The sequence below is a fragment of the Ixodes scapularis genome, unplaced genomic scaffold (genome assembly GCF_016920785.2).
Source record: "Ixodes scapularis isolate PalLabHiFi unplaced genomic scaffold, ASM1692078v2 PGA_scaffold1__304_contigs__length_218370807, whole genome shotgun sequence".
NCBI lineage: Eukaryota > Metazoa > Arthropoda > Arachnida > Ixodida > Ixodidae > Ixodes > Ixodes scapularis.
Window position 1 is genome coordinate 211888291 of NW_024609846.1, and position 72089 is coordinate 211960379.

Sequence of the window (72089 nt, forward strand, 5' to 3'; positions counted from 1 at the left end):
TTGCAGTTGGTGAAGATTCGGCCCCAAACAATCTCGAGCTGTCTAATTTGCCAAAAAAAAAAATGATGAAAGATAGAACCTTCCGGCCACACTTTTGCTTTGTTCAGGATGTCAAAAACTGAACACTCCGCCGCGAGATGAAACGAAGATTCTGAATCGAATTTCGGCTGAACCTTGGTGGTGCTAGCTCGTTTGCTATCTAGGAAAGAGGCTATATGGTCCTCAGTGTCTGCAACTGATGTTTTGGGTTGCAATCTAGATAGAAAGAGAGCCTTTGTGTAAGGCTGGCGAACCACAAGTACCTAATCGGACTTTGCAGTTCCGGATGATGCCGGAGCCTGTCGTTTCACGACTGTAAAGCCGTTGTCGTCCAAGACTGCAGCTGCTTGACCAGCACTGCCCCTGTAACCCTTGTGCCATGCGGTTTTGGGCACCGCTTTCGATGCTGACCTTCCGGCAGAAGATTCCTCTCACCGTATGCGTTCCGCGTCGTCCGCGGCCGTCGTAAGCGATGTTTGAGGGTCCAGAGCAATAGGCAGGCGTTCGAGCACCCTCTTGTTCACCAGGCGAATTTCAGAGAGCATAAAGGGGTTCTCCGATTTAAGGCTCTTTACCTCGGCAGTCCCGATGTCCATTTTCGACGGCAGCTTCTCCGACAGACGAACGAGGTCGCTCGATGCCTCCGGTGTCCAACTAGCAGCAGCACTCTCCGAATGTGAAGGCGATTGAAGCAGACCCGCATCTTCTTGCTTGTCACCCCCGTTGTCGAGCGTAGCCTCCGATGAATCTCGGCGACGCCTGGTACGATCCGAGCATTTATAAGCGCCAGTACCGCTTTGCATCAACGTGTCGTACTTCTCTTGATCTACTCTGATGCATTTGCAGTGATAACGCCGATCGCACGATCCAGAACAAGGCAGGAGCTGCTGTGCGGCATAAAAACGAACGGAGCACGTACCGCACACGTCTGTCGGCATCGCTATCATTCCGCAGAAATAGTATATGGGTGCAGAGAGTGTAAAAAATGCTACACCATAAATCTCCCAACCATATCACAAAGGCAAAAAAAAAAAGCCTACGCCGAAAGGAAAAAGACGATATTCACGTTTCATAGGCAGTTTGATTGCCGTACCGATAAAAACGTAGAAGTTGTAGTTGGGCTAGTTAATGAATGTTATGAAGCATGGTGCAAGGTGCAAAAAACAACGAGTATAATCGACTGGTTGTGTTTCTATGGTGGTTCAATCGTGCCGAGATATTACCACACATGTTTTATATTTTTTAAAAGCGGCTTTGCGGGCATCAATATTTTATGAACCAGTCAAGGTGTTTTCAGTGCGAACGGATGATGATCTCATATAAAATAAATGCGTGATTTCAGATAAGGACATTATACATAATGAACTTTATAGAAGGTAGCAAAACGTGTTCACTGAACGGCACAGACCTGAGTTGTGCAACATGCTTTCTTGTTTTAGTGAGTAAAAAAAATCTGTCTGAAAGGAAGCTCAAAACGAATTTTTCAACTCCGCGTTGACGTAAATGTGAAGTGCACAGGAATAAAAAGTAAAGCTTTTTGAAACTTCAAAAATGTTTATGCATAACGCGCGCAAATTGGTCGGTTAGATTCCACTGCCTTTATTTTTGAGAAATATTGAAAGGTTAAATAAAACGGCGAACTATACTTTTCTAAGAATTTCATATTGAGGCATTATTCGGCGAAATTTCAGAGATTTTAGCATTCTATTGTTAAGCTGAAACTCCTTCAGTTTCCTATTTTACGCTCTGTGCGCTTGTGAAAATAAATTTACTGTTCTTCCGTTGGGAGTGTTCTTTGCGTCGCGCCGTGCATTTTTTCTAAAAATCCAAAAATAAAATGTATGCCATTTTTGCGGGGAAAATAAAGAAATCATCAACCTCGACTTTTAGATCTACACTTTACAACCGGTAATTTCAAAGCTGCCCGAATATCTTGCATTAATTCCTTCTAAAATTAAAAGAAAAAAAAAACTTGTAACAAGGTCTATGTCACGCCCGATTATCGTTGCTTTTTTTTCACTATACATTTAGATGTTTGAACACAGCATGACACGGTCACTGTACCTTGTCCTAGAAACACCAAGGCTCTATGAAGCACTACAAAAATACCGGAGTCTTCTTCTTTTTTTAGCAGTGATGTTGCTGATATTGCCTATGAGAACTGAACGTTGCGCGCGTTTCATTATTTGGATATTGTACGAGCTTGGCTCATTCTTGGTTCCTTGGGCTACCTCTGCGGGGTAGTACTTGAATATTGAAAGTCTACTGAGAAGACAGTTTGGTTCATTTTTCTAGGTATCGCCGTGCTCCGGATCTTCTCGCGATGACCCGCTATACATCACGAGATCCTCTCAGCGAATCCAACAGTTCACGTGATTCCGCGTCACAAAGCATCTCTCGGAGATCTCTTGAAACTGACACGGCATTGAAATGGCTTCGACGGCTCGTACCGCCCTGCACGGTTCGTCGTAAGCTACGAGTGTGCCTATGTTAGACTTTGTACCGCTAGATTTTATCGTTTTTATGTTCATCAAGCGGGGGAAAACTGAGTGGTAGAAAAAATGTGAATTATAGTCAAATCGACCGCGTTTTTTCCTCTCTAATTTTGCGTTTGTTGAACAAATGGTAACCTTGGCGCATCCCCCGCGCTCCCAACATTCTAATCGTTATAACAGTGAATGATTTAGGTATTTTCGACGACGCTTAGCCCGTTTATAATTAGAGCCATAAATTTATTTTTACTAAGCAAACGGGTAAATTTTGGTTAAATATCCCATTAATCTTGAGTGTTATCCTCTTAAAGGGATACTGAAGCGAAATTTGAAATACACCTATTATGGTCAGAAATAGGTGTAATATGATCAATGATATCCGTAAATCATAATCGCGCGTTTGTATTTTGAACGGATGGCTATATTTTTCACCCTGAAGGGCCCGATTGAGCGCGCGCTCGAAAATCAGCCATCGGAGAGCGCGATGCGTCTTGGGATATTGGGCGCATTCGTGACGTCACTTGTGCCGGTAGGGAAAGGCTACGGCGTGGATGTTGTGGTTACGAGCGTTGCCACTCGGTGGCGCGTCGACGATATACGACCTGTGACAACTTGGCCGTTTGAGAAGTGCAAGGGCTGCGCGCACGCTGCACTGGTTGCACCACGGCAAGTCGGCAACCACAAGCATCTCGATGGCCGGCCTAGATGGTTACCGTTGGGTCGATGAACAAGTAAGCGATGTCAGTGATATCAGCGAAGAGGAGGACGATGCCTTCTCGGCCATTGTTGCTGATAGAAGATTCGGGCTACAGCCCTACGTTTACGACCCTTCCGCTTCGTCGTCATCTGAAGCATCTGAAGGCGACGGGGACATGCCGGACACGCCACCAAGAGCCCGGCCGTCCCAGCGTGTCGGTACAGCCAATTGGTAAGCGTTTGTAGGTACATAATGGTTCGCGATTGCAAACTGCGACATGCATGGAAGCGGCTAGAGGTCGGTGTCGCACGGGCTTCGTCATGGTGCCCCATACGTAGAGCGGTAGTGCCCCGTCCGTGTATCTGCGTGCGCGTAAAAAACGCTCGTTGGCGTTTTTTTTTTTTTTTTTTTTTTTTTTTTTTTTTACAAGCGGAGATACTGCTTTGAGATAAGCTAACGGCAGCAAGCGTTCTAAATTCGAACCTGACCTTTCTAATTTACAGGCGGGCTCGTCTTGCACAGTTTCAGGCTGCATGCTGTTAGCTTCGGCTTTGCCCGCTCGTAAGGTGAAACCGCAGCGGCTGCGCTAGCGCGAGACGGTAGCCTTGACTGCCTCGAATGGTGCTCTCGCTGCACGAGCGGTGACACGAACAGTGTGAAGCGTCCATGCTCTCGCGCACATTCCAAGTCGACGCCATGCACGCACGCGCTGGAGTTTGGAATATACTACTAGATTACAGAACATAAGAAGCACAGCGTGTGACAGAAACAGTGGCGCAAGCCGCGAGGTAGCCACTTCGGCGAACGAGAGCACGCGCCAAACGCATCAATATCGAATAACTGCCCGAAGCCCTTCCGCAAAACAATGCATAAATAGTAAAAAAAAAAAATGTTTTTACAGATTTTACTTTGAACGTTGTGCGAATGTAGCATGTTAGTGGCTTCCGCGAAGCCACGAACATGAATGACTGTGCTGGTGCCACTAGCAAGCTGTGTTGAACTACAGTGTAGTTGAACGTTTATACCGGGTGTTCCAAAAGGAAGTTCACACACTAAAATGGCTTGCAAAAATCAGAATCATACAGGACACCCTCTATGTTCACAGCCGGGCATTTCCACGTTCCTCGTTCTGGAAAGCGAGCAAAACACGTACCATACCCATGTTCCCTGAAAGGGGCATTAGCCAAAAGAAGCATTTTGCACATGTACTAGCCGGTGCAGGTAAAATTTAAATAGTGGTAGGCTGTAGATTGTCCCGGAAAAAGTGACTTCTGCACAAAGCTAGCTCAAAATTTCATCCAGGATTATTTCGGTGGTGCAGATTACCTTGTGGACCTTCAAAGCATAGCCTCATTTTTGCAAAAAATAAGAAAATAAGACTCCCCTGTATCTGCATGACAGACAACCACACAAACGACCAAGTCGCACAGAACAATTAGCCGATCAGTTGATCATTCCAGTTTGAGTCCGCTGCGAAATGAGTCTTTGCATTGAAAATAGATGCGAGGAGTCATTTTGCGTTATACTTGGGTGGACTGGAGCTATTGATTGGCCCTAACCGTTTGATGCGATTTTGTCGTCTACATCGGTGCCTGCCACAAAGATTTAGAGGAATGTTGTTTTTATCTCTCAGAGAAACAGAGCTATGCTTTGAAAGTTTACATTGAAAGCATAGCTCTGTTACAACTAGAGGACACCCTTGGTGAAAATTTGAGCTAGCCACATGCAGAAGCCAATCTTTCCGGCGCAATTTAGCCTCCAAACTGCGGCTCTTCGTGTCCTAAAGTGAGACTCTCATGATCTGAAAACGCTAAAATTTAAAATAAATAGTTGGGACCAGACGTCAAGCTGGCTCATGAAAACATTATAGTGAGAGGCAGATGCAAGACACGATATAGAAAAATACTGGACCTTGGTTTTCACTGTCAATGAGCATTTAAAAAAAAAATGTTATGTCAGAAGGGGGCAAATCAGGTGGAAACATAAGCTCGACCTTTAGATTTGTTAATTTCCTTATTTTTTGCTGCACACTAGGTTTACCCAGTGTTAGTTCTGTGTGGGAAATTTTATTAAAATTTACTCTCCTGGTTACCTTTCAGTACTAGCTTCATTCGTACAGGGTAGTGCAGCTGCCTAATGAAATGCCGAGCATAGTGCTCTATGCGGTATCTGATCTACTTTCTCCGCTTGGTAGAAACGTTTGGTTGACACGAATTGAGATAGACACCTAAAAACTTTTGGTTGACAAGAATTGGAGATAGACACCAATGCCTTTTGAGCACTCTTAGTAGATTCTTGTTGAACAAACTTTGAAAGCATTCAGCCTTTTAAAGTTTTGTGTAAAATATGTACCTTTGTATTTACATCCAATATTTATGAATGCCACCCAGAATCTCTAAGCAAAGGTTATACCAACAGGTGCTCCTGCAACAGCAGCTGCCGACCAATGGAGACTGACCAAGAGTCAGTGTGCTGCCTCGAACTGCAGGATGTGAGGGAGCTGTGCAGCAATCAGGGGGTGCCTTGTATCACAAAGCACCCCCTGTTTGAGCTGCACTGCCTAAATAGGGATGTGTTGGAGCTGGAATACATCAAGTTGCAGTTCTACTGCCCCATCGACGCACAAGACAGAGGACCACAAGAGTATGTAGCTCCATTTCTTGTCAAAAATTCAGGTCCAATTTTTTAACGCAGATTGTGTTTATACAACAGTTTTCGTGAATTTTTAGACTGTAAGATTGGACCATTACAGGAATAGTGGTCCAATCTTAGTCGCATGACCACTATCCGTAGGGTCTTGTGACCATTGTCTGCGGGGTCGTTTGTCTTATCATAAAGGCTGGAAATAAGAGGGCAAACGGTGGTCAGATGTTTACATGACCATTACCTATTGTAGATGACCCCGCAGAACATGTGTTTGAGCGAGCTCAACATATTCTAAGCTTTTCCAATCTTTGTCGGCATGATCAAGCTGGCCTCATTTTATTTCGGTTGGTACCCCTTTCGTTCCCAAATCCCCCATATCTACACAGTGCTCACAGTTCTTTTGGTTTCGTCCTCCTCAGTCCCTAGACTCACTCCAGCAGTTAGCACAAAAATAGGAGTTCTGAAATATGCATAGTCTATAGTTTGCAACAAGATAAGAGTTCAGAAGCAGCTGGAAGCTGTGTGAGTGTGCTTCTGGTATGAAAGGCACTGAAGACAGAGCTTTGACTGCACTGTTAACCTGTCTCCCACTTATTCCCAGACCAAATTTTGCCACATAGGTTAATTATGGAAGTAAATATATAGGGTGAATAATGCTTGCATCCACATTAGTTATGATCTCAATTTCAAGGTTATTAGGGACAGTACATTTGCCTTCAATGCTCCACCAAAAATATTTGTTATCATTCCACTCATGACAATGTAATAATGTGTTTTATTTTCCGTGAAAAAATGTGTGACGTAGGGAGACCGAGGAAAAAAGCTGCACGATGCAGCTTGACAAGCCCTCGGCCTTCCATCCTTACATTTGAGAGCAGCGGCACAGAAAACAAAACAAAAAGAGAAAAATTAATGTAAAATATTCACAGAAAAGGAATACATACAAACAAAGCACAGTTCAATACAGCAAAGTGTGACAATACATTTATGGTAGTATTATCTAAAACATGTAAAGATCCATAAGATAACACATTTGTCAAGTGACAGTGACAGAAATATGAATGAAATGACTGTAAAACTACCTTTCGTCGATTAAAAAGAACAAAAAGCAATTGATCTAACAGATTGAAAAGATGAGCTTGTTCAAGCAAAACTGAATATAATTGAGTCCCTGTAATATCCAAGTCACTAAGAGCAGTCAGCTTTACAAAACCCCAGAACCAAGGAAAAAGTGAAGGGCAACAACACACAGGATTTGAAAGCAGCTAAAGCTTTTTTAGACTACACTCTAAATAGCATCCCCTTTTCTGCCCTTGAATCCATACCCACTAAGAGGCTGAGCAGTTGCCGTCGCTTGTGTCACATTCCTTCCAAGTCGTTTTCGTGCATGGAACCTTAAACATGTATACATGCCTGGAGGCTCATGTATGCTCATACATGCCTGGAGGACATGTGTCTAGAGACCATGTAGGGTGTGCAAAGTCCAGAGACTATATGCCAAGTGTTTATGCATGGAATCAAGTTGGTGTCATGACTGCCAGATGCTGCTCGGCCTCTTAATGGGTGTAAAAGCAAGGACAGAAGGGGGATGCTACATAATGAACCAGCTGCACGTGAGACTGCAAGTTGTCATAGGGTTTCATTAAGGTGAACGCTAACAACCGTTCTTCTTTTTCAAGTCTTTAATAAGGGATGTCCAGTTTCCAAAACTACATAACAATAAGGTTGAAAACTTCGGAGTAACTGAAGATTGTTCACAGAACGTGAACAAGGTCTGAACGTGGAGGAGGCCTGAAGTTAATAGAGATTGGCGTCTTTCTTGAAGCAATCAACTGACCAGTGGATCATGATGTCTTTTTTTTTTTATTGCAGGAGGTACCGGTACACCGCCTACAGGCAATTTACGTGGTGGGTTTACCACATACTTGGACGTGGAAACAGGAAGGTGTTGCCGAGCTGCGTAGTGTCAAGGATTCGACAGGAGTTCCCATCCTTTAACGGGAGATACGTAGGCTTCCGCCAATAAACAATACTGGACACCTGAAAAACTCATTTATATACTTTATCCAGTACACAGCCTAGAGGCAATTTACGTGGTGGGTCTACCACATACTGAGACGTGGTAACATACATGGAGGCGTTGCCAAGCTGTGTGGTAACGAGGTTTTGACGGGAGATACATAGGCTTCCGCCAATAAACAATATTGAACACCTGAAAAACTCATTTATATACTTTGTCCGGTACACTGCCTAGAGGCAATTTACATGGTGGGTCTACCACATACCGGGACGTGGTAACACGTAGGCGTTGCCAAGGTGTGTGGTAACGAGGATTCGACGGGAGATACCTAGGCTTCCGCCAATAAACAATACTGGACACCTGAAAAACTCATTTATATACTTTATCCAGTACACAGCCTAGAGGCAATTTACGTGGTGGGTCTACCACATACTGAGACGTGGTAACATGGAGGTGTTGCCAAGCTGTGTGGTAACGAGGTTTTGACGGGAGATACATAGGCTTCAGCCAATAAACAATAATGGATGCCCGAAGAACTCATTCACATACTTCATCACTTCCAACCCCTTTGAAGCCACTTCCATCACTAGGAGGTAGCACATGTCACCAATCCCCATGTTCAACAAATGGGCACAGGAATAGACTGCAGTGTATAGTGTTTGAAAGGATTACACATGTGAACCAAGAAGGAGATATGTCAGACATGCACGTCCGCCAAGTTTTGCAACTTCTATGCTTTCTATCGTGGCAGGATGGTGGCTGGTCTCAAAACCTAAAGCTTTCTGAAAGGATGCAGCTTGCCTTAGACCCAAAGGGATGCAAACTAAAATTTGGAGTTAATAAAATTAGGGTGCCTTCCTGTGCGCTTTGCTTAGGGTGATGACATCAAGCCATTTTGTTCCTTGATTTTTCTGTCTTTTGCTTTGAGCGCGTGCCGTGTCGAGCTCGTAGCTTCGCTTGTGCTGCTGCACCATTTTGTTCCCCGCTATTTGTATTCCCATGAGCGCGCACCATCGGCATCGAGTACTACAAGGGGTGCATGAATGCACCCTACATAAAATAAGGCAGGAGCGGTAGCTGACACGCAGTGTACAAATAATGAATGTCCATCAGAGATAACACGTGAGCAGCTTACAATTTTGCGTGCTTTGTTTCTGTGGGTAAAACGAAGCTTTCATTCCTTTTTCTTTAGGTAAAAATACAACCACAATCAGCATTCCAGGTATATACAGTAATCAATAATGGACTGCTGTGATTGTTCCTTTCCTTGCTTTTCTCTCTCATTCTTCTATTCAGCTGGTACCTTCAAAAAGGATAACATGAACATTCATTCGAGCTAAGAGTCCATCTAATGCCAAATGCGGTGGAAAAATGAACCACATCTCAGCGTAGGTCAATTCCTGAATACGCCAGCCATGAGGCACCATTGTAAGGCAAGAAAAAATGTGACCTTGTCTAACGCTGTCTGTCTCTTAGATCCCTAATCTAAGACATCTCTAAAATTGAGAGAGAGAAAGATCCTGTCTTATTCACATTACTTGTGCTCAACATAGCTGCAACAAGTCTAGGTGTGACGGGAGAGAAAAATCCCCCCAAACACGGGCAAAATTATGCACCTGGTCTATTTTGAATGCATTTTGCATGGTGTTCGAAACTTACTTTGTTGACAAAAATATGAATATTGGTTTCCTGTTTCATTCGCATGATGAGAAAACTTTGACCAATGTGGGTTTGCTTTTTCTGAGGAAAAGAACTGTTTGAATAAGGCAACATATGTCGGGCGAAACGTGACAATGTTGCTATCTTTAATACTGATGTGCATATTAGTTAACCCTTTAACCACCCGGCCCGAGCTGTATTCGTCATGAAAAGTTGTACCAGTATCGCCGATGACGAGTCAGACTCGTCCAGCCACAATGATGGTTTGCTTTCACTGCCAAACACAAGACAGGTTCGTCCATCGGCTTTAGTTTCAATTTTCAATACAGGAGGGCAGGAGCAGTCGCGCAAATATAGCGTGTTTTGGCCTTTGACGTGTATCTAGCCTTGCAACAGTGATCAGAAATGGCAGCACGCTTGAGTGATGCCGGTGACCTCGGACCCTCAGAAACGGGCTCTCTCTTGCGGCAGTTCGAACAGTAGTAACGATGAAGACATAGAATTGGTCTCTGAAAGTGAGTCGGACATGGATTTTTGAATACGAAACGGACTTAGACGACGACCAAAGTGACGAAGGGGACGACGCGCTGGGTAGTGTTAGGGTGTGGCAACGCATAAACACTGAAAACCCACCACCCGTGCCTCCGAGGTTTCAGTTTTGTGCAGTGCCTGGGATTGTGTGGCAACCCACTGACGAAAAAGACATTCTCGGCTGGTTCGAGGTTTTTTTCTTATTGGGATCTTGTCGACCTCATTGGGATAAACTTCTGCATGCAACATGGCGTGCGTTGCACTCTGGGAACTAGTTGGCCATGGGAGAGAGTGGCATGGTTTCGGTTTTGACTGACACGTCGACAAGTATATATACACAGACGAGGACTATTGTCGGTCGTTACCTCATGTTTTCTGGTCCTGAGAGCGTCATTTTTGATCTCTAAACTAGCCTAAATGGCCAGACCTCAAAGCTTTAGCACAAGCCCGAGACGTATAGCTTGTTTTTACACATGCTTGTTGTATTTTCGTGCCCGAGCCTTCCTGTTTCCATTCCGAGGTATGCAAACGAGCCAGTGGTGGGAATCTCGACGCTGCGAAGTTCGGGGATCTTGCTTGTGTATGAGTCAACAAGCTGTAACAATTAGTTTTGAAGAGGACATTGAAATACTTCCAAATACTGTTAAACGGAAAAACAGAGAATGTATCAATAGACAGGCTTAAGCCCACGCATATCCAACCGTTGCATCAGTATTCCTCACAGACTAAAGTGTCCAAACCAGCGCACCGCAAAGTTTGTTTTTCTGCTTTAAATTGCCTGGAAGGGAATAGTGTAGCGGTCATCACGCCAGCTCTTGAACAGAAAGAAAAAAAGAGGACGAGAGGAAGAGAAAGCTCGCGAGCAAGATTGAGCGGCTAGGTTTCGAAGGTCGTGACAGTGACCTGTACCTAATATGTAAATAATGTATATATAGTGATTGCTATATACGCATACATCGAGCTCGCACCTTTACATTACTGTTGCTGGTCAGGAAGTTTGTTTGCTTTGTGTGTCCATGGACAAAATATAGGCTTTTGCAATCACTGTTTTTCTTGATATGCCTGAGTACGCGAGGTAAAACTCGGAGGCGCCGTTGAAAAGCTAAGTTTGAGCACACTTCTTATCTCTTATCTGTACTGCCCCGCAGCACTGCACGAAGTGAAGTCTCCACCCGTTTGCATTCCACTAATATTTAACAATCCTATGCCCATAAAGTTATCCTGCAATCATATAGGCACATTTGCACATACAAACCGTTTTAAGAGAGCATAAGTCGAGCACTTGTGTGAAGAATGTCGCACAGTTCGCCGGAAGTGCGCTAGACGATCGTGAACCCCTATGCAGTGTGTCAAACAAACAAAATTGTTCAAACCGCGTTTGATGGTTGCTAATGGCCGTAATATTTGTTACGTGTTTGCTCTCTTTCTGACTGAGTATGCCGAGATAATTTGCTGACGCCCCACAGATCTGGGGCGTCAGTAAAAGCTTGTCCAAAAAGGCTTAGTGAGGAGTAAGGGACGCTTGTTAGAGCCTCCGTCGTAGCTAGCCCATTTCAGCGTTTGCAAAAACTTCATCTCCTATACGTGGCTTGCACAGGACGTCATTTCCGTTGCCCTCCAGAGAAGAGGGGAAAAAGGAGCTCCCCTCTTATCAGGATCCTCCTTTGTGCCTCCCGGATTTGCACAGGCGTCGCTATTCTCCTCCCAGAAGATTATAGAAGATTAACCTGTCAGTCAAAATTCTTACAAAAGCAGCTTCTCTCTCCTCCTTTTACTTGGTGTTCAAATGTGTGCGATGTGACATCAGTGCAAGGAGCCTATCAGCATAAACCTTGAGTGGGAGATGTATGATGACACGAGGAAGACATGATGGTAATTTTTGTACAGTAGCGAGGTCGAATTTATTGAGTTTCCTTGAAAGTTCATGTGTCAACGCTGGGCTCAACTTTGGTACTCCTGCGAGGATGCGGCTTGCTTTTCGCTGAATGAAGTAACAAGAAGCGGACGTTTGGCAAACAAAATATGTGTAAGGCTCAAGGTGACAACATTTCAGATGTAGTTCACAGGTACTAGACGGGATTATTGAAATTGAGCTCAAAGATGCACTCGAGGGGTGAGGTGTCTAAGGCACGTCTTACTGCGTTTGTATACGCACGCACAATATCCGGTGCTTCGGGAACGAAAGAAAGGGCCCCGGTCTTTGTTTTGCATCACTCGAGAATGAATGTATTGTACGTTCGTGAAAAGTCAGACAATTAGAAACGCCAGCAGCGCATTCGGTCACGGGGTGATAGCATGACATGAAGCTGCTCAATCGAAACCGGTGGCCAACTAGTTCCCAGAGTGCACTGCATGGTATTTCGCCGCAATGGGGCGCTTCGATTTTGGAAGATGTCTATTGAAACAGAGACAAACCGCTACACGGTCCCGCATTTCTCAGCGCGGGGTTCTTCATGGAAACCGGTGGACCGCAAAGAGATGATGGTGTTCCTTGCGCTAATAATTTTGCAAGGAATCATTGGCAAACCGCAGGTTGAGATGTATTTGTTAGCACTAGTACGGAGAAAGGTCTAGGCACTTATTTTTTGTTACGGTGCGTATGTTCAAATAAATACTGCACACTTCAGCATGTGTTATTCTATTACTCTTACATGCACTGAGGAAAAGCTTCCATAAAAATCAACTTTTCCTTTTAAAAGTTTTGTGTTAATACCAATCAGAAACCAATCAAGTAATGCATTTGCAAAATTAGAACGACGTAAGAAAAAATATGTGCAAATAGAAAAATTTGGGAAAGTTTGTATATTGTTTTTGAAAATAACTTGGTGGTTAAAGGGTTGAGTCTTGTGGTTGCTTCATAGCTATTTTCTCGTCGTCCCATTGTTCGCAATGGCCTGTATGCACAAAATAAGACGAGTATGTATGGTGTGCAAATGATATGATGAAAGCCCTTGGATAGGAGTAGCGACAGCATCACTCCGTTCGCTCTGCCGCCTGCATTCGAGACGTCCAAAACGACTTGCTACAAAGGCATAATCTGTACAACCAGTACAGGGTGCGAGTGATTCTTTTTTTATATATTATCCTGCTGAGGCACTTTTTTTACCCCACTTGCTGTCTCGTTTTGTACCGGGGTTCGGGACAAAATGAGGTATTCGCTACTTATCATTACCGATTAATACATTGTGGTTCTACTTACTCGAATAAACAGGCAGGACTTTCTAGATTGATGCTGTCTGGAAACCGACCCGCAAATTTGTGCCTTATTTTGTCCCACCTCACTTTTCGCTCCGTCCTTCCAGTTTCTTTCATACCTAACTGTACAGAATTAGGTTGGCAAGAGAGGATCTGTGCTTTGTTAAAAAATAGACCGAACTCGCCAAGCGTTCCGCGCATGCGTGACGCCACCATAACTTTAGTTCACAGAAGGAAAACGGCAGTGCACGATAGGGGTCGTGCCGTCTCGTGCTGTACACGCGCAGAGCTCCAGCGAGGTTGTCGCACGTGCAGAAAGACTAAAGTTCCCTCAATGCATTGCGGCAGCGGTGGCGTAGTCAAACTGGCTGGTGAGATCGGTCTATTGGGTAAAGCTAGTTTTGACGCTTGCCAGTAGGAGGTCAGATGTGCAGTACAAGGTCACGCTTCACCCAGACGCGAGACCATTCACAATCATAGACTCGAGACGGGTACCCCTACTTCTCTTACCCAGAGTGCAACAAGAATTTCAATGCATGCTAGACATGGACGTCATCGAAAGAGTCGACCAGGCCACAGCACGGTGTGTACCTATGTTAGCTGACAAAAAGAAAGATGGTTCCCTCCAAGTCTGCACAGATTACACGCAGCTAAACCAACAGCTAGTGAGGGAGTGCATCTTCACGTCGACAGTGGAAGAGAACTTTCCAACGTTTGCAAAAGCAACAGTTTTCGCCAAACTAGATGCCAGTGCTCGCTACCAGCAAACATCACTAGCTCTGAGTTGAGAGAACTGACAACTTTCATCACACAAGTGGGGCACTTTCAGTTCAAGAGACTCCCGCTTGGCATTGTGACAGCGCCAGAACTCTTCCAGCGGGAGATTTTGTGGATCCTAGACAGAATCCAAAGAACAAAGGAGAGCACGACCAAAATCTTAAGTTTCTACTCCACCGCCTCCACGACGTCGGAGTGAACTTGCACCACGCAAAGTGCGAGTTCACAAAAGAGTCGGATTTCATGAGCACATTGTGGACTTCAATAGCATTGCAATGGACCTCCAGCGTAACGGAGAAGTAGAGAGCGGTGAAGGCTGGACAGAACCTGCTTAAAACCCACTGAACTGCTGTGGTGTCGGAAGGGTTCTCCCCTACAGTGCTGCTTACTAGGAGGAGCCTACGCTCTACGCTTCATGGTGCACCGACTACCCTAATGCACCTGCTGTGGTGTCGGAAGGGTTCTCCCCTACAGTGCTGCTTACTAGGAGGAGCCTACGCTCTACGCTTCATACTGCACCACTCCAAGAGCGGCAGCAACACAAGAGATGAGAGATGAGAAAGGCATCTAGCACACACTGCGAGACCGGCAGCTACTCCCCCACTCAGGGATGTGGATTTGTGCCAGTGTGACCTTGCAAGGACTTGTACAAAGCCAGGCCCCAACTTTCATCTCGCTACCTGTTAAACCTTGACTGGTGTTGTTGCACCAGTGCCTGTTTGTCGGCACACTCATATGCACTGGACAGGAATGGAGGTGCATCCTGGCTGTGCAGTTCAATGGCGGCAGCATAGGAGGGTATGGTCTTGCACAGGTCCAGCACAGCTGCCATCAGCTCCCCCACATACTCTGTAACGAGAGATTCGAAAACGTTCAAGAATCTGCACCAGTTATGTATAAATGAGCACTGGCATATACCGTATGTGCAGCCAGTTTTGTGCGGAGCAACCACAGCCCCCTTCTTCGCTTTAGGGAACTTGATGACCCAGACGAGCTCCCCATCTTTGGTCACTGCCTGGGGCCTTCCTGCGTTCTCGTTATAATGCAAGGCTGCCAGGAAGGTCCTGAAAGTAAATGCATGATTCAGAAACACCCAAAAGAAAAATGACTTGACTTTCGTACACACCTTGCCTTCATGCTGCGGAAGCTGTAGTGCATTAGCTTCGGTGCAAACTGCAACAGGGTGCTATGGAAGCACTCCGTTGCAAAGGTCTGTGCTGATGTGGATAGCCGAGGGATGTCCCGTACAAGGTGTGGGGAAAGGACAATCTCCCGCAGCTTCTGATGAGCAGGCGATCCTACAACAAGTGTGTGAGACATGATAAATTATGGCCTTGTGTATTTTAAGCGTCACAGATGTGAGCTCCTTACCTTCCTCTAGCCACTTCTTATGTAGCTCTTGATGCTGGCACTCTGGGAACAGAGGATCACGGTGGGAGTGCACATTTGCCACGTGCGCCACCAGGGATTTCCACTTGGGAAGGATGAGGTCCTGGTCCTCAGGACTCGTCCCCGCAGACCAGTAGAGGTGATTGACCACCGCCTTGGTCCAGGAGCTCAGCTCCTCCAGGTGCCGCGACTTCCCAGCCGCAACCAGCTTCTTCTTGATAGCTGAAATGAAATGTTGCAAGCCATGTAAAAGTGAGGCAACTATGGCCGTAGCAGAGCCACTAGCCTCTCTTAAAAAGTGGGTGCCACCTGGAATCTGTCAACACACATTTCCTACATTTCAAAATATCTTAAACCAGCAGTAGCAACAATTACAATTGGAGTTCTTTATATGGGAGCAAACACAGTGTCAATTAAATTATTATTGCTCCGGCTCACTTCAAATCACCATAGGTATGGGCATTTATTTCCTACTGCATTTGCTTTCCCAGCTGCTAGGTTCACAAATTGGCACTCTATTTCATTTTGGAACAAGTTTGGAGGTGGCAATTGTGCATGATGCACGGTCAAGCATACACGCTCAACTTTGCTGCTTAGTACCGGTGCGCTCCAAGCAGTACTTTAGGCAGAGAGACTGTTTGAGTAGCTCAATGGGCTTGCAAATTTTGCACACCCTTTTCGATCGCCATTTTTTCATTACGTCTCTGTATCAGTTATCCAGTTTAAGGTAAGCTCCTAAGAAAGAAACAGTTTATTTATGTTGGTACAGTCGTGTGTCATTAATATAGACGTCTCCATTCCCCAGACAAATCATCCATAATGTGAGTCATCCATACCGAAGCAATGTCAAAAACCAACATTAAGTAACAAGCGTAGCACTGTCCACTCGTGCTTAGTCATCATCTTGTCCACCCTAAAACTGACCGCAGAAGCGTCCAACCTCGCATTTGATGCACAGCGATTAGGGGTGACTAAGGGTATGTTATCCCGGAACGGGACGACATACCTTTTGGCTTGAAAGGTTGAAAAAATCCCACCACCTTTAGGAGCGTAGGTTTTATATCAAGAGGGGCAACGGACAATAGTGAATTCCGGGTACACATTGGGACCTCTGCGGGTCTATTTTTTTTTTTGCCACGTGGACCCGTATCCATAATAATGAGGCGAAAATACCTGTATTTACCCATTTCGTCCCCAAACTAGCTGTCTATAGTCCTGACTGCGTGTTTCTATATTAACGAGGAAGATTTGCATGATGAGAGACCGGTCGCCGACGAAAATTTTGTCCATATTGCGGGGTGTCCATAGTAACAAGGTTCAGATTTACAAGAAATGACTGTACTATAAATATGACACTTCTCGATGGCCGTGAAGTTTGTCAGAAACAAATTATTGAGCGACTGTTGCTTATTGTTACATATATACACCCCCAAAAGCATTATACTTGTAAGTTATTACATTTCCCCTGATTATACACTCTTTTACTGCTGTCCCCTGAAAAACATATTGATGGGGTCCTACTGCACTCACTTGCAAATAGCAGCATTCATCATAACAGCCCACACACCACTGGTAATAGTGTAACTTATTGGCACTGAGAGGACCAGGCCAAAGGGGGAGGGGGGAGGGGGGGGGGGGCCATAGGGTCCGGCCTCCCCCCTCCAAAATCTTCCATTTTGCTGGGGCCTCCTCTCCCCCCTCCCCCTCATACAGCACTTTGCTATGGACGGGCCCCCTCCCCGAAACACAATCCTGGCTACGTGCCTGGAGAGGACCATTATAAATTTTACCCTTTGCCACGTGCCAGCAGTCGAACAGGTGGCAAATGTCCGGGTGCTCCCGTGCCAGCCAGGCGTTGAGCTGGGGGTGTCTGTCCGTCACCAGGATACCCACTACCAGGCAGTGGGCCTCAAAGATGTTGAGGGACCTTTTGAGGCCTTCCAGCTCCATGTGGTAACTTCCACCGGTTTCATTGGACTGCAACAAAATGGAGAGAACATTTTACAGCATAAATGAAATAAACATGCTAATAATTAGGGCTGGGCAACTGATTGATTAACTTTCAGATTAATCAATCTTTTTAACCGGTTAATCGGTATGTGGGTTAACCAAAAGAAAAGTATGAATAAAGTTTTTGCTTTTCCACCCTACTACTCCCGTACTCCTCAGAATGAAAACACCTGCCCCCACTCTTCGGCGGGTACGTGCAGCAACAATAACATTGGGGGGGGGGGGGGGGGGGGGGGGGGGGGGAACAGAAACAGGCTTTACAATATTCAGTTGACCTTAATCGTGCTGGCGACGTTGCCATACCTACAGTCCCGCCATCTCTCGCAGGCGGCCTAAAAGAGCGCGCTGCGCCTCGAGCCTCTCAGCGGCAAGGATGCAAAAGAAACATTTTGTGCAGCTTAGCTGAACAAATGACACGACCTTCGTGGGACAATTTTTCGGCATTCCCCCGTCTCCTTTTGTGTTTTCTGTGAACACTCCCAGAGCGCGAGGGAAAACGACCCGTCAACATAATTGGCGGAGTTCCGCACAGGGATGAATGGGTCCTTCCTCTCTGTCTATACCCTGACAATCGCTGAAGCCGTGACAGAAGGAGCCGCCTGAACCGATGATGGCGGATCAGTTAGAGGGAATCAGATGAGCAACGCGCGTTCTTCTGTTGTGTCTTGGGAATTGTTCACGGGCTTTTTCTTCCTTTTCCGAATGTTCTTTCGTTGGATTGAGGACATGTGAACAACACTACATTTGAACTAAGTGGTTCCCTCTCGAGAGCGAGAAAAAAGCCCCTGTGCAGTCACGGACGAGGACACCAGTATGAAAAAGAATCCTTTAGAGAAATTTGAATTCATAGTAAACATCAGGCGCGATTTTTGCAACCTAAAGAAAGTTCAGAGAGATCTGTACCCCGCCCGCATCCACGCTGTGTAGGCAGGAATGATTGTGAAGGAGCAAAGGAACTTATTCCTGCCAGAGGATGTCAACAAACTTTTTGCCTCTGCGGAAATCTGCAAGTTTCTTTGAACTATTTTGAACTGCACAACTATGCTGACCCCCACTGAGCCCTTCGTCATTTATTCCATGGTAGAAGCGATCGCCAAGAGATGAAATATATATTTTTTATCTTGTTTGATGTGTTTTGCCTGGAAACGAGTGCAACCCGATTAATCGATGGGATTTTCTTTTAAATCTTGCACACCTTCATTAAAGTTGATAACATTAGATACAGAAAGGCTATTGTGATGGAAACGACACGATCGGATGTTGTCAACATGCTCTAGAACTTTTATATTGAGCGGCTTGTGCACAAATTAATATATAAAAGTGAGGTAATTAATATTTGTTAATTTGCCAGTTTGGCATATCGCAAAAGAATATTAGAACTTCCTCAATAGGGCTGCGAGCAATACTGTGTTGGCTCACACACCCAGTGCGCGCCAGTTTTTGTGGTACTCTGTATACATTTACTAGCCTGTGATTTTCACAGTGTGGAAAGTATAGCACTCATAGAGTTTCTGTACATACCTGGACAGTTTCCACGTGAAGGACCTTGTTGCTGTCAACATCCAGCATGGTGTAGGTGCCGTACTTGGCACTGTGACCAGGCGAATCCGCCCTCCCATCACCGGCGATCGTCAGCTGCTTTCCTGCAGCAGCTGTGAAGAGGTCCAGCTGATGCTTGTTCCACACCTGGTTTTGAAAGACAGAGCATTCCTAAAATGTAAACGGGGCTTCACTCTAATGTAACTGGGCTCGGGTGGAAGATAAACAGATTCAGGTCCCCTCTTCTGCTATCTACTGTTACGCCTGAATAAATTAGTTTTAATAGTGCAAGGGTCCGGTCTGTCCGGAGCCCAAAGTGCACACAGAGGAAGAGGTCGATCCTCGATTTTTCTATTACACCTGCGTGAGAAAACCCGACTTTCTACGGCAGATAGTTCCTGGGCCCACTTGTTTCGGGCCAATAAGTTGAAAGAGCACGAGAAGGACAGTGGCAAGGAGCCTTCTGCATGTTGGGCTTTAGCCTCAAAGTACCTTTTCAATTGCAGGATGGAGAAACGCCTTCTGGATCGTGAAGAAGGTCCTGTAGGTGAAGCAGGCTATCCCCATACCAGTCAGCATCCTCAAGGTCTTTTTGATGCAGCAGCCAGTAAACAAAGCTGAAGCAGCCATGAGGATGTTGCCAACCGGCTTTCGCCTGATGATCGGCTGGCTACACCAGTTATCCACGTGGCCATTCTTGCAAACGGTGGAAACCTGGAGACAGCAGCCTTGAACACTCTTGTCCATGTGGATGACAGAGGCAGCACAGGTTCGGCACGTGTCGAGCAGCACATCAAGGCAGGATTCAAAGACGATGAATTTCCTCTCTTCCACCAGGGATGGCGCTTGCTTCTGAGGCCTGCGATAGAAAAATAACGATCATCTAAACAACTGAACTATTCATTATGGATGATCCCATAAACCCTTGCTTAACAGAACCTTCGCACAAACCTCTCAAAGCTGTCTTCCGATGGAGAATAGTCAGGGTCGGCGGCTTGTCTTTGCTGCTCGCCCGAGGAATCGAGGTCCCATGGATCCGAGGAATGCAACGGGGAGGAAGCCCACAACAGTGTCCCAGAAACCTCTGTCTGGACAGTCCGGGTCCTTGACGGTGGCTTGATGCATGCTTGGATTGCTACCGAACAGTGTGTGGCTTTAGAAACATGCCATTTTTCAATACAATGAACAAACATCCACACGTGAAGGCAGAAGGTGGCTTCTCCCTCCCCTTCCTGCAAATGCCACACAAGAATACACCTGTACCCCCAACCCACTTTCTTCTCAATATAACTGGCCCTACCTTCACAGCATTGAGCAAAGCGTCCCATCAAAGAACTGTATCTGTAGCCTCTTCCAGTATATAAAAAAAAAACTTGGCTCCAAGTTCCATGCACAAGCTGCTATCTTATGACACCAGTTCATTCTCTATATCAGTAGTTCCTAGACTTTTGGACATCACGTGCCGCCTGACCCACTCAGAGGCTACTCGGAGACCACAACTGAGCACAATATGAAATATGGCTATCTCTGCATGAACATGACCATAGTGCATCGGATTGAGAGGAGACAGCTGTGCTTGGAAGGAGAGTGGAGGGGTGGGCACATAATGTTGGTTGATGCTGGCTCTGCTCTCCTATGGTTGCATCCATGTAACCCCAGCATAAGATTATAAAGCTAACACAGAGAAAGGCACACGTATAGGGCATAAAAGAAAATAATATATTAACAGCTGCCCAGATTACGTATTATGTATTTCATATGGATTGAAACTTATTATGATTCTTTTCTTGGAACTAATGCAATAAAGCAGTACAAAAGCCTACAGACCTTGTAAAACAATGATGGACTTTTCTAAATAAGTTTGCCACTGAGTGACTGCATTCTCCCACAGTGGTGGTCAAACTAAAAAGACACTTCACTGAGGTGCAGGGATAGTTGAGGAAATATAAGTGTGGTAAACCAGTAATACTTCTCTGGTGAACACCAGGAACCTTATGAATCCAGTTTGGGAAGAGTTGCACTAACAAATGTTCAGAAGTGAAATTCTAATTATATTAATGTATAATTATATATCACCAATATTAAAAAGTGAAATCTGGGCCATGCCAACATATTCATTTCAGTGAAAGACCACACCTGCATTTCTTTGCAAGCCTGCTGTCTGCGTCGTTGCACACTTTTTCTTGCAGCGCCTGGATGCTGCGTGCAGAGTGGGTGTACCTGCACTTGTGACCCTTTGGGTTGCTAAAGAGAGTCCGGAAAAAGCATAGAAGGAAACGATGGAGTCACATGAATTATCTTGAAAATATTTAAGTGATGTCAAAGATGGCAACCAGTTAGGCAATCTGGATATGCGTTTGATAATTCCATCCAAGGTGGGCTACAGTAGCCTGCCTTGGATGGCCTGGTTCTCTACTGCCTTGCAGTAGAGCAGTAGTTTGGTGCGTGTGCGTACCTGTGGGCATGCTGGGGCTGCCTGTTTGTACCAAGGTGGTTGGGGATGCAGCAAGAGCGAGGAGCCAGCTGGACGATGCACCCTGGGTCACTATGGACATGGATAGACGAGCAAATAAAGGAAATAAATGAATCGTATGGAAGCACCAGGAGCAATGGATGCGATGAGATGCTCTTGGTGGTTCTGTGCAAGGCAGGCCACACCACTTAGCGGAGAACCAGTTTGGTGCATGTGCGTACCTGGGGGGGTCCTGGGGCTGCCCTGGGTGGTTGAGGATGCCGCAGAATCAATCACACCGCTCAGAGACGCGCTTGTCATCGCTATGAAAAAACGGGAAATAAAAGGAAACGAATGAGTCAGATGGAAGCACTAGGAGCAACGGACGCGATGAGATGCTCTTGGTGGTTCTGTACAAGGCAGGCTACACCGCTTTGTGGAGAACCAGTTTGCTGCGTGTGCGTACCTGCGGGGGTCCTGGGGCTGCCCTGGGTGGTTGAGGATGCCGCAGAATCAATCACACCGCTCAGAGATGCGCTTGTCATCGCTATGAAAAGATGGGAAATAAAAGGAAACGAATGAGTCAGATGGAAGCACCAGGAGCAACGGACGCAATGAGATGCTCTTGGTGGTTCTGTACAAGGCAGGCTACACCGCTTTGTGGAGAACCAGTTCCGTGCGTGTGCGTACCTGCGGGGGTCCTGGGGCTGCCCTGGGTGGTCGTGGATGCCGCAGAATCAACCACACTGCTCAGGGACGTGCTTCGGGTCGCTGAAGACGGCCGAAAGAGGACAGAGAATAAGGCTGACTAAATAAGTAATGCTCCTAGTAATGAATCATGTGCCTACTATATTGGAGCAGCTGTTACGACCCACCTATGCTGACGCGAAAGAAATGAGAGTTAGGATTAACATACCTGAGCACACAGATGGTTCTGCCTCTTCGTGTTCAGTCTCCCAACATCTGTCAGTGACTCCAACCGGGAGGTTGGTGGCATCAAGTAGAGGTGCCTGATTCTAGGAAGGAATAACACAATGTTAGGTCATCTGACAAATGAGAACTGCAAAGACCCGCTGAACTTTATGCTACAGCCCCCTTTACGGCAGGAGCCGCATATGGCCCTTCATTCTGAGTGGTTGGCAGAGTGTAATCATGCGACCGTCTGTCCGTAGCCTTTGACCTTTGACCTCCTTTCTACCTGACCCCTTTCCCCTCGCTGGCCTCTCTTTCATATCAACTCATCCCCGTCCCATCTCCCTTTTGTGCCCCTTTCTCCCTTTGCTTTCCTCTCTTCCTCGAATGATTGCATGTTCGTGGATTTTGACCTTTGGTATCGACCTTGGACTGCTTCTCATTGCCATCTCCCCCATTCCCCTCTAATCCTTCCTCTTTCCTCTCCCCTTAATCTTTTCTTTCCTCTCTCCTGCATCTCCTCTTATTCCCCGCCCGTCTATCCTCCATCTTACTCTTCTTTCACGCTTCCCCAGCCACCTCATCCTCAGTCCCCTCTTCCTTCCGTCCCCCCTTCCCCCTCCTCCTTTCTCCCTTGCGTGATCGTGTGTTCATGGCGTTCGACCTTCATACTGTACCTTTTCCTCCCTCCATCCTCCACCCCACGCTTCCCTCTCATCCGTCCCCCTATCCACCTCCTCTGCCTGAGATGACGGCTACCGCCGGTCAGCTCACTTGCACTATGTTGCAATGAGCCGTCACTTTTTTTCGTGTGCCGCCTCAGTACGGTATATGCGCGCATTCGTACGTAGTCCATAGGCTCATATTCAATTCGAGTTATGGCATGTTTCATATGTCGCTTGCCATTATTTTGTACAAGATGGTTCGTGTTTGAATTGGGAGGCACTCACTTGATCGAATGACGTTTTAGCGAACGCCCACGTTTCATCGAACGACACTTTAGCGAATAGTCGGACGCCGCGAAGAGGCGTTTTCGGGTGGGCCAAGTGAGCTCATATTTTTGTAATGAGTTGCCGCAGACTGTCGCCGCGAAGCGGCGTAAACCGCAGCTCGACGGATGGGTTAACGCGCGCCCCCGTTATTCGCTAAAACGACCATTCGCTCAAATGTCTCCGTTCGCTAAAATGTCATTCGCTCTTGTGACATGGACCCGTTTGAATTGCAAACACGGAAATCTTTTATGTAGAACATGCTCACTTACCACTTTGCGTCGCTTTTCGAGCGGTTCGCTCAGCGGGTTGGCTTTCCGCTTTTTTGAGAAGATGCTCGGAACAGCTCCTGATTTCAGTCGTACGCTCTTTGTGGGCAGACCGACGCTCTTCAGCGCGCTGGGGCTTCTTTCGTAGTCGTCATCGCAGAAGTGATCGGAGCACAGGCGATCATTTGGGTTCGGAACCCACGTGGGAAACGAGGGACGCGCGAGGCGGGTCCACACAGCACGGAGTTTCTCGTCGGCCGGAAACTTGCGCATCGGCAGCTCGCGACGTGACAAGCTGTTGCCACAACCCTCTGCCGCACAATAGCGCGGCATCGCGGCGTTAAAACCAGGCTAACGACCGGCCGTGCCAGAAGCGTGCTCGCGTCGCGTCGTGCAAGGAGCCGCAACGAGAACGAGCTCACTGTGGCCAACTACGCTTGGGCTTTCTCCGCCAAGGCTTTGCAAACGCGTCCAGGCCTAGGCGAATTCTGCCGGCAGGCTGTATTGCCGCAGAACGGCGCTGCTATTTTGGAACAAGTGATGTCACGAGAACTTCCCCCCATCCACCAGATGAGAATTTGAAATCGTTTAATTATGTTTAAAATTACTTCTCCTGTGTTTTACAGCGCGATATTTATATTTCCGAGATGGTGCCTGTCCCTAGCCCATATTTATGCAACAAGATCGGCGCTAAAATTTCGTTTCACCACCCCTTTAAATCATGTCGTCCATGGCGTATAAACCAACTGCATTAACCGTAATATTTATTGTACTTATTTATTTATTTAATATACTCCACGCCTTTTTGTGGCCCCGGCCGGTTACAGGCAGTAGTAGTTTGTTTAAAAAGCACGACGCACGATGTGTGACCAGTCAAACACGCAGTACAAAACCAGAATTCCTGACACAATAACTCAATACATAACGACGTAGTACACATTACATTATTATGGCATGAATGTAAAAATCCAGCCTGCTTTGCGATTAAATAATGACAGTTTTAACCACATTCAGCTAAAAATTATACACAAAAGGTCAATAGTTTTGGAATATCCCACATGACAAATCAATAAGAGTATTGCTTAATTAACTTCCGGGAAGCACGTAGTCAAGTATTCCAGAAACGACCGAGTTTCGGAAAGTTTCATTAATTTTTCTGGCAATATATTTTTAATTCCAATTTGAATTAAGAACTAATATTTGAACGGGTCATTATTGCCAATATAGGGTCTGATCATCTTACTGTGGTTAGTTGTATTATAGTGACTATAGTTTTTTTTTAATAGTAATCAGAGTTCAATTTAAATCATGGCGAGGTGTATGCATGAACTTTAAGCGAAATATTTCGTCTAACACCAAAACTTTGCAATTCCGATTATTTAAGCAAATCGGTCATACTCTCCGCCCGTGTATGTTTTGAAAAGATAAATCGTAAGCATTAATATTAATTTTTATCGATGCCATGTGATAGATATAGTTCGTGAGGGTTTCAAACAAGGCTCGCATATTCTAATCAGACATGTACACGTTACCCCCCCCCCCCCCCCCCGCCAAAAAAAAAAAAAGAAGTAACTTAATAAGTTATTCATTATTAATTCTCAAAAAATAAAAAAAATAAACGCGTTACTTTACCTGAAAAGTAGCGAGTTATTTTTCTCGATACTTTGACGACCAAATACACAACTGCTGTCGTTTCATGTCTTTTTTTTTTCTATTGGAGCGGTGACAAGGCACACGTAAACCATAAAGTTCACGACAAACAACCCGGAGGTGTACCCCCAGCTATTTCATCTATGGAAAATAAGACAAGGGCTACTACGGAGGCAGAAAGGGCAGAAGAGAAACCGGAAGCTCAAAGCAAGGGTCGCCCCGATCACGAAGCAAGCCGAGTTGTATACACAGAAGCAAGCCGAGGGGTATGCACAGAAGCAAGCCGAGGGGTATGCACAAAAGCACACTGGAAACGCCACGCCAAGGCAAAACAATCTTCGAACACCTGAGCTACAATAAAACAAACCTTACTCCCATTCCATTAAGAACTCCACCTTGGAGGCCACTACCCAGAATCGAAGTTGATTCAATTCCTAACAATATGCATAAAATAAGAGATATAAACAGAATAAATGATAGAGTAAAACGCCCAGAGAAAGAGGCCGAGCACTGAAAGGGATCAATCCACAGGGTGATTCAAAGAGAGGCCAGGCACTTTTAATCGACCGCAAAATTGGTTGTGCTTCGGTGTGTTCACCTATCGCGCTACGACTTTGTGCAGCGTCGCCCACAGATGGTGCTTTTTTTTGTAAAAATGTAAAAAAAAAAACTGAGGAAAAAGTAAAGAAAGAAAAACGCTTAGCTCCTATGGAAACGCAGCGAAGCCACCGGTCATCAAACAACACGGCGCACTTTCGCACGGGAGACAAGAGATGGCGCAAGCGGTCGCGACGCCAACTGCTGCCAACGAACGAGCATACGACGCCGAGAGCCGGCGTCTTTAGCAGACAAGGGACTACGGTTCCTTGTTGTTACCGCGCCTGTTTTTGTTTCTGCGACTGTCGCAGCCTGCGGAACGCGCACCGCTTTTGATTCGAAAAGATCGTCTGCTAAAGACGCCGGCTCTCGGCGCCGTATGCTCGTTCGTTGGCGGCGTTCGTTGCGCCATCTCTTGTCTCCCGTGCGAAACGGCGCCGTGTTGTTTGAAGACCGGTGGTGGCGCTGCGCTCCTATAGGAGCTAAGCCTTTTTCTTTCTTTACTTTTTCTTCGGGTAAATTCGCTCTTTGCAAATTTTACACAAAAAAATGCACCATCTGTGGGCAACGCTGCACAAAGTCGTAGCGCGATAGGATAAGAAACCGAATTTTGCGGCCGATTTAAAAAGCCTGGCCTCTCCTTGAATCACCCTGTATTATACGGACGCTCGTTTTAAAGCGGAGCAATGCACGCTAGCAGTATGGATCCAGAAAGAAATCATAACACGGGAGTTCCAGGGAGTTCCTACTCCCCTGCACGCTGAGCCGCTAACCAGATCCACGTCGACAATTGGGTTCATCAAACACGAGGAGGAGACAGCCATAGCAAGAACGGACAGCCAACATGCCTGCCGAGCTTTTCTAAACAATGAACTACTCACATACATCTACAGCAATTTGCAACGACACATGCACAAATACCCGCTGACAAAAATTAGTATCTAATGGGTCCCTCGACACAAGGAACTGAGAAGTAATAGCCGAGCTCGCGAGCTCACCCTCGAAGCGATTCCGGGACCCCTCTGGCATGGCCGGCAGTGCAAGATTATGAACCGAAATTGCGAAGAAAAAATAAACATATAGTTAGAAAAGAAACTTTTAGGGATGCATGCAAAGTCTCTACTTTTCTACCCTCACCCTCATATACTCATGCAAGAGAGGAAGGGACCTCATACGTAAAAAGTAGACACACACTATACTTACTCCGCACTATATACATTACTATATACATTACATTAAACTGAACCGAAATTTTGAGCACACCAAACAATGCCGGACGGATAGGCGGGACGCTGCAAAAACGAAAATTCTGGAAAGGTGCGTGATAAAACACGGTTGACGAGGCCGACGTAACAAGTCACGTCACGATTATCATTCCCTCTCCTCCTCGCTACGTCCCGTCGAGCTGGTGAACTGAAGCGAAGAGGAGAGAAGCGAGGCCGCTTCCCCTTATTCTCAAATTTTCCTGTTTTCCAGGAGTACAATGACGTCAGAGCGCTCGCTTGATCCCGCCCTTGTTTCTCAAAAGTACGGCCATCCGTTTGAGATATCGATGTATCAGTGCTGTCTTGGAGTTCGTAGCGCTCAACACTTCAGCGGCCTTATTTTATGAAATACAAATTTCGGTTTAGTATCCCTTTAACAATGCTCCAGGTCGACCCATCTGCTCTTACTGCAGTGGATACCCCCGTAACAACCCACACTTTGGGACTGCTCTGCAGACCACCGAGTCGCTATCAGTCGCTCTCCCATCTACCCCAAGCGGCTGGGAGAAATGGTCCTCCCCCCCCCCCCCCCCCCTCTTTCCAGAGCTTCAAAAGCTGTGGTGGCCACCTCTCGTTCATATAATTCGAAAGTGGTGGACGACGGAGATCTGAACGCAGCTACCTAATCAAGAACCCAAGAATCGAGGAACATCTTGGATCTAAACAAAAGTTTCCTCTCTCACTCTCTTTCTCTTTGCGTATACTCACTAATCATTTCAACCAGAGCTCGGTGCACTGTCATCCCTGCGTGCTCTCATCTCCTCCTCTCCCTCAGTTTCTACATGTGTTAGCTCGCTTTTGTAGTTTTTCTGCGCCCACACTCAAGGAGAAAATTAACACAAGCCTTGCGGAAAATTACCGACCCCTGTGCCAAAATGATGATCTCTGTGACTTCTCTTCAGACTTAGGAAGTAATCCGTTACAACTAACGGATTACTTGTAATCTTTTACTTTTCTAAGTAATTTTGTAATTGCCACGTTATTTTTTTAAAGTATTTTTTATCTGATTTTGTTACAAAATATTAATAACATATTACTTTAATTACTTGTTACTTTTTTTTAAATATCAGCATAATACACGAACTAGACCAATACAAGCAGAAAAAGCACCATAAAGAGAGCAAGTTCAACAAAATAGAAGACACGGGGAAAATGGCCGAACTGAAAACACGAGTTTTTGTATGACCGGTCACTAGAACCACTAGAAAAACGGGCAAGACATGTACAAATATACGAAAGACAAAGATCAAGTAAGACAAAGCCGAGTAGGCTCTCCGTCACCTTCCATCGTGTTTTTCTTCTTCTCCCGGGCAGGAGAAAGCTCCTCGTGTTTATTCGTTTTTGTTTTTTCACCGCTTCACCCTTTCCAACTTCTTTGACGTCTCCCGCCACCTGCACAGACACCAAACGCTGGTTCGTACCCCCTCGATTCGCGGGGTCACAACTCGCGTAACAAACGATTTATACTCGCGCGAGGGTGTCGAATTCTCTCTGTGTTTGATGCGCACTACTTTATTCTAGCGCGCTCTTGAGGCACGGCTCAAAAGCGTCTTGCGCGAGGCTAAGAGCATCGGCTTCGAGGGTACGGACGATACTTCTCTTGGTTTACTTTTCTGGGGGTGGTGGTCAAGTACACTCCTCGATTCGCAGTCAACTATCAACATAAAGGGGGGGAGGGGCTTCAGGCCACCTAAGGAGTACTGACAGAGAGAGAGAACGCGTAGAAGTGGTGTGATCCTCTATTGTTTTGTGAGACCGATGGCCACCGCTTCTTTCGCTCTCTATGCCCTCCCCTCCCCTGGCCTCCAAAAATATTGGTATCAAAGTGAGACCCGATAAGCGATTGATAACCCGTAACCACCACTTTTTCTCTGACTGGTCGAGTTTTTGGTCCATGGCCACCTCTTAGTGAGATGTTCAAAATTCGGAAACCTAGAGTTTCAGCGCATACTTTGCTTGCCAAGCACACATACACACACATTGTCATCAGCAATCAACACACTCTAATGTACGAAAACACATCAAGGTAAGCTGGGACACCTGCATTCTGCAGTGGCGATACAATGTAACGTTAGAACCAAGTTTTTCCTTTTCTTGTGAATAACAGGCAAAACACCTGAGTCAAAAGGGAGCTTTCGTAGATCGCTTCTTTAGCCCCGAATCTCGTAGAGCAGGTAAACGCTGCTACTGAGCATGCGCACCACTACTTCGTCTGCACAATTCCAGGGATCATTTCCGGAGGCGGTAAGGATAGCGAGATGGCGGGTGTGGTTGCAGCTTTCGGTGCCTTGTCAGCTTACAGGCGAACGGAGTGCCACCTACATTCTTTCTCTTAAATACAACATTTTATTTTTACAGAGACTATCATAATCCGGAGAGATGAGATATGAACAGTAGAGTTTCAAAACGTTTTTGAAAAGAATATCAAAATTCTTTTTAGTGTTTTCCGGATAACTGCACGGAAAAAGTAACGTGAAATTAATTTGTAACGTAACGAGTAAAGTAATCCGTTACTTTTCAGCGAAAGTAATTTGTAACGGTAATCCATTACATTTGAAGCTCGGGAATTCGTAATTGTAATCCATTACATTTTTCAAGTAACGAGCATAAGTCTGCTTCTCCTTACATCTTCCTCGGTCTGATTCCCCGACATATAGACCAACCCGTGTCGTTGAGGTCATGCCGTAGCTGTGTCACTGCGGACGGCACAGCGCATGAACATACCTAACCGTAAGCCGGCGGGAAATTAACGACGTCTCGATGGAAGCATTTCGAAGAAAAGAGAACATCGGTGTAAGGTTGTCGCGGGTGTCGCCGCACTTCAATTTACATACCATCTGCTAGTACGGTGATAGCCAGGCGCTGTGTAATTTTCATCGCTATCAAATAAAATGGCGCGAGAGTAACTGCAGAAAACATAATTTCGTTCGAAGCTGTTATGAGTCCCAGGGTTGTTTTCTTGTATTCACAGCCCGCTCAAAACAGACACAGGAGCAGAATGCAATTTTGAGACGGAAGCTTCATCGGTATTTGAGCTACACACCTCGCCATTTTTGAGAGCCTGAATCACGAGAACAATATTGTGCTCCTCATTTGTACGTTTATATTTTTATTATATCCAATTATATTTTGCCTAGGACGTAGTAGTTATTCCAGCGCGGATAAGTTCCAGTTGTGTTCTATGATGATACTGACATTCCAAAAATCACGAATGTATTAGTAAAAAAGACAACAACTTGCTATGTTATGCCTTCGTTTATTGAAAACAAAAAGGTCGAAACATTCCAGTCACGGACTTTTACTATGAAACCTAGAGACGCGAATAAGGCGGCGAAGAACAGGACACGATGCCTCATTCATTACCTAATTGTTTGTATGTATTTAGTTTTTGTAACGAGAACCGCTTTTTTTTTTCTTCTTTTTTGCGGGGCATTTAAACGTTATTATGCAATTTTTTTCTAACATTTTTTATTGTAAGAATTTTACTCTCCAAAAACAAAAGTAACTCGCGTCACTTATTTCTCAGTGTTATTTTCACTGTATTTTGAAGAAATTAAATATACCACACAGGACTTGTTATGAATGCTTATCTGCACTCAGTTTCTTCCTCGCATTTTTCCACAATGGCCGCGTACAAAACTTTATTTTTTGTGGACTCCTTTTTATTATCACTACTTCTATTTCGGTCTTTGTGTTGACATGTTCTTCAATAAAGTTCAAACTAGGTCCTGTCGTATTGAACTGAACCAAACTCTTCAGACACATAAAGCTATGTTTTTTGTTACATTTTTTTTTCTTTGCGATGAAAACAATACATTTTGCGACCACGCTTTTTGTCCCTAGCTAAGTTTTATAATATTAAATTCAACCAAGGGGACGAAAACAAGGTAAACGCAGTGTCGTAATGAAATAAAAGATATGGATCGAGAGATGTACGAATAAAATGTAAAATAAATCAAACAAAATGGAACGAACGAAATATAGAAAATAAAGAGCAGCTTAACGGACATATCGGGAGTGACGCCAGCCATTTCGGGGAGCAAACGTTCTTGTCGCGCGCCATTGACTCCGTCCTCAAAAGTTTATCACGCTCAAAGCACACGTCAAAGAGGGGATGGGGAAAACCGTTCTTATGACAAGGACACGCAGAAAACACACCGAAAAGCAAAGAGAGAAAGAGAGAGGGGGGGGAAGTGTTTCGTTTTGTTTGGCAGTTACTGAAAACGGCGTAACGTTTGTACCATCTGCGGACCATAAGATAAAAGAAGCATACACATGCATGGACATGCCGGTGATATAGACAAGACTAACCAACAAACAAAATCAAAATTGAGCGCACCCGCACGAACAGTCATGGAGACAGAACGTTCTGCGCAAAGAAAACAAAACAAAAGAAACAAACGTCCAATAATTTCCTCTTTCTTTGACCTTCCTTTCGAGAAAATGTTGTCGAGAAGATCCCGTGCTTTCGGGAAACTGCGATGTCTTGGGGGTTTATATTTTTCTTTGTTGGGAATGTTCCCCTGCAGCCCTTTGTGCCGACAAAGACGCTCCATTTTTTGATCGTGTACGAACTCAAAGAGGCTTGGCCTTTGGTATATTCAGCACTCTGTCAACCCCCCTCCCGCCCCCTCTACCAGCAGTGTAAAAATAAATAGGATTACATTGATCAATATCTCGGCTCCAAAGTGAGTTCGGCAACCCTTTCTGATTCGCTCACCACAAAATAAAAGTTACGAATGTTTTTTGTTTTCACGGTAATATGAGATTGTTTTTCGTTTTTTTTTTTTTGTTTTTTTTATCTCGTAAAATACAGTGCCCGTTTTCCATTAGAATAACATTTTGTACATTGTGCAATTGCATGTCGTTGTCAGTTGTAGCTACCTATTCTAAAGTATCTGACTTTTCAAACTGCAATATTATTTCACAGCATCTAGAAGTTTCCACGGGGTCGTACGTTGTGTTATATACTAACTGTGTATTTATATTATTTACATGTTGAATCTACAGACTGTTGAAGCATGACATGGCTGCCATGCTGACCACCCCAGAAGAAGTGCTCGAGCCCCTTTGGGGGCTTTCTTCTTCCTCTGCTGCTGTGGCTTATATGTGGTCGACAAACTACTCCCGTTTTAGTCTGTAGGACGTTTGTGGAGGAAAGAAGTGGACCTTGCGTCGTTGAGAATTGCTTTGAAAGCGAGTCATAGCAATTGTTGACAGTTATGTGGACTCCATGTGGGCAGGCTTGAGTCTGTCAATCGATATAGTTTGTTGCTTGCCGTTAATCAACACTTCGAAATATTTCGGAGTCCTTTTCGTGGTTAAGTACGGTCCATGATAAGGTGGTTGAAGGCTTCGGCGAACAGTATCGTCTCTTAACGAAAACGTGTCTTGTCTTGGTAAAATCCTTACTAATAAAATCTGGCCGTGGCGAACGCCATCGGTGGGATGTTGGTCGCAGTCTTGACATGGTGCCTTTAAGCCGATGAGCATAGTTGGTTGGGTCCAGAGGACCCGCTGTGAGCGTAGGGGTGAAAAAGTCTTCTGGAAGACGCAGGGACATTTCGCATACCAGCCCCGCAGGAGCGCGAACAGTATCGTCTCTTAACGAAAACGTGTCTTTTCTTGGTAAAATCCTTACTAATAAAATCTGGCCGTGGCGAACGCCATCGTTGAGATGTTGGTCGCAGTCTTGACATGGTGCCTTTAAGCCGATGAGCATAGTTGGTTGGGTCCAGAGGACCCGCTGTGAGCGTAGGGGTGAAAAAGTCTTCTGGAAGACGCAGGGACATTTCGCATACCAGCCCCGCAGGAGCGCGAACAGTATCGTCTCTTAACGAAAACGTGTCTTTTCTTGGTAAAATCCTTACTAATAAAATCTGGCCGTGGCGAACGCCATCGGTGGGATGTTGGTCGCAGTCTTGACATGGTGCCTTTAAGCCAATGAGCATAGTTGGTTGGGTCCAGAGGACCCGCTGTGAGCGTAGGGGTGAAAAAGTCTTCTGGAAGACGCAGGGACATTTCGCATACCAGCCCCGCAGGAGCGCGAACAGTATCGTCTCTTAACGAAAACGTGTCTTTTCTTGGTAAAATCCTTACTAATAAAATCTGGCCGTGGCGAACGCCATCGTTGAGATGTTGGTCGCAGTCTTGACATGGTGCCTTTAAGCCGATGAGCATAGTTGGTTGGGTCCAGAGGACCCGCTGTGAGCGTAGGGGTGAAAACGTCTTCTGGAAGACGCAGGGACATTTCGCATACCAGCCCCGCAGGAGCGCGAACAGTATCGTCTCTTAACGAAAACGTGTCTTTTCTTGGTAAAATCCTTACTAATAAAATCTGGCCGTGGCGAACGCCATCGTTGAGATGTTGGTCGCAGTCTTGACATGGTGCCTTTAAGCCGATGAGCATAGTTGGTTGGTTCCAGAGGACCCGCTGTGAGCGTAGGGGTGAAAAAGTCTTCTGGAAGACGCAGGGACATTTCGCATACCAGCCCCGCAGGAGCGCGAACAGTATCGTCTCTTAACGAAAACGTGTCTTTTCTTGGTAAAATCCTTACTAATAAAATCTGGCCGTGGCGAACGCCATCGTTGAGATGTTGGTCGCAGTCTTGACATGGTGCCTTTAAGCCGATGAGCATAGTTGGTTGGGTCCAGAGGACCCGCTGTGAGCGTAGGGGTGAAAAAGTCTTCTGGAAGACGCAGGGACATTTCGCATACCAGCCCCGCAGGAGCGCGAACAGTATCGTCTCTTAACGAAAACGTGTCTTGTCTTGGTAAAATCCTTACTAATAAAATCTGGCCGTGGCGAACGCCATCGGTGGGATGTTGGTCGCAGTCTTGACATGGTGCCTTTAAGCCGATGAGCATAGTTGGTTGGGTCCAGAGGACCCGCTGTGAGCGTAGGGGTGAAAAAGTCTTCTGGAAGACGCAGGGACATTTCGCATACCAGCCCCGCAGGTGCGCGAACAGTATCGTCTCTTAACGAAAACGTGTCTTTTCTTGGTAAAATCCTTACTAATAAAATCTGGCCGTGGCGAACGCCATCGTTGAGATGTTGGTCGCAGTCTTGACATGGTGCCTTTAAGCCGATGAGCATAGTTGGTTGGGTCCAGAGGACCCGCTGTGAGCGTAGGGGTGAAAAGGTCTTCTGGAAGACGCAGGGGCATTTCGCATACCAGCCCCGCAGGAGCGCGAACAGTATCGTCTCTTAACGAAAACGTGTCTTGTCTTGGTAAAATCCTTACTAATAAAATCTGGCCGTGGCGAACGCCATCGGTGGGATGTTGGTCGCAGTCTTGACATGGTGCCTTTAAGCCAATGAGCATAGTTGGTTGGGTCCAGAGGACCCGCTGTGAGCGTAGGGGTGAAAAAGTCTTCTGGAAGACGCAGGGACATTTCGCATACCAGCCCCGCAGGAGCGCGAACAGTATCGTCTCTTAACGAAAACGTGTCTTTTCTTGGTAAAATCCTTACTAATAAAATCTGGCCGTGGCGAACGCCATCGGTGGGATGTTGGTCGCAGTCTTGACATGGTGCCTTTAAGCCAATGAGCATAGTTGGTTGGGTCCAGAGGACCCGCTGTGAGCGTAGGGGTGAAAAAGTCTTCTGGAAGACGCAGGGACATTTCGCATACCAGCCCCGCAGGAGCGCGAACAGTATCGTCTCTTAACGAAAACGTGTCTTTTCTTGGTAAAATCCTTACTAATAAAATCTGGCCGTGGCGAACGCCATCGGTGGGATGTTGGTCGCAGTCTTGACATGGTGCCTTTAAGCCAATGAGCATAGTTGGTTGGGTCCAGAGGACCCGCTGTGAGCGTAGGGGTGAAAAAGTCTTCTGGAAGACGCAGGGACATTTCGCATACCAGCCCCGCAGGAGCGCGAACAGTATCGTCTCTTAACGAAAACGTGTCTTTTCTTGGTAAAATCCTTACTAATAAAATCTGGCCGTGGCGAACGCCATCGTTGAGATGTTGGTCGCAGTCTTGACATGGTGCCTTTAAGCCGATGAGCATAGTTGGTTGGGTCCAGAGGACCCGCTGTGAGCGTAGGGGTGAAAACGTCTTCTGGAAGACGCAGGGACATTTCGCATACCAGCCCCGCAGGAGCGCGAACAGTATCGTCTCTTAACGAAAACGTGTCTTTTCTTGGTAAAATCCTTACTAATAAAATCTGGCCGTGGCGAACGCCATCGTTGAGATGTTGGTCGCAGTCTTGACATGGTGCCTTTAAGCCGATGAGCATAGTTGGTTGGTTCCAGAGGACCCGCTGTGAGCGTAGGGGTGAAAAAGTCTTCTGGAAGACGCAGGGACATTTCGCATACCAGCCCCGCAGGAGCGCGAACAGTATCGTCTCTTAACGAAAACGTGTCTTTTCTTGGTAAAATCCTTACTAATAAAATCTGGCCGTGGCGAACGCCATCGTTGAGATGTTGGTCGCAGTCTTGACATGGTGCCTTTAAGCCGATGAGCATAGTTGGTTGGGTCCAGAGGACCCGCTGTGAGCGTAGGGGTGAAAAAGTCTTCTGGAAGACGCAGGGACATTTCGCATACCAGCCCCGCAGGAGCGCGAACAGTATCGTCTCTTAACGAAAACGTGTCTTGTCTTGGTAAAATCCTTACTAATAAAATCTGGCCGTGGCGAACGCCATCGGTGGGATGTTGGTCGCAGTCTTGACATGGTGCCTTTAAGCCGATGAGCATAGTTGGTTGGGTCCAGAGGACCCGCTGTGAGCGTAGGGGTGAAAAAGTCTTCTGGAAGACGCAGGGACATTTCGCATACCAGCCCCGCAGGTGCGCGAACAGTATCGTCTCTTAACGAAAACGTGTCTTTTCTTGGTAAAATCCTTACTAATAAAATCTGGCCGTGGCGAACGCCATCGTTGAGATGTTGGTCGCAGTCTTGACATGGTGCCTTTAAGCCGATGAGCATAGTTGGTTGGGTCCAGAGGACCCGCTGTGAGCGTAGGGGTGAAAAGGTCTTCTGGAAGACGCAGGGGCATTTCGCATACCAGCCCCGCAGGAGCGCGAACAGTATCGTCTCTTAACGAAAACGTGTCTTGTCTTGGTAAAATCCTTACTAATAAAATCTGGCCGTGGCGAACGCCATCGGTGGGATGTTGGTCGCAGTCTTGACATGGTGCCTTTAAGCCAATGAGCATAGTTGGTTGGGTCCAGAGGACCCGCTGTGAGCGTAGGGGTGAAAAAGTCTTCTGGAAGACGCAGGGACATTTCGCATACCAGCCCCGCAGGAGCGCGAACAGTATCGTCTCTTAACGAAAACGTGTCTTTTCTTGGTAAAATCCTTACTAATAAAATCTGGCCGTGGCGAACGCCATCGTTGAGATGTTGGTCGCAGTCTTGACATGGTGCCTTTAAGCCGATGAGCATAGTTGGTTGGGTCCAGAGGACCCGCTGTGAGCGTAGGGGTGAAAAGGTCTTCTGGAAGACGCAGGGGCATTTCGCATACCAGCCCCGCAGGAGCGCGAACAGTATCGTCTCTTAACGAAAACGTGTTTTGTCTTGGTAAAACCCTTACTAATAAAATCTGGCCGTGGCGAACGCCATCGTTGGGATGTTGATCGCAGTCTTGACATGGTGCCTTTAAGCCGATGAGCATAGTTGGGTGGGTCCAGAGGACCCGCTTTGAGCGTAGGGGTGGAAAAGACTTCTGGAAGACGCAGGGGCATTTCGCATACCAGCCCCGCAGGAGCGCATAAACCTTCCTCCCTGAATGCCGTTCGCAGTCCCAGAATTACTAGTGGGAGTGATTCTGTTTAAGCTGGGCTATCTTGACGTGCCATGATTGAAGCTTTTAGGTGGCGCTGATATATTTCAACAAGACCGCTGGCTCGTGGATGGTAAGCCGTCGTTATTAGTCGACTGGTGCCAAGAAGAGAGGTGGTTAATTTACTAAAAAGTGCAGACTCAAATTGCCGACTACACTATGCGGTGAGAGTAGCCGGCACGCCGAACCGTGAAATCCAGATATGCATAAATCCTTGAGCGACTGCTTGAGCTGTAATGCTGGTAATGAGGGGGCTTCTTTCATCTGGTGAAGCGATCAATGGCGGTTAGGATACATTTATTGCCTTGTGATTCTGGGAGTGGGCCGACTGTGTCTAGGTGGACACGCTCGAAGCGTGTAGTCGGTATAGGAAAGATACCTGGTGTAGTGTGTGTGTGCCGGTGAACCTTCGCACGTTGTCAAAGAAGGCAACTGCGATCCCAGTTTCGAACATCAACGTTTTTGCTTGGCCAAACGTAACGCGTGGTTATTAGCTTCAGGTGTGAACGGATACCGGTATGTGACAGCGCATGGAAGGAGTCAAAGACTTGTCGTAATGGAATTGGAACGAAAGATAAGGGGGCACCAACTCACGTATCACACACCAAGGGGTCGGAGAGTCCAGGTAGTGTGATCTTTAGAAGACCTAATGCACCTACTGTAATTCTGAGCTGGTCAGTTCTGCGTCATTCTGTTGGTGAGCCAAAAGTGTAGCAGGAGTGAGGTTTGGATTATCTGATATTTCGGTCATAAGGGTTTGAGACAAGATGTCGGCAACAATGTTATCAGTCCCCTTTGCACGCCGAATGTCTGTATGAACTCGGACATTAATGGCATTGGTCGCTGTTCCCGAGGAGAGTGAGTTTCACTGTCCGGCTTGTGAAATTGTACGGCGCCTACGAAGGGCTTGTGATCCGTAAAGTTGTAAAATTGTCGAGCACCCAGAAGATTGCGGAAACGACGGATAGCAGAGTAAACAGCCAGGAGCTCATGACCGAAAGAGCTGTATCGTCGTTGCGCATTCGTTAACTTGCGAGAGAAGAAAGACAACGGTTGCCTGGACCCTTGTGAAACTGCTGGAGAACCGCACCAAGGGCAATGTACGAGGGGTCGGTAAAAAGACATATTGGTGCTCCCGTTTTTTTATCATGAAGCAAGGTAACACGTCCAATGTGTTGTTTGATGCTGCCGAACTCTTCACTTGTGGCATCTGTCCAACTTAATAGTACTGTTTTTCCGGTTGGTAATATTTCTTGAAGAGGCGGGAAAAGCTTAGTGCATCCAGGAACAAAGCGGCGATAGAAATTTACAAACCCGAAGAAACCCCGTAGGTCACGCGCCGTTCGGGGCTGGGGGTACTATTTAATAGCTTTTACTTTTGAAAAGAGTGGACGGATGCCGTGACGATCGGTTTGGTGCCCTAGGAAGGAAACGCTGGGCACTCCTAAGTGGGACATTTCCTGGTTTTTCGTTAGGACGTCCTCATCCAATTTCTGAAAGAGACATCGTAATTTGTCTTAGTGTTTTTGCTCGGTGCAACTTGCGACGAGAATGTCGTCTATGTAGGCCTATACGAAAGGCATTCCTCTTAGGACTTGACTGAGAAATCGTGGATATAACTGCGCAGCATTCCTCAGGCCAAAAGGCATTCGAAGAAATTCGAAGAGGCCAAACGGTGTTGTTATTGCTGTCTTGGGAATGTCCTCGGGAGCCATGGGAATTTCATGGTAAGCACAAACAAGGTACGTGGATGGTAAAAAAAAAATTATCCCTCGCTCAAGAATCGACGTTGCATCGTGTTTATGGGACACTCGGCATCGGTCGGGTACGGTGGCTTGATTAGGAGTGCTATAGTTCTCGCAAGGACAGCAGTCACCTGGTGTGAATTTTGGCACCTTGTGCAGCTGTGATGCCCACGGCCTAAACGAGGAACGTATGATGCCGAGCTCCAGCATGTGGTCGAAGGCCTGTTCGCCAGTATAGTATTTGTCGGGAGGGAGCCTCCAGGATGGAGCGTGAACTGTAGGGTCGGTTGTTTCAATATGATGATAGATGTTAAGCTGCATTTGGGTGATAAACGTGTAGGGGTGAACCAGGGATGGAAACCTTTGGAGTACTTTGGCGTATGGAGAGGAAAGGAGGAAACCATATCGACCGCTGTTTCGTGCGAACTCCAGATACTGCCAGATGCGTTGTGCCATCAAAAGGACCGCTCCCGCTCACATCGACTAGGAGGTAGAATTTCTGCAGAAAGTTTGCTCCGAGAATGGTGCATTGCGTGTCTGCAAGGATGAATACTCAACGGAAGATGCGACGCAGCCCAAGGTTGATGATTGTGGTTCGCTGCCCATAAGTATGAATGGTGGTGTCGTTTGCGGCCTTTTGCTTCGAAGGTGGTCGGTTACTGCAGTTTTGAGGGGATGGTGGTGCCACCTAGACATCGGCACCGGTGTCGACCAGAAAACGTGTTTTTTTTTTAGTTTTTATCGTAAGGAAGAAGAAGCATGGACGACTGTGTAACTGGCCAGCATCACTCGTTGTCCCTACTTGCCGGCTGGACTGTTTCCCTTCTTTTCGCAGCTACATTTTCGTGCGTCAGCGCCGAAGGTGCGATCATGCCAGCACTGTTGTGTGGAACGGCTATAAGACTTACTAAATTGACCAGTCGGGTAGTGACTTGTCCGTCGGAAAGGTGAGCACGAAGATCGACGGGCAGAGACCATCTCCGTGAGCTCGTCTACGCGAAGTTGAACGCTGGTGCAAAAATAAGCAGGAATTTGTTTCTGGTTATGTTACATGGTTGACACCTGAAGGGTGTGAAACGTCGATAATTCGATCGGCCAACTTCGCCAAGTCCTCATGATAGCGCTGTCGGATGATGCGAACATCATGCGGACATCATTTGGAAGACCTTGGAGGAATAGATACAAAATAGTGCGTCGTCAATTGTGGCGTTAGCGAGAAACTGTTTCATGCGGCAGAAAAGCTGTGATGATGTTTTATCTCCTAACTCCTCGGCAGTAAGCAGCCGCTGAAGGTTCTATTTTCTCGAGAAGCCTGTATACGACGGACCAGCTCGTCCTTATGGACATCATAAAGGGTCACTGGAGGAGGCGTGATGATGATATTGCGGACCTCAGCTGCATCTGTAGATAATAATATGCTCACCACGTGATGAAATTTTGTGTTTTGTTCGGTGATTGGTCCCATACGAACTGAAATTCCACCTGAGAAAACTATAATTGTGGATCTGCCGGCCAGAATGGCGACCGTCGTATTGCGAGGGCTGTTACCTGCGGTGGACCAATAGGGGCAGGGACATTTGTTGCCATCTCGGTACGTCTGGTTCCGATGTCCCTCATCCGGGTCACCACTTCTAACGAGTTGTGCGTTCCGTTCTATACTAACTATTTATTTACAATATATGCATTATTTACACGTTGAATCTACGGAGCGTAAAAGTATGACATGGATGCCCTGCTGACCACCCGAGAAGTAAAGCTCGTGCCCTTTCGGCGTTTTCTTCTTCCTCCGCTGCTGTGGCTTATATATGGTCGCCACAAGTCTATAATAGTCTTTATAATCAGTCTTTAAAATTTTAACCTGTTTAAAGGCTGTAGAAAAACGCACCTAGATGCCGATTTTGTATATTTGTTAAGATAAAATGTGACAGCAAATGCCTTAAAGCTCACTTTTCTTAAAGCAATTGTGTTTTATTATACCTTTCAGAACAACATTAAGCTCGACTAAAATATTACGTAGATACAGACGCGAGTTTATTGTGTTCAATCAATAAAAGTCACTACGCTCTTGCTTTCCGTTTTTCTAGGTCATGAAGATATATTTTATAAAAGTAGTTGAGAAAAGTCTGAAAAAAATAACGGAGGATGGTGGTGCATGGCCGTTCTTAGTTGGTGGAGCGATTTGTCTGGTTAATTTCGATAACGAACGAGACTCTAGACTATTAAATAGGTGCGTGGTTCTCTGCAGCTTGCACCCTTCTTAGAGGGACAAGCGGCTCCTAGCCGCACGAAACAGAGCAATAACAGGCCTCTGATGCCCCTAGATGTCCGGGGCCGCACGCGCGCTACACTGAAGGAAGCAGCGTGTTTTTATACCTGTCTGTAAAGACTGGGTAACCCGTGAAATAGGCACTAACAAAACCTTTGAAGAAAGCAAATTGTTACGTACCAGTGATATGGAATCAGTGTTGGGCAGTATCGTGATACGAATATGTCATGGCAGTATTTTATAAATAGTTGTAGTATTTATGTTTCAATATCGCAATACAGGTTTTCAATGAGTGTCTGTATTCGAGAATATCTAAAAACATTTTTGGTGTGTTCCTTGCATCGCGATACACTCCCGGGTCAATGTATCTCGTTGCATTAATGTTCGAGAAATCAGTGACCCTCGATTTCAAGCTTAAGAGACTGTTTCCTTTCTTCGTTTGTGCTTCAGAGGGGTAGAAGGTACAGTAAATAGGTCTTTGAGAGTTTGGTATCTAGAAGACCAATGCTTGTTTCAAACATTATGGCCCCGACTTTGGTGACTCCCCTCCCTATTTTCGAAATATAACATTTGTCTTCCGGTGTTCTTTAGCTGGGCAACTATTTTGTAGAATTAAAACGTTGAAGGCACTGTGAGTACGACCTTATACCTCTACATTGCACTCCCAGCAGCAGTTAGTAGGGCGAGCGTAAAGTCTATTCCTTCAAATCATCAGATAAAACATCATTTCATTTAAAAGCGACGTCTTGAAGTGACTGCAGAAAAGAGACAGACATTGAACCTGATGATGCTGATCGTTCGGGTATATTCAGGTTGTTATAAAACAAATTTAAAGGTTCGCGCGGTAGTACTTTGAAGACGTCCAATATATCTAACGGAGAACTGCACTGCGTGTTGGATGGAAAGAATTGCCAACCTACTGAAGACTCGCTTGGTTCTCACAGCTTTAAGTTAAAATAAAATTGGCGATTCTATGCGAACTTAATTTCGAACTTGAGAACGTTGAAGTTCAACTTTAATCTTTACCCCAGGGTTAGTATGATTTTTTTTCACTGGAAGACTATTTTTTCGCCTTAGATGTACAACCCTGTGAAAAAAGCCTAACTATTACCTCTTCCAAGCGAGATTTTTATGTACATAAAACACCGAAAAAATATTTGCATGGTTTAAAACTTTTCTATTGTGAAAGCGATCATCTTTTGATTTAATTTGAACCCGTGTTCATTGACGCTTGTAGGAGGCTTACTCTCTTTCGCTAACATGACTACTTGCCAAAATTGGCAGTGGCTGACCAACGAGCTATTTATAAAGCCACTGCTCATCAAATATAGTCGAGTGTAGCAGCAAAGTAGTATGTATACTTTCGTTTCTTATAGCTCTCATATGAAAAAAATATAAGTAGCAAATAGCTGTTTTAATTTTGTTTTACAAATAGAAACTTTTTGCCGGTAATACAAAAGTTCAAATCACACGAAGCACTTAAAACAATTTATGTGAGTATTACTGCCGCGGCAAAATGCACCCCAGAATTTGTATTTCCAAATTGTTTTCTATTTTTCAAATGTATTTCTGATTCGTATCGCGATACTTTTGAACGGATGTATTTCAATATCAGTAGTTTAGCCGTCTTCGTCATGCATCCCTATATTTGTATTTCCAAATACATTTTAGAGTATTTCTGCCCAAGCCTGCATAGAATTGCGAAACTTCACACTATGCACCGAAATGCTTTCTTCAGCCGAAATAATTTTGCTCAGTTTTTTTGAAGATGGAAAGTCAATGACATAACAAAAACAACAGTATTTAGCAAATAAAACTTTCATAAAATTTTATGAGAGAAACATTTTCGCAAAAACCCTATATTGATGCTGTAAACCCAATTAAAACTTGACTCACCGTTCTTCAAGAATGGCGATTATCAGAATTTTCAATTTTTCAGTCGAAGTTTTGTAACATAATTGACGTTAAACAAATTTTAAAGCGTCACAAGACGAAGCATTTACAGACTATGGCTAAATTCGCCCACTTCAAGGGAGGCTTGGTCGTCCTTACAAAAAAATTAAACATGCCTTGATCCACGGCTGGGCAGCATCTCGATGCAAATGTATGAAGATAGTATCTTAGTGACACTTTTGGCTAACTGTATCACTGTATGAAGATACACTCGTAAAATGTATTTGTATCTCAGTAGTGAAATATATTTACAATGTATCGCTCGTATCGCGATACCTTGCCAGTTTAGGTATCTCGTCGCATATGTTGTCGTCTTTAAGATAAATCTAGAAGATAAAAACATCTGTTTGGTACAAGGGGCTTTAGAATTTAAATTATGAACCGGCCCTATAACATAGTCCATCAAAAGTCACCGAAATAAAAAGAATCTGTGGTTCAAAGAAGGTTACGTGAAAGATTAACGGAATAAGCTTCTCTCACAAAGCCCCCCCCCCCCCCCCCCCATGCTTTCCAATTTAGCGGAGCGAACGCTGTAAAGGAGTTAGTGGGGAAAAGGTACGGCTCTGTTCTCCCATCTCCCCACACTTTGGGTGACTTACAAGCATAGAAGACGAGAGTTTGAGATACGCCCTCATGTCAAAACACGGTTCGTTTCGCGCAGACGCCTTTTGTAAAGCATGCCACGCAGTCTTTACCGTTCAGTAACTATGTGGCTCACCGGGGTGACGTGCTTTTATAGCGGCATTAATTATAAATAAAGAGTTAGAGGCATGGGGGAAGCGCGTAAAATAACACGAAAAAGGAGAACAACCCCAAATTATCATTCGCATTCGCCACGAACTACCCCCTCCCCTCGTAGCACCGTGGGGGAACAAATGTATTTCTACGAGTATCTGTATCTGTATCCCGGAATACTTTTTCGCCGTTTTTACAGAAGTATTCCAGGGATATCCTGTTGCATAAAAGGCAGATGCATCTTAGTGTCTGTAATTTGGGCCTTAAAAAGATGATATCATGTGTTTGTGTGTGTGTGTTATGATTTCCTATGCGTTGTTACGGGAAGGTTTTGGGTGATTTCCGGCGCCCTACAGAGAGGACACACTCTTTTGTGCAACGGGCTTATCTGAATGTTCGAGACGAGCTTAAATTTAATAAGGAGTTATAGTGCGTCACGAGCATGCTTTAATGAAGAGTTTTCCATCAGTTTTACTTTTATTGCGGCTGCGTGTAGGGCCCTTAATTCTTCGTACTCTTCTTTCGAGGACCGCATTGTGGTTAATGAAGTAATCAAGAAGGGAAGAGGTTTAGCGCGCCCATTACGCTATCGACTGCTGTCTGAAGTTGTGGCATCATACGCTCACTGCGTTGTTCCTTGCTACGTTATGATCCACTCCGTGATGTCGTGAGTCAATGTGGGGAGCTAGGTTTCGTCATTCGGGAGGCAGCTGCGCACGCCGACCATGGCCTACGGACTGAGTATGCTGGACTAAATATAACTCGCCAGCGCCTATAGCTTGTGGACTAAATCGCAAGGCTAGCTTTTATCAAACTTTTTTTTAGGCTTTCTTTGTGTAGCAATGTTTGCAGCATAAATTGATATGATTTTAAATAAGATGAGTAATTTTTCATCTAACTTCAGAAAGAAAAGCAACAACATGGAGTAGCAACACAGAAAAAAAGGAGAATATATTTTACAATCGCTCATACTTGCTGCCTAATCTCGGGAATCACGTGGTGCGCCAAGTCATATGTGAATCTCATTTACACGGTCTGACCCCCCCGCGAGCGGGAAAAGAACCTTTCAAACTTCCTCGCCGATGCTATATGTAAAACCACTCAAACGTCTCTGCTGCCCTAACGCCGTCAAAAACCATAAATGACGGCGCGAAAAATTAGACGTAAAATACAGTTATTGCGTTAGGAGGACAAGAGACTAAATTTTCTGTCTCATGTCCTGCTCCTTTAGACATCTCACAAAGATCCTACAAAATATTGAATGGAGCAAAAACAAAAGGCAAAATTGAATCCATAAGTAAGCATGCCGACGCGTCATCATGCTGGCTGCGCTACAAATACATCTTTTTTTATTTTCTTTTTTTTTTATTTTTGCACTCGCACAAAACAAGTAGAGTAGGAACACTCTTACTTGTTTGAGAACTGAACGCTGGGAATTGGATCTGCCGCTTCGTCGAATAGCGCCCCGGCACCAACGGTTTTGACACCTTTATGGCACGATTCTGGGGAAACCTATCGCCGTGGCACGTCGCGCGTTCGCGGGGTTCAAACCTGTCGCCAGTCCCACGGCCCTTCAGCCGAGCTGTCGAGGGATTTAAGAACGCCTCAACGCACCCCCAAGTCGTATATATATTGAAGCTCTCGGTGTGACCTTTGAACGGCAGAACACTCTCCAGTGCCGCAAATTCCTTTCGAAACCTCGGTGCGGCCTAAAACAAAACGAAGAGCAAGGGAAGAAAATGAGGCCAGGAACGAAACATTATCGAACAGAATCACAACAGGTCTACATTTCGCGTCAAACGTAAACCTGTCAACGTAATCCCTAACGATTTCCACTCCCCCGGAAACAAATCGTGCGGAATGATTTTTATATGTGCTCTCCATCAATTATCTTTTTTTTTCTTCTTTTTTTTTGCTTTGCGCAAACGTTGCATTTTCCACACGATTTCGTTTCTTTCTAAATCGATACTTTATTTCTCATGTTTTCTTTGGACACCTCACCTTTTGATTATGGTCACGCAACAGTCCCCAAGCTTGCAGTGAGGGGGGACCCCAAGAAAAGTAAGAAGAAGGGGTAACAAAAACGTTGAACAGGTCAAAGGAGACGGTGATGACGTCAGTCAACACGTATACTCACTCTTTCTCTGTAAAATAAAACTTAAAGTTGTTAAGGCTTTTTTTCAATGCTGTTAAGCAATTTTTGTTTGCGTTTTATTTTACAACTGGTTGAGGCGTCTCGCGATTTATATTTGAATGCCTTCCAAAATATCATTCACCTGTATTAACGCCATACGCAGGAGTTCCGCGTTCCAATGTGTTCTGGGAGCGCAGTGCAGACAAAGACAGCATGCTTTAGGTCTACCCGCTAATTTTTCCAATCAGAGCTCGACGTTCTGATGTCCCCGCCCGCTCTCGTCTCTTCCTCTTTCTTAGTTTCTCGGTACATGCAATCGCGATTACGGCAAAATGTTCTTAAATCACAAGATATTTCAAGGCGGGGTCATACAACATTCCTATTACACATTCAACAGAACCAGTATCGACGTCTTCAGCTCAGACATTCATTCTGGCTAATATTTTACAATTTAGTGTGTATGTAAAATAATAATTGGTGCGACTTCTGCGTTAGTTATTTTGAATTTACATTAATTATTCGTGTTCTTTTTAGGGTTGTTATTTTCGTTATTTTACACCATCTTAGCAGTAATCGTAATTATAATTATAATGTCTTTATTCTGTACCCATAAACAACCAGCATAGGTCTGTAATGTAGCACAATAAAAAGTAATACACATATAAGTCATGCTTAAATATGAGTGACGAAGATACTAGAGACACTGAACTGACATGCGACAAGTGAAAATGCACAACTAGATAAAAATCATATCGTGCATCCTCCTTCTGAAATTCAATAAGTTGTCAAAATTTCTAGGTCTCCATAACTAACGCTACTCATAGATGTCAGCATTCTTCTTAAGGGTGATGTCATGTACTGATCGTGAGGGTAAAAAGTAAGAGCAGTCCTGTAACAATGAGCGGGCACGTTTGAGTTCACAGTGCACAAACATTGAGAGTCAATGTTGCTGTTGAAGTGTTTTGTGCAAAAATCGCAATACAGCCATCTGGCAGATAATCCTTGTAGACAGAATTCAGCAAAAACTTCATAAATATTACTAAAAAAAACTTCAACCTATATATCTGTGAAACTATACGGACAAGGCGTCGCTGAACATGATAGATTTTTGCTGCACCGCCTGGGAAACTGTTGTTTTCAATTGATAAAACTCTAGTGTTGATCTGATAAAAAAGCTAAATAAGTGAAGTAAGCAAGCATGACTCGCAACATTTCTAGTTAAACGATTATCATTCCTAGCATTCGAACTGCAGGACCGACCGCATGAGTGGCAGGACAACTAAACGAGAGAACAAAGTGCACTCCGAGACCATGAATCATTGAAACTCGTGCCTTACCATCAAGATAATATGAATAAGCCATAGTTTCGCGTTGTTTACTAAAACTTATTAGGATTAATAAATAAACAAGTTTCCAAGCAGTAGGTTGCTTGGAAACACGCGAGGCATCACTTTGGGGAAGATCTCAACCATTAATCGAGCTTATACTTATAAAAAGTTCTATATCATCAGTGAACACCCTTGAATTGACTGCCCAAATGGCTATATCATTGATTAAAAAAACAGTAGTGGTCCCAGATTAGGGCCGTGAGGGGCTCCAGACAACGGACAAAAAGGATCGAATAAGAAATTTAAAATACGCACAACCCAGCGACGATGGGGCAAGTAGTTTCAAATCACATTTAGATAATAAGAAAAACCAGATCCGTGACAACTTAAAGCAATAGCAAGGTATGATTCACCTGATCGAATGCTTTCGAAAGGTCAAAATAAATGGCATCAACTTGACCACGAATACCAATTAAAGGTACCAGTTAATGAAAAAAGGTACGGAGAAGGGCCTCCATTTAACGTCCTTTGATAAACCCATGTTAATGGAACTAATGCGTTGTTTGAAAAAAAAAAATAAACACGTTTATGCACAAGTGTTTCAAGAACTTTGAAGAAAGAGCATAACAAAAATGCGGGGCGGTAGGTACCCACATTACAAGCCTCTCCCGCCTTATAAATAGAAACAATAATAGACTCGTTCCACGCAGATTGAAATACACCCTTAGACGATTAAATTTTAAATATGCGCTCTAGGATGGCTGCAACCACATTTGAGCTACCCTTGACAATGAAGCCAAAAACCGAATTTTGCACGGCGTCAGTTTCGACTTTAGCTTCTTTATAGCCTCCATGGTTTCGCTAACAGGGGCTCTGTTAATTGTAGGGGTGTCAGAGGCGACGGAATCATCACCAAATTCGATGTTTTCAGGCGTTTCAGAAGAATAACAACCACTAAAGTGTCCTCAAAACAAGTTCGCGACATCCTCTGGGTAGACGTAAATTCGCAGTCATTTCTTAAGCAGATACCCGGTTCACTATCTCTTGTGTGCTGTCTAGCGAATTTCCAAAATTTATCTGGTTTTTGAAAAAAAAACTACTTTACACTCCTTTTAAATGTGCACACTCATTAAGTTTAAAACCTTTTTCCCGAGATCCTGACAGATGACTTAGCGTGTCACACTTGCGATCCCATTCGTTTATACAGCATGGGACAGTGCGATTTTTCGTGCATATAGTATCTTTTTTTTGGGGGGGGAATACCATGAAGGACACTTTCCGGGTTTCGCGTCTCGCTTTGGAATAAATCTGTCGTTTTCTTGTTTTACTACTGCAGTAAATGATTCCGCCGCCGAGTCTACAGAGCGTCCATTAGAACGGGCGACCAGTCATAACCGTGATAAAACTTAGAGAGTTCGAAATAATCTCAGTTGTTAAACCAGTAATACATATGCGTATGGCAAGCGGTAGGTTTCAACAAACCGTAGAAATTAACCGTAAAAGGTGGGTGATAAACATCAGCCTTTATCATAAGAACATCTGCTAGCGATAAACTAATAATAGAAAAATTGAAAAAAAAATCAAGAACATTTTTTCACTGTTTTCTAAAATGTTGAATTGATTAAAAACTAATAAAATGCATAAAATTCAATAGATCAGAAGAATTTCCTCCTGTTTAAGCATTATGGCAGTTAATAAATCCTGACGACCAGTCAACACCGGCTAGGTTAAAACCCCCATAAATGTGCACTCTGAATTTTGAAATGTCGATTTCTTTTCTGACCGCAACAAAGCTGCCAATAAAAATGTGGTTATTCGAAATAAAAGGGCAATAATAATTTCCAATCAAGTAGTTGAATCCCTCCTTTGAAAGCAATTCAATCCAAACACATTCTGAATATGTTTCAAGGTCACGTCTGCGATGCCAGATCGACTGCATAATTAAAGCACTGCCTCCAAATTAGTGGCGCATCAAAGCAAAGTTTCTGTCTTGACGGTGAATCGTACAGGAGGGAGGGAAATAATCTTCATCAGGAATGTCCTCGTTAGGCAAAGTTTTTATTTATTTATTTATTTCAATTGGATTACACTCAATTTGGAGCTCTCACACGGACCACACTCCGGTAAGAGAAGGCGGTAAACCCGCGTGGAGGTATTTGATTTAAGGAATTAACTATGTCACCTCTTTGGTTAAGGAGATAGAGTTCCCTGAGAGCGACTTTTGGGAAACTCTTAAATCCCGATTAAAAATAACGAGATGACCACATAACAAGTCAGTGAAAACAAGCGCTGTGTTACTATTGTCTGTTGTTATTATTCTTTGGACCACTGTTGAATTGTACTGACCATGCAAGCGTATGTTACTGTGAATGTATTCGGGACTGTTACACCTCACGGGGCAGTCGCGAGCCACCAACTCACCCATTTTTTTTTTTTGCTATGTAAATAAATAAATCTTATCCAATAAAAAAAAGCCGAATGGTTAAGGCGATGGTCTAGAAATCCATTGGGGTTTCCCCGCACAGGTTCGAATCCTGTCGACTACGCAAACATTTTTTTCTTTTTTTAAGAATACAGATGGGGGATGGCAATCGATGTGAGCACGGACGCCGGACAAGGCTAGAGCCCAAGGAGCTTCGCCCCTAAAACAACAGGTGAAGCCAGGGATCCAGCCAAGGCCACCTGCGTGGGAGCCGAGGACGCTGCCGACTCAGCCATGCCGACGTGCTATACGCGGGCGGCAATATCACGTATAACATAACACTAACACGTTTATAAGTTGAGATTTTTATCCTTTTTCATGTTTCTGGATTATTATTGTAGAGCTCTGTTTGTTTTCCCGTCTCACCGCGCACTAGCCGCGCTCAGAAGTTTCTTTACATAGACATAGTAACCCTGGAGCCAGGGGACAAAAAAAGGGGACCGACAGGCAGAAACTTCAGGGTTCCCATGTCTATCCCTACCCAGCTCGACTGCCTACTTGCTTTAGCTTTCTTTAACTTCGCGCGTTTTTACCATATCCCTTACTATAATAATGCAACTCGCATTTAAAGTGTAATTGTTCCCCCTTTGAAATGCTTTGTGATGCAACGACGTTAGATATCTGTCTTAATCTTTTTAGAGAGTATTATATTTCTTGTGAACCAGACAGAAAGCCTTGAGCAGTTTGCGGACATGCCAAAATGAAGATCATTATTATTATTATTGTGTTGCTGTTGTTCTTGTTGCTGTTGATGATGTTGTTGCTGTTGTTTATGTTGTTGTTGCTGCTGTTGCTTTTGTTCCTTGTGTTGTTGTTCTTGTTGTTGTTGTTGTTTTGTTGTTGTTCTCGTTGTTGTTGTTGGTGGTGGTGGGATGGTGGTGGTGGTGGGATGTGGTGTTGGTGGTGTTGTTGTTGGGAGTGGTGTTGTCGGTGTTTTTGTTGTTGGTAGTGGTGGTGGTGGTGTTTTTGGTGGTGTTGGTGGTATTTTTAATGTTGTTGTTGGCGTTTGTTTTGTTAGCATTATTATTATTGCTAATATTATTTGTCGAAATATGTGCATTGCGTCACGTGTTAACTGGTTTAATATATTTGAATATTGTTGCTATTAATTCCCTATATTTGGCACGTTACTTCCACTCAAGAAAATGGTGCGTTGAGACTTTTAACATTCACCCCTAAAAGAACTATAGTTATTGGAATAAACTTTGTTTGTAAAAGAATAAAACTAAATTTTTTGGTTAAAGTTGTCCTTTCGTTCAAAACGAGATTATGACCCATGAGAAGCTGTGACATGTAATAACCACGATCAAAAACGTTAATTGTGCTAAAGTTGTTTAATAAAATCAGTCCATCTTTATCTTTAGTCTAGACGCCTTGACTACGAATAAATCGCTACGAGAATTTTGACATATCTATCATCAAATGCAACGCTTTATTCAACGAAACACCTCTCCGATCGTTTAGAAAACTGTATTACTGACTGCAAACCTGCTGAAGAAGAAGACAGTTAATTAACCTATTTATTTGATACAACCTAACTGATTGCCCAAGGTTCCTACTCATTTACTTAAAAAAAACTTTTCTTTATATGTTATTGTTTGCGCTCTTTCATTTACTTGTTTTTCCACCCGCCGCTTAGCTTTTATTTTGCGGATATCCTTGTGAATGCTTCCCGTGTCGCTATCATATCGTTTTCAAGCCCCCCTCTTTTTCCTGCCCCTTCCTCTTTTTGCACCCCGCCATCGGCACGCGTCTTTCCAATCAGAGGTTCAACCGTTAGGCGCTACCTCTGGGGATTCAGATCCAGAGCAGGCGAGATGAAGGCGACCGCTCTGGATCCGAACTGGGGAAGTTAGGGAAAGTAAAATAAAAAAAAGACAAAATAGGGGGTGCGAGAAAAGCAAAGAGGGAAAAAGAGAGACGACTCGAACAAAAGTACCCCCTCCTTACCTTCGGCGCATTGAAAACAGTAAAGAAACAAAACAAAAACGGTAGCATCCGTCCCTTACCACCACTTTCCCCAAATACCGCCGTTGCCTCCCATCCTGTTAGCTCACTGAATTTTTTTTTTTATCTTTTTTGCGAACCGACCCAGGCAGTGTGGTGAAAACTAATCATAATCCAGCAATTTACGACCAAAACAAAACTGATAATGCGAAAATTAACTTTAAAAAAAACAAGAAACAAAAACTGGGCAACTGGGTAAACGGGACAATACTGGAACCTTTTTTTCTTGTTTTTCTTTTCGTTTCTGTTTTATTACCAGTATCTACCGGTTCTCGATGAGTCAGCGATCTGGCGCGGACCCGGTAGTGACTTCACCTTATTCAACAATGGAGAGGCCGCAAGCCTGCCGATCTTGATATACACCGAGCACAATAGAGGGACGGAAAGTGACGATGAGCCAGTATTGCGATCGCGATCCGCGACACTTAAAGTCTATCGTATAATGAAAAAGTATTCACAAGGACCGGTTATCGTTTCAGCAAGACTGAATTCATTTCATTCCATGCCTTTCAACTGTCTATTTATTAGAACCTTCTCTACCAGCTTTTTTTTTTCTTTTTTTTTCTTTTTTTTAGGATAGTTTTTTTTTTTTTTGAGCATCCTAGATTATAGAATTTCGAGTTTAATTTAGAATTTTGAGGTGGATCCCGTCGATTTGACACGGGTAGGTGCGTTTTATGTCGTGAGAACGGGGCTGAGCTCGCTGTTTCCCTCACCGAATGAACACACATCGACAGTTTCTTTACTTTTTCAAACCGCGGCAATGTTATCTTGATGTAATTCAAGAATATTTCTGTAACGGCAAAGGTCATTAATAGCCTCATAATAAATTGTTCGATCCACTTTAGTCGTAGAACGTTTCGCAGCTAAATACGGCAACATCGTTTTAATAAAAATTTAAATTAAGAATCAACAAAAGAAGTGTAACAGCTCGGTCCACTGCACGCTATTATAAAATGTGTTCATTAATCAGGTTAATATGCCGCTTGCGCCGTTGTCTGACGTTACAGAAACCTGTTTCTGGTACAATGGGGCCCGGATGTTTCCACAGCGAGCTTCCCCATATAAAGTCTCTTCACGAGGAGCAGCCCACTTCTCGAGAGTTTAAGGGTGAGCATAAGACTGCGTTTAATGCTTTTAAAGAGAGGTCAATCTAATTGTAGGGTGTACAGTAAAACGCTTCAAACTGCCTTTAATAAGATTATGTTGCATCTTGCTGACATTTATGGGCCCCTCACGAGCCTAAATATTTCACGTGCGTGGCGCGCGCACTTTGCCACAACGAGCGGCCTGACGGGTCCATTCTGACAAGGACCAATTCACTAAGATACGCGCACAATAAACGAGCAAACGTATCAAAATTGCACACACACTTCGTGAAGTGAGCGCATATTCAAAATTGCTTTCCCTCCCTCGCACAAAGGTTTTACGACCTAAAATTCATCTTCTTCTCAAAGGAAACAAGTACAGCCAGACAAGAACGACTTTCAGAAAAATAAAAAAAGGCGGGTCATAAAACGAACGTCCTTCTCCTTACCTTCGGTTTTAGTCAAACAAAAACTGCGAAAAGCTAAAGAGCTGCAAAGTATTAAAAAAGTGTATGCCTTCTGTACGAAGAAATTTCGCTCTGAGGAGAGCTTGCTTTGAGAAATTCACGACCGCAGATGTCGACATCAAGATTTTTTTCTTCCGCTATAGAGAGCTAGGAAGAAGAAGGCGATAGAAAGCCAGAAAACAAAATAAGAAAAAAAACGAGCGTGATTCTCGTAGGAAGTTATTCAGAGCCGCAACGCACAGTATTCTATTGTTAATCCAAAAAGGAAAGTTGGCGTCGAATGCAACGAAAAAGAATATTCCACCTAAAAACCGAATACGCCGGCAATACATAGATAAATGTATATGTTTATGAGCACCTTCCTGGTTGTTATCGCTATGAGGGGTCGCCGGTTTTTCCTTTCTTTAATCACTCACTTTTAATATTTCTGAGCACGTTAATTTTATAGGTGACTAGGGAAAGGAAACTTTTATTGAAATGTTTTCACGCAGCACTATACTTTTAATGTTTGCTTTTTATACAAAATGGTTCATGCAAAAAAAGAAAAAGCAAACGTGCGTAAATATATATATTTTTTTTAATTCATAGAACGTCAAAAGACAAAAGCTGTTTTACTGCCTTCCGGCACCGTCCTCAACTGTAAACTCTTATCGTCGTTCGGTTTTGCCGAAGGTGAAGCCTTCACGACGTTTCCGGAGGGTCAGATAGAAGCCAGTTTTTTTTTTGTATTTTTTTTCCTTCGATCGTCGGACGAGCTAATTTCTTAAAGTGTATTCAATCGTAAAGGTTTTTTTTACGATTCCTGCTGCCATAAAAAATATTCCCTAACAGCACTCTCGTGCCTTGCAAAACTTTTACGCTAATCACGCGAATTGCTTTACCGAGAAGAAAATATCGATCTTTGGACGCGATTCAAAATAAAAATTAATTTAGGTATACTCAAACAAATGTCGAAAAAAACCCAGCTATAAAACAAAATATCCCCGCGTGCTCGGTGGAGTTGGCAACCCAACTCGGACACGGACGCGGAATTGCACTCCCTTTAAAAAAAAGCAGCCACCCATTGCTTAAAAATATATGCCCAAAATTTAAAAAAAAAGAATAAGGACCACTATAACCAAATGTTTTCGCGTTCTCGCAGCTCATCCGCATCACATTTCCGTCAGATAATTCATTGTGGTGGCGATTGTCGTAAGGACCCTTGTCGTCCTTTGTCATCTCCGCTCGTTGATAGTTGCCACTCATCTAAGTTTGCGTCATGTCCCCTTCGTCGTTGTCATCCTTTTGTCGTCGCTGTTCGTCTTCATGGTTCGTTGTTCGTCGTCATTTTTTGTTGTCGCGATACCTCTCTCCTTAAGTTGATAGGTACAGGTCCGCCTAATTAAATATTTATTTTCAGTTTCCCGTTCGTCTACCCTTGCATATCGGTAACATGCTGGTTTAGGTGGGGGGTGCAACCTTCCCATGTTCGAGAATCTGCCTCATCTTCGTACCAATGACGCACGGAAATCAATAGCTCATACCCTGGCTAGATTACTTAACAAGTTTATTATAGACCGGATTGGTATTCACTGTTTAACAAAAAAAATGAACGCGCGTGGTTGTTGAGACAAATTACATTGTATAGTATTTTTATTGCCACTCTCCCCGTGTGCAGTGGCACCCAACTCAGTCAAGCTACCTTGTGTGTGTGTGTATGTGTGTGGGAGGAGGGGGTGTATGTTTATACAACCTGAACTTAGCCTGCCTTAACGGGCCACTCGTCTCTCAGATGTAGGTGAGATATTCAGATAGTACAGTACAACCGCTAGCCCGGGGTCTTTAACGTGCATCACGCTGTAGTGATATACGAACGCACGCCGGTACGATGCTCATCCAGATCGACACGGGCAGGAGTGGGGATTGAACCCAGGATCCCCACGATCTGTAGCGCTAGTTTTCGCTCTACGTGCTCCGAGCTGGTATGCACTTGCCCACTCGGCCATCGATCCCTTTTTTTTTTTCTTTTTCTTTTTTTGCCAGGTTCACATTACACTGAAATATATTTCTCACGTTCGATGACATCCGCCAAACATACACGATGATTTTCTGAATACGTATCGAGAGATATACATGAACACCAGCCAAGCCTTGACTGGCGTGGAGCGATCAAACACATTTTAAAATAACCAGGGCATCAGAGGGACATTTGCTAAGGCGAGGCTTTGCTAAAAAGATTGAAAAATAAAAATGCCTCAATCGGTACCGCCTCGAGGGCACACCCGATTTAAAGCCAATTCAAATAAAAATGAATTGGATCGTATGATCAAGTGGGAATTTTCAGGGAAAGCCAATTGGAGTTAAGTGGGGATAAATGAAACCAACTATTGTAACAGCCAATGGAACGTCCCGGGAAAACCAAGCAGTACTAAAAGTACCCACATGCTCGACTCACTGTCCGGCTCCGCTACTAAGACACGAGTGCGTCTCACAGCGGGTCCAACGTTCACTGAATGGCAACCATGAACCACCCAGTCCCGTCGCAGTGATCCCTTTTATATCGCTCGGCTCCCCTGGAGACCACCCCCGCAATCCTGCGGGGTGACCAAGCCCTACCTGGGAAGATACGAGAGGCACCACCTTTATGGCAGCCTTCCCCTTACATGGATGCCTCGTCTCGGATCACTACGCAGCGTCACACGTACTGCGTCACACGTCCCGACTCACGTCACCCACTCCACGTCCTACTCCCCAGATGTCAACACGCTTCACGTCACACTTCCAACCCTTTTCCTTTCAGGTCGTCACACGTCATGCGTCCACACATCTGGGTCGTTCCACGTCATGCGGGCTCACGTCGTCCCCACGTCTCACGTCACACGCTGCGCTCCCCGGCTCAGGGGCTCCGTCCTCCATTAGGGAAAGCTAGGGTTTCCAGGCCCTTTTTGTCCCCCCCCCCCCATCCACATAGGGAACCCCAGTGCTAGGGTTCCCTACCCCAGTTGGGGGGTGGGCATCAAAGGCAGGCAGCAAATCAGGAATTTCTTCAGGGGTTCTGTAAACTTCACTATATTTACGTATGTTTTGGGAATAATAGTGACATACTGGGCCGCGCGTTTACGTCTGCATGCCATATAGCCATACGGCTCAGCCAAATATTGTGAAGCCCGATGTCCATAATTAAATCGTAAGGAACAGGCTCCATGTTCTCTACTGACAAGAATTATCGGCAGATGTTTTTCGAAGGTTCGCTGGAGAACGTCCCGATAAAACACAGCCTCCCAGCAATTCAGGAACACATGCTCAATAGTTTCTGGCTGCGCACATAAGATTTTAACCTAACTCAGCTTGTCACAAAACCAACACCTGTTACAGCCACAACTGTCAGTTTGCTTGACCTTGTATTAACTTCCTCACCCGACCTTGTTTCTGAAATTTCTCATCTTTCTGAGCTCAGCGGTCATTGTACCTTACATATCACCTTAAATTTGCCTGCCGTTACTCTCTCGAAACCAATCAAATTCATTCGAGATGGTAAGAAAGTGGATTTTGACGCCATTAACAATGAACTCGCTCTCTTTATAGATGGCTACATCGACTTCTTTTCTTAACGATCAGTTCAAGAAAATTGGATCCTTCTTAAAAATATTGTAAAATCACTCACGGATACATAAATTGCGCTTCCATCGATAACGTCCTTAGTTCTAATTCTCCTTAGTTCAATGTCCAACTCAAGCGGCTTTCCAATAAGAAAAGACGTTTTGTTTACGGCCGCTAAGTCCTCTAATAAACCGGATTGCTGGTCAACCTATCACTACGCTTTTGTGTAGTACAAATCTGCTATTCAAAGCGCCAAACATTACCTTGCCGACATTACAAGCCACTTGTCCTAAACAATTTTGGAACACTGTTAACAGTAACGACAAGTCGTCTATTTCACTTCGTGTTGACGGTTGTGTGATCCCCAGTGATGTATATGCGGACATCCTGAACAATGTTTTTGCTGACTTATTTTCAAGTTTTGTTAACCCGCCATCTTGCTTGCTACAGGAATATGATTTTATAGCTATGGATACCATTGTAATTGACCCCACTGGTATTGTTAAACTAATAGAAAAATCAAAACTGTCTTCTTTTGCTGGTCCTGATAATATTAACTTCAAGTTCTTGAAAAACTCAGTTATGTATTAATTTATTATATTTTCGAAACTATTTTCTCAGTCGCTTAAACTTGGCATTTTACCTGACGTCTGGAAGGTGGCCAGGGTGATTGCATTGCACAAAGGAGGTGATAAGCCTTCCCCCCTTAACTATCGTCCAATCTCGATTACCAGCATACCATGTAAATTACTAGAGCATATAATAGACTCCCAACTAACTAATTTCCTGGAATCATATTCTTTTTTTAAGAAGGGTCAACATGGTTTCCGCAAATTTCACTCCTGTGAGGCATAAATTTTGTGATATACTAACGATCTTCATTCTATCCTGGATTGTGGGTCCCAAGTTGACTGTGTTTTTCTAGATTTTAGCAAGGCTTTTGATAAAGTTACTCACCAGTTGCTTGTATTAAAACTTAACAAACTAAGTATTGAACCTAACGCAGTTGTCTGGATAGCCAGTTTTTTAACTAACCGATATCAGTTTGTTACTTATAATGAGAACACGTTTCCCTTCACATCCGTCACATCCGTTGTTCCTGAAGGATCCGTATAAGGCCCTCTACTGTTTCTCATTTACGTTAATGACCTACCTAATGGCGTCTCATTATTAATTAATTTTTTCGCTGACGACTGTGTAATATATACTAAATCTACTAACGACTCTGATGTTTTAAAGCTCCAAACAGATATCAATGTTGTTTTCAACTGGTGTGAACTTTGGAATATGGAACTTAACATTACTAAATGTAAATTTATGACAATATCGCGTACTAGTCCTAATGTGCCCTTCTACCATCTCAACAACGTCCTTTTGTCCCCTGTTTCTTCTTATAAATATTTGGGCGTTCACATTACTTGTAACCTCTCCTGGAAAGTGCATGTTGAATATGTCATCAATAACGCTAACCGCATGCTAGGTTAACTTAAAAGAAACTTTGCTCTCGCGCCGTCACCCTTAAAATTAACACTGTATAAATCTCTCGTTAGCTCCAAATTAGAGTATGTTTTGTCTATCTAAGACCTTAGTCAGTCTAATCTAATTAATGTTCTGGAAGCGGTCCAAGACCGTTGTGCCCGTTTTATTCCAGGTAACTATCACGGCACTGTCTGTGTAAGCTTCATGAAAATCAACTTGTCCCTCCCTAAGCTCTATCTTCGACATGAAGTTACTCGTTTGTGTCTTTTCACAAGATCTATCATGCTGACCCGTACTTAAAGCAACGTCTTTTCATCCCACCGTTCTACATTTCACCTCGCATCAATCATCACCTCAAAGTTGGAATTCGTATTTTTCGCATTTCTACTATCCTTCGTCTCTAAATCTTCTGTGGAATGGAATCACCTTCCGACTTCCTTAATTTATATTGTTGATACCCAAATGTTTAAAAATGCTTTAAACACTCTTAACTGTCCTGAGTCGCCATGAAACCTTATGTACTCTGCCCTTTTATTTCTTTTTGTGGGTTATTTAGTTACTCCTGCTCCCCTCTTTAATGCTGATTGGCCTTGAGGATATTTCAATAAATAAATAAATAAATAAATTCGCGGACTTCGAAACAAACACACCCTTCTCATGGAGCCATGTTTTTACCGGTAGTGTCCCACTATGTAATTTAAAAGACAGAGTCTTCATGTTTGCCGGAATTATCCTTTTCTTCACGTGACAAGGTACGTCATGACCTGGGTGTTTACTGTATACGCGAACTCAACTCGGTTACGTCACGGCGCGTCGAGCGCACTTCCGGTCTGGGATTGTGGGCCCACGTCGGACGTGCATTCCTTCGTTGTTTTGAAAGAAACCAGACAAAAACCTGCACTCTCGTCAAAACGCCGCGACTGCGGCTGTACCGAAAGGGTCGAGAAAGGCTTGAAGATCGGGTTTCATGTGCTCGGTTTGTCCGAGAACGTGGATATGTGCTGTGAAAAGGGAAAACCAAGCACCGTCGGTTCACAATTGCTTGGGCGGGAATCACTTTGGGTTGAATTTACGAATAGTAATGTTCATCATATTTATTTGCTTTTTTCGAACGTGGACGCGGGAAACCCGTCAAGTTGTGCGGACCATTTGCGGAGTACGTTCAGTGCGTCTTCAAGGTCAAAGGGCCGTCTGATCGTTCGAACTGTCGTCTGCTCTTTCAAACGTTTCTGCTTGTCGTCTGCTCTTTCAGACGACACCTACCTGTAGACCAAACGTTGGTCCGGTGATTGCAATAAGAAGTAAGTGCAAGCCTCAAAATACTTAAATTTGAAGGCTGGTTGGGGTAAGACGCTCAATGTAAGCAGTAGATACAAGGAGGCGTTGAATATTGATACCAGTGGCCATCATCGAGTTGTTATGCATGACTCACTTGGTCCGATTCTGCTTGTGATTTTCAGTATCGACGTCGACCATCTCAGCTACGGTTCACGCTTTTGCAGCCCGAGCGGCGTCGCGACTAAAAATTGCAGGCGGAATCTCATCATGCGAATCAGGCTCTAGCGTTCATTCTGCAGCGTCTGCGCGGAATGAATCGCCGCATGTCACATTATTCACGCGAAGTTTTGCGGTGTAATGAGGCTCGCTAATTTCGCGGAGGTCGCTGAAGTTTCAGGCATTGCCAGGAAGACGTAAAATCAGCAATTCCAACACACAAAAAAGAGCACGGGGACTCACACTGACGCCGACAACATCGCATTTCAACACTTAGCTTCTGGGCGACGGCGAACTTTTTGCCCACGCCCCATCGCGCATGCGCGGCGCCGGTGGCGTCCGCTAGGGGCGCTCCAGTTTGTTTGTAAACATGAGTTGGTCTACAACACACCCTAATCAATAGGGTCACAAAAGACAAAAAATTATACCTTCCTTACGCCGTTTTTGTGAAATACTGCACAACTATTCTACAGAAAGATGCGCGCTTGAAACTCTATAGGCGCTAACCACTTCTTTGAAGTATGCACTCAATGGCCCAGTTGCTCCGTCACTAGACGAGATCACAAAATCGGGCAAGGAACCCACACATTCGAACCTGAAGAAACGTCCGTAAAAAGGGATTCCTATGGCCACGTAGAAAAATTAATCGATTAACGACTTGACGAATAAACAAATGAGACAAAGAAAGACCCCCACAACTAACACGTCTAAACAAATTATCCCGACTGGTACGCACCCATGAGGAGGCCTACACAAAAACTGCGAAAACCCGATGCAGCCTCTGGACGGAAAAACGTGAGTATTGGAGAAAGTACCAGAGCACGGTGGCGAAAAAAGTATTGCAAATAGTAGCTCGACCGAAAATTGACAAATTCCGACAACCGTTCTGTGCTCTTTTTTTTTTCGCTTAGCTTCTCAGCTTCATCCCCCCACAAAGAAATGTTGTCCTTGTAGTGCTCTAAAGGTACACCCAGATAGCGGGTAGGTAGAGAAGACCATTCAAGATTTACGTACACTTTTGGCTTGTATGGCCACGCACTGGGCCAAAACCTGCACACATTGCCCAGCTCACGGAGCACCCAGCTTGCAAGCAGAAGGCAGTTGTGATTTTAAATACTTTTTTTTTAATTCTTCTCGATCGATACAAAAACTTCGATGTTGTCCGCGTAAGCCAGCAGTCTGATCTCGCAAGTCTTCAACGTAAAACCCCGAACACTAAGGTCAGGTATTACTCGCAAGCAAAAGGCCCTATGTACAAAGCAAAGAGTAGCAGCGAAAGAGGGCATACCTGTCTAACCGAGGATGTGACTGAGATGCGGTCGCTTACACTCTTTTTAATTATTAGACTGGCCGTACAATAGTGGTACACCATTCTCCCTCCCTCCAAAATGACAACCTACACCTATATAATCCAGAATGCTGAAAAGGACTTCAGGGGACACCCTGTCAAAAGCATTCTATTAATCAACTTGCATCATCGCTACCTTTCTTATCTCGGCATCATAGCACTCCACAATAATGCGCACGAGACGGAAGTTGGTTTAACTGCTTTGGCCCTGAATTCCACACATTTGGCGTTTACTAACAACAATCTTTATCACACGCTGCAACCGTAGAGGAAGTACTTTTATATGAATTTTATAATAAATGTTGGCGAGACTATAGGATGATATGAATTTACACTCCTAAGTCTAATCGAATTCTCACACTTGGGGATCAAGGTAGTGTGCGTACGCAGATACGAGGGCGGTAAACATTTCTGATTATACACTTCACTAAACACATTCAGCAAAATAGGAGCAAGCTCATGCTTAAACGTCTTATAAACAAAACTACCGTTAACCCTTCAGGGCCAGGTGATGTTCTAGGTTTCAAGTCGTTAATCGCTCTCGTTATCTCCGACAGAGTTATCGGCGCCTCCAGAAAATCTTTTTCTTCGCTATCTATCGTCGGCTTTAAAGATAAAAGCTAACTTTTAAACACGGGGTTTGGTAAGGTCTCGCAATTAAATAACTTCCCGTAAAATATGACGAATGCACTTTCGATAACCTTTCCCACTCGCGAAACCACTCCTTGGTGTTCTATTTCTCTATGTCATTACCTCGTGCTCATTTCTTTACCGCCGGAACTATCCTCGTTGTCCACGCTTCCCTCGCCAAAAAACTTTTCCGACCACGCTCGTTATATGCAGCCCCTCTGAAATTCTCTTGATCTAATACCTCGAGTTTAGCTTTGATATTGTCAATGTCTTCCATGAATTCGCCGGGTGACCGCGGCCCTCCTCAATTAAAAGTTTCTTTAAGTTATCGCGTACCACACTTCCGTTTTTGTTGCTCTTGGTGCTTAAGATAACACGTCTTCTCAATTGCGCTTAACTTACCCTCTTGTTTAAAGGCCTCCCAGTGCACAACGAGACTCCCCCCTCTCCCCTTTTCGTGAAACTTCCTGCCATTTTTTCTTCACTAACCTCAAAAACGACTCGTCTCGCAGGAAACTCGCATTGAGCTTCCAGAAGTCCCACGAGAAATTGGTGCTTTTTTGTTTTCCCACTTGAAAACAATACCAGACAGTGGTCACTAGAATAAACGCAATTGACCGAGTAACTGCCTACTAGGGGGATCAGATTCCACGAAACATAAACCCGATACAGCCTAGCATGGTTGGCGCCCTGATTGTGAGCGTACTTCATGCCGTCTACACATGACACACAACTAGCAACATCCTCTAAGTTGTAGTTTTCAATATAATTATTTAGAGCCGCAAGACTTAAATTATTATTGCGCGTCCTATTAGACCGATCCCCCCTTCGACATACACAATTAAAATTGCCCAAAAGAATAATAATTTGATTACACTGACATACTTCATTAATTCATCCGCCCTCTTAGGCGCATATACACATATTACACGCCATTCAAGGCACAAACCATCGTAATCGCACATTATAAGCCTGCCAGATGGGCATGTCGAGACAGAGTGGACGACAGAACCGATAAATTTCTTTAGAAACAAGCAGCACCTTGCAGACAAACCAACACCGTGACTTACGCATACCTAAAATTAGGAAGGAATGGCCGCAACATATTGTCGGTATGACCCTCGCTCTCAACATTAGTCTCTTGAATAGCGACTTCGTCCAAATCATGCTCAGTTAACAGCCGATAGAGCTGCAGTTGCAGACGCTTAGCCGCAGGTCCTCGGACGTTAAGCGTAGCGACACGAAGGGAACCTTCAAGAGTTACTGTCCTCGAGCCAGTCAGGCTCTCATGTATTGGCACACCAGAAAGGCAGCCGCTGTAGCCCTTAAACGTCACTTGGACTTCCTATTGCCTCGGGGTAGCGACAACGCGCTACCACGGCTGCCTTTGGGGCATCCCCTCTTGCCCGCCTCCGCAAGGCGCCAACGCTCCGGCTGCTCAAGAGGCTCGTTGGGCATCTTTAGCGACTCGCTTAACCGCCGCTTGGCAGTCTTGCCTTCGATGTTCATTTCGTCTACGTTGTCCTCAACCATTGCCGTGTTCCCGTCGATCGTGGCCGATGCCTCCTGCGCTGTCACCTTCTCGTCGCGTTCAGCCTCGCCGCCGCTGCGCTCCCCCGATGCTGGGGCCGCGGTGGACGCCTGGTCTTGTCTGTTCGGCATCCTGCTGGTCTCGAAGCTCGCTGATGGGGTGCCCCGTGGTAGAAGCACCGGAGGCAACGGCGTCGCCGCCTCCTGCACTTCCCCTTCGTTCAAACCGTGGGTCGTGTTCTCGTCTTCGGGGACTTGACTGGCGGCGGCACGGGCGTGGAACCTCACACAGCCCCGGGTCTTGTAACCGAACGCACGACACTTTTCAGACCTCGACGCCTCGCAGTCGCGTCATATGTGCCACGTGCGTTTGCATCGGAGCCACACCGGCACCCGCCCGGGTACGACCGCTAACACGGTGCCACTTTCGGAACGGAGTTGACGGTGCAGAGACTCCGCCGTCATGTTGTCCCGAAGAACCTACCGAACGAGGACTGTCGTTGAATCGACGTTCACCAGGCCCTCGACCCGCCACTTAACATGAAAGACTCATGTTACTCACCAAAAGGTTCGAAGGCCCAAAGAATGGCTTCGACGGGCAGGTCAAAAGCCAACCAATGGACCCTGACCTTCAACTCCCGCTTACTGGAATCGACGACAAGACACACACGGTCTTTCACCCGTGGGTTTCCTGCCTTCAGATACCTGTCTTTGGCCGCATCAGTGTGGCGTTTCAGTAGCCAGACGTCTCCCATTTGGAACGCGCCTAGGCCTGCCAGGGTCATCCTGATAAATTGCCTGTCGTAAAGGGTCAATGAAATCTTCAACAGGGTACGGTCGTCCTCAAATGTCGGCGGGCAGCACAAGGCTAAACTTCGTCGCTTTCCCTGATGGAAGAGTTGGCAAGATAACAGCTTAATCACTAGGCACATCGACGCGAACGGCTTCACCGTGGCTCAGCGCCGCCACCGCGCAACCGTCCGCTATCGCGTCAGGAGTTGGAATCCCGGCCACCGATCCCCCCCAGCTCCCTTGTGGAAGCTTTGTGTCTGGTACCCTCAGCACAATAGTGCCGAAATAAAGAAGTTCAAGTGTAATTTTAAGGTATGTTATCTTTCTCTCCTCCTTTTTCTTTTCCTTCTTGCAGAAAAAAGGGGGGGGGGGGGGCGGGGTTGCGCTACATCTTTTCCTGTATTTCTATTCACATTCAAGAATATGCATAATATCGTAAACAACATTTCGGTGTATGAGAAAATTTTGATGATGAATTTTAGAAAATCAGACGCTCCTTATTATATCATATCCGTTCCTAATGCTCTGGGTTTTAAATAGATAGAACGAATTTATTTTCACCGCACGTTGTTTTTCAAATTAACTTGGGTGAATTTTGTTGTAATATATGTGTTCGATAAGCTAACTTCCCACAACCAAAAACAATAGCTTTTTTTTAATTCTATAAGTTTCATATAGTTTTAGCATTTTATCTCAATTAGACGATTCCCAGCATCTTTCGTCACGAACATATTTAATCCTTTCTACCACGTAAATTAATAGCTATTTTTGGTGGTTGTTTTTAGATCAATGTCACCAGCCAGTTTGGCCACGCCACCGCTGCCGCAATGCATCGAGGTAAACTTTAGTCTTTCTGCTCGTGCGAAAACCTCGCCGTAGTTCTACGCGTGTAGACTATGGGACACCACGAATCGTCTCGTGCGTTCCCCTCCCGTGAAATAAAGTTATGGCGGCGTCACGCATGCGCCAAACGCTTGGTGATATACGTCGATTCGGCGTTTAGTTTCGCGGTGGAAGGTTCCAGTGAATACGCTTCACAGGTTTTATTTGCCATAGCCGATAATTTTTGTATAGCAAATTGCTTCTCAATGCACGTAAAGTAGCTTACAATGATCCAAGTGGCACTTTGTCAGGCTTCGATGGAATCATATGCCTCAAGCTCCCTATCAGTCGGATTTCGCAGTCGTAGTTACTTCGTTATATTATCAACCTTTACTTTTTGATCGGCACCGGTGTATGCACTTCTGACGTTTTGATGCTTAGTGTACCATGCCAGATATTTTCATTTACGCTAGAAGTCGCCACTCCCTCGCACCTCTTTGACACGTTTATTCTGCTAAGCTATTTATTTATCCTGCACTCCGGCTTGGGTACAGAGGTTGAGGTACTGATAGGACATGACCTGAATTAAGTGCTCGATCCCTCGGGACACGTTTGACTTTCATCAATCGGTCGATTTTCTTGTGACCACGTCATATTGCAGAGACCTTCCTGCAAATTGACGCCTTTCTATTATCTTGGGGTGTTTTCACACGGTTCGCTGTGTTCTTCAGATAAGGACCCTGCCAAAAGTGGGCAAACAAACTGGACGACGGCACAATCCTCATTTTTTTTGCTGGGACCATCATTGCTTCAGTTTGGTTTAATATTTTTAATGCGTGTTTTGTGTGATAAAATATTGTCACGGGTCGTGACCAAAAGAACACTAAATAAACAGAAAGAAAGAAACCTTTAATGTGGCGAACTTGTGCCAAAACTAAAAGGGTACAAAGATAATAACAGAGCGTCGCGGGCGTCGAAGTCAGCGTAGCAGCACAGTCGAACGCTAGGGCGAAACTGACTCCGCTCGCCTTGCGGAATCTCTTATGTACCCTCGTGGCTTTCTGGATCGTTCGGCGTAGAAGGTTCGGCGCGTAGAACATTCTGGCCTCAAACAAGCAACATGGTTTTCGAATTTACCAGAACATTACTTTACAGAGTCAACAAATATGCGCCTCCGCGGCCAGGAATCGAACCCTGGCTTTCAGCGTGGAAAGCACGCGCGATAACCGTCAGACCACGAGCGCGCTGCCTTCTCGGCCAGCTGCGCTCGCGGCCTTATCCCCCCCTTTAAAAAAAGTGCATCGTCCCGATGCAGCACAAAACGAGAACACAGATCCCCAGCAAAAGAATAGCAGACTCGCGAGTCGCACTTAACAGTTCTCTCTTTGACGAAAGTCCAGAGTTCTATCGTTCGTAGTACGGCTTGAGCCGGACGACGTGCACTACCTCGGGTCGTGGCGGGCGTCTTGCAGATGGGCGCGTTCCGTCGGGTAGAACTTCGTAGTTCGGATCGCCGAGGCGTCGGATGATTTTGTAGGGTCCGAAGTAGCGTTTGAGAAGCTTCTCGCTGAGACCACGGCGACGAATGGGAGTCCAGACCCAAACCCTGTCTCCGGGCTGGAAGTGGGCGTCCCGACGGCGAAGGTTGTAGCGGCCAGTGTCGAAGCGTTGTCCGGAGTCTGGCGAGCTGACGGACTTCTTCTGCCCTTTGGGCAACCACCTGGGCGTCGTCGCTTACGTCGACAGCCGGTTCATGGGGCAACATAGCGTCCAGCATTGTCGTTACCCTGCGCGCATGCACCAGTTGAAAGGGTGTCACTCCGGTGGTCTCTTGTACGGCCGTGTTGTAGGCAAAGGTGACGTACGGCAGCACCTCGTCCCATGTCCTGTGCTCCACGTCGACGTACATGGAAATCATGTCGGCGATGGTCTTTTTGAGTCTTTCCGTGAGCCCGTTGGTCTGCGGGTGGTACGCCGTGGTGCGACGATGGCTGGTGTGGCTGAGACGCAGGATTTCTTGGGTCAGCTGTGCCATGAACGATGATCCGCGATCTGTAATCAGAACTTCGGGAGCGCTGTGCCGGAGGACGATGGACTCGATGGACTCGAGGGCTTTCGTTTCGGCGTACCGCGTGAGATAATCTGTGGCGACGATTATCCAGCGGTTTCCCGATGTTGACGGCGGAAAGGGGCCAAGTAGGTCCATTCCGATCTGCTGGAACGGTGCGGTCGGGGGAGCAATCGGTTGCAGGAGACCGGCCGGCTTCGTTGGCGGTTTCTTACGTCGCTGGCACTCGTGGCACGATCGGGTGTAGAGGTGGACGGCTTTGGGGAGCTTTGGCCAGTAATACTTTTCACGAATACAGGCCAGTGTTCGGCTGCAACCGAGGTGTCCCGACGTCGGGTCGTCGTCACATGCTTGAAAGATCTCCTCCCGAAGGTCGGTCCGGATTACCAGCAACCACGGTGTGCTGTTGTCGCCGAAGTTCTCTTTGTAGAGTACACCTTGTCGAATGGCGAAGGTCGGCAGTACTCGTGAGAAGACACGTGGCACGGTACCCCCACCCCCTTCCAGGTGCTCGATTAATGCGCGCAGCTCAGGATCGTCCCGTTGACGTCGTGCCATGTCGTCGGCGTTTACTGCTCCTAGGAAGCTCTCGTCGTAATTGTCGTCGCTGCAGCCGGAAGGGGTTGCGACGGGGGCTCTGGACAAGCAGTCGGCGTCGCTGTGCTTCCGGCCGGACTTGTAGACCACTGTCATGTTAAACTCTTGTAGTTGGAGGCTCCATCGAGCAAGACGTCCTGACGGGTCCTTCAGGTTAGCAAGCCAGCAGAGCGAGTGGTGGTCCGTGACTACACGGAACGGGCTCCCGTACACGTACGGGCTGAACTTCGTGATTGCCCAGACGACCGCAAGACACTCCTTTTCAGTCGTGGAGTAATTTTTCTCCGATTTGGACAGCGTCCGACTTGCGTAGGCGATGACTCGCTCGGCGCCTTCTTGCACCTGAACCAGTACCGCTCCAAGTCCTGCATTACTAGCGTCCGTGTGAATCTTGGTTTCCGCATCCTGATCAAAGTGTCCTAAAACAGGAGGAGTCTGGAGTCTTCGCGTCAGCTCGTCGAATGCCTGCTGCTGCTCCTCGGTCCATTCGAACTTCTCGGCGTCCTTCGTAAGGTTTGTGAGCGGTGCGGAAATCCTTGCAAAATCCCGAACGAAGCGTCGATAGTAGGCACAAAGTCCGAGGAATCTTCGCGCGGCCTTCTTGTCTCTCGGCGCTGGAAATGCCGCGACGGCGCGAGTCTTCTCGGAGTTTGGGCGGACACCTTCGTTACTAACCACGTGGCCTAGGAACTTCAGTTCGTCATAGGCGAACCGGCACTTCGACGGCTTGAGAGTGAGCCCGGCGGTCTGTATGGCATGAAGAACCGTGCGGAGTTGTCGCAAGTGCTCGTCGAAGTCAGCTGAAAATACTACGGCGTCGTCAAGGTAGACGAGACAGCTCTGCCACTTCAGCCCTGCCAGTACGGTGTCCATGACACGCTGGAAAGTTGCTGGTGTCGTACATAGTCCGAAAGGCATATCACCTTGAACTCGTACAGTCCATCCGGCGTGACGAAGGCTGTCTTCTCTCGGTCCCGTTCGTCGACCTCGATTTGCCAGTAGCCGCTCTTCAGGTCCATCGATGAAAAGTATCGAGAGTAACGCAGCCGGTCTAGAGTGTCGTCGATGCGAGGCAGTGGGTAGACGTCTTTCTTCGTAACCGTGTTGAGCTGCCGCACCTCCACCAAAATGTCACGGGTCGTGACCAAAAGAACACTAAATAAAGAGAAAGAAAGAAACGTTTAATGTGGCGAACTTGTGCCAAAACTAAAAGGGTACAAAGATAATAACAGAGCATCGCGGGCGTCGAAGTCGGCGTAGCAGCACAGTCGAACGCTGGGGCGAAACTGACTCCGCTTGCCTTGCGGAATCCCTTATGTACCCTCGTGGGTTTCTGGATCGTTCGGCGTAGAAGGTTCGGCGCGTAGAACATTCTGGCCCCGAACAAGCAACATGGTTCTCGAATTTACCAGAACATTACTTTACAGAGTCAACAAACATGCACCTCCGCGGCCAGGAATCGAACCCTGGCTTTCAGCGTGGAAAGCACGCGCGAAAACCGTTAAACCACGAGCGTGCTGCCTTCTCGGCCAGCTGCGCTCGCGGCAATATGCACGTGACTTGCTTTGCCTTGTTTGTTTTAATGAACTACAATGCTCAAAGGCGTTGTAGGTGCAACAATACAGTATTAAGAAACTCAGCTTAACACACGTAATTAATATAGACAAAAATAACACTTTGACATGCAAGGATGGTCGAAGTCAATGTAAGAAATATTAAATACACTAAAATTGTAAAATATCCCCCCAAAAAATTCCTTTTCCTGGGATGCTCTGCTCGCATGCCTCCTCTAATTCTTGCACTTCACGCTTTATTTTCAAACACCCAACATAAGTTCTCGAGAGTAAGAAGCACGCACAAAAAAGGCGGTGACCAAAACAATTTAACTGCCACCTTCGCTCACGCCACTCGCACCACCTTAGCGATCCTTTGAGACTCCGCGATAATCAGCGTCCCCACGGCCACTCGAAACTTGGATATGGAACTGTTGCTGCGTTCCAGGGACTCCTCGAAGGCTCTGACCAGCACCTCGGGGCCCGGAATATCGGGCAAGGTGCCATGGCGGTTCCGATGGCTCCTCCATAGAAGCAGAAAGTCAATTTGAACGCGAACTCCGCCACGACGCGCCAAACACGCGATGTTCTCGACGAGGGCTCCCGAGTAACTGCTGGCCGTCGAGACGTTGCCGAAGACCGCGTCCATCCGGTCTTCGACGGCGTTGAAGACCTCCGCGCTGAAGGCGGTTACCGCCTGATGGCTTCCGCGAGCACAGTAGCCGGGGTTCTCCGGCAGCAGTTCCAACACACCCTCCATGGCCAGGAGGGCGCCCCGCGGCGAGTCGTGCCTCGTCAACAGCGCAGCGGTCGTGACGCACGCCACGGCACCGACGACAAGAAAAACGCAGAAGGCGCAGATCAGTCTGGAGCGGAGCTGACGTCTGTAGACGCGCTTGCTCTGCAGGAGGCTGACTTGGAGCTCTTTCAGGCGCGACCCTTTGCAAGACTTCTCGGTTGTGGCGTCTTCGTTCGCTTCAGCTGCCTTTTGCGAAGGAGACCCGTTTGACGGAAGTTGGTTCCAGGAGTCCGAATCTATGGTCTGCTTTAACTCGGGCATCGTACCGACAATCGGCGAGATGGGCACCATCGTAGGAAGTTCGGCGCGAGGACCTCAGACCCGCCGGTTGCGCTGGGTATCTTGCCGAACCAGCGTGGATTGCCTGCAACTTGCCATGTCAAGGGTTGAAGCACCGTACTCGCTACGATACGGGTTGGTTCCGCGCTGTCGCTGTGCGGTGCTCTGGAGCATACTGGAGCGTGTCTGCTGAGGTACCGGACCGCCGATGTAATGCCACTGGCTACTCTCCTTGTCGGCACAAGCATACTGATTAAGTATGACGCACGCGCGTAGGCGTTAAGAGGCTGATGTCGCTCGCGGGCGTATCGGGTTAAAGTTCCTCGAAACTTCTTTTTACAAGTAACGACAGGCAACACAAATGACAAAGCACATTCCGCTGGAACAAAATTGTCGTCATTCAGTTCAGTACTGTTCTGTGCGCCGCCATTCATTTCCTAAAACCTGCACCGTCACGCAGTCGGCGCTTTAAAGAATGTCGCTACTTGGAGGAAGCTCTCATCTAGGAACATTATATCGTCTTCAGTATTGACAAGCATGATAAAGAAAAACAAAAGGGGCTAATGCAAGCCACCTTGAAGTTTCTTCACGGAAAATGTTGTCTGCAGTTTAAGCCGGGGGCACACACAATGTTACAAATAGATTACGCGAATATAAAGGACGAACAACCGAGTTCTACTATGATTTACTGTTTTATTGTGTTAAATATATGAAACAGGTAGTCGGATTTCCGTCTTTTCTTCCCCATTTGCGAGATTTTGGATAAAAGTTCAAACAATAAAAAAGTTAAAGCCGTTTACAACTCCTTGTAACGCCGAATTAGAGCACAGCTCTTGAGGGGGAGGAGGGAAGGATGCTGAGGGGAGGGTATACCCCTCCTTTTCTTCCTTCTCCTCCTCCTCCCCTCATTCTTCAATCTCCTCCGGGGGGGTGGGTGTCACCTGACCTCGGGGGAGGGGGTCGCGTGACCTCGGGGGTGGGGGTTCACGTGACCTGGGGGGATCACATGACCTTGGGGGGGGGGGGGTCACGTGACCTCGGGGAGGGGGGTCACGTGACATCAGAAGGGGAGGGGGTCATGTAACCTGGGGGGGGGGGGCACGTGACCTTGGAGGGAGGGGGTCAGGTGACCCTGGGAGGGAGAGGTCACGTGACCTCCCCCCACGGTCACAGGACCTCGGGGGGGGGGTTCACGTGACCTCGCGGTTACGCCGACGCTGACGCCGACGCCGACACTGCTCAAGCCGGAAACAGGCCCCTAAGAGCTGCGCTTTAAAACCAAAGGAACAAGTGAAGTTATTGTGCCTAATTCTAGCTGATTCATCCAAACCATTTCTTTCCCTTTCATCCGTGCATTTTGGCAAATACCGAAAGCGTGTGACTCTGGAGTGGAACAGTCGCATATTTCGGTTATATGAAACTCGTGGAACTTCCGGTTTTATGTATCAACAAAGAAAATAAAGCGCTTAAGAATGCCTTTTCAATATTGGAAGTAAACAGGAATATAAACTCCGAATAGCCTTTGGGCACTTATTTTATTTTATTTTTCCTACACCTTGTATGTGATTACTAAAGTGTTAATAATCGATGACTACCGCTGCTTTTATTTTAAACATTGAAACATTACGGTGCATCGAAACACTTCTACGAGTTGCCACATCCGTGCAATGTATGCCACCGGTCAAACCAACCATTGGATTGATTGCCGTGTCACCGTGCTTTATATAAAGCACAGATTAATGTTTATTCACATATATTAATTGCGTCCGACTATACGCCGTCTCGGGGTCAGGTCACTATATGGGTAAGAACGCCACTCTTCATTAATACAGTGTTAAAATAGGGGGTCCCAACGTTTGGATTCTCCTTAGAAATTGGGAAACTTAAACGCAACAAGGTTGGCGACGACGGCTTATAGAATAAGGGTTTCGCAATGCAGCTCAACGCGCTTACGTTTCCCGCTTGCGGCGCCAATGCGACTAACGAGCGTAATAATCTGAAAA

At 45.6% G+C, this 72089-nt stretch overlaps 2 protein-coding genes across 2 annotated transcripts; one reads left to right on the forward strand and one right to left on the reverse strand.

Moving 5' to 3' along the window:
• Positions 1-3223: 3223 nt before the first annotated feature.
• LOC120850679 (P2X purinoceptor 7) lies at positions 3224-7900 on the forward strand. The gene is made up of 3 exons (XM_040223289.3): positions 3224-3459; positions 5647-5871; positions 7747-7900. Exons 1-3 carry the CDS (start codon positions 3224-3226, stop codon positions 7898-7900), a joined length of 615 nt encoding a protein of 204 aa, XP_040079223.1.
• A 6430-nt stretch (positions 7901-14330) lies between these two features.
• Positions 14331-24050, reverse strand: LOC115321868. The gene is made up of 15 exons (XM_040223313.2): positions 23620-24050; positions 22363-22462; positions 22137-22217; positions 21913-21993; positions 21689-21769; positions 21450-21539; positions 21131-21238; positions 19946-20129; positions 19487-19853; positions 18977-19141; positions 17236-17422; positions 15428-15667; positions 15183-15354; positions 14975-15120; positions 14331-14905 (listed from the first exon to the last, which is right to left on the reverse strand). The coding sequence occupies exons 1-15, from the start codon at positions 23947-23949 to the stop codon at positions 14733-14735; spliced, it is 2505 nt and encodes an 834-aa protein (XP_040079247.2). The 5' UTR covers positions 23950-24050; the 3' UTR covers positions 14331-14732.
• Positions 24051-72089: the final 48039 nt, after the last annotated feature.

Bases quoted from the DNA above. Each gene is read 5' to 3' on its own strand.
- LOC120850679 (XM_040223289.3), top strand. From the start codon at position 3,224: ATGGCCGGCCTAGATGGTTACCGTTGGGTCGATGAACAAGTAAGCGAT. The intron at 3,460-5,646 runs GTAAGCGTTTGT...TTATACCAACAG, and splicing joins CGTGTCGGTACAGCCAATTG to GTGCTCCTGCAACAGCAGCT. The intron at 5,872-7,746 runs GTATGTAGCTCC...TTTTTATTGCAG, and splicing joins CAAGACAGAGGACCACAAGA to GAGGTACCGGTACACCGCCT.
- LOC115321868 (XM_040223313.2), bottom strand. From the start codon at position 23,949: ATGCCGCGCTATTGTGCGGCAGAGGGTTGTGGCAACAGCTTGTCACGT. The intron at 21,770-21,912 runs GTACGCACACGC...GTTTTTTCATAG, and splicing joins CAGCCCCAGGACCCCCGCAG to CGATGACAAGCGCGTCTCTG. The intron at 20,130-21,130 runs GTGTGGTCTTTC...ACTGTTCGGTAG, and splicing joins AGGCTTGCAAAGAAATGCAG to CAATCCAAGCATGCATCAAG.